We start from the raw sequence: 72,089 nt of genomic DNA on the forward strand, positions 1-72,089 counted from the left end.
CGATACCACATGTGTGACACTTTTTTGCAGCCTAGGTGGGCAAAGGGGCCATTATTCCAATGAGCACCTTTAGGATTTCACAGGTCATTTACCTACTTACCACACATTAGGGCCCCTGGAAAATGCCAGGGCAGTATAACTCCCCCACAAGTGACCCCATTTTGGAAAGAAGACACCCCAAGGTATTCCGTGAGGGGCATGGCGAGTTCCTCGAATTTTTTATTTTTTGTCACAAGTTAGTGGAAAATGCTGATTTTTTTTATTTTTTTTTTCCATACAAAGTCTCATATTCCACTAACTTGTGACAAAAAATAAAAACTTCCATGAACTCACTATGCCCATCAGCGAATACCTTGGGGTCTCTTCTTTCCAAAATGGGGTCACTTGTGGGGTAGTTATACTGCCCTGGCATTTTAGGGGCCCAAATGTGTGGTAAGGAGTTTGAAATCAAATTCTGTAAAAACTGACCAGTGAAATCCGAAAGGTGCTCTTTGGAATATGGGCCCCTTTGCCCACCTAGGCTGCAAAAAAGTGTCACACATCTGGTATCTCCGTACTCAGGAGAAGTTGGGGAATGTGTTTTGGGGTGTCATTTTACATATACCCATGCTGGGTGAGAGAAATATCTTGGCAAAAGACAACTTTTCCCATTTTTTTATACAAAGTTGGCATTTGACCAAGATATTTATCTCACCCAGCATGGGTATATGTAAAAAGACACCCCAAAACACATTCCTCAACTTCTCCTGAATACAGAGATACCAGATGTGTGACACTTTTTTGCAGCCTAGGTGGGCAAAGGGGCCCATATTCCAAAGAGCACCTTTCGGATTTCACAGGTCATTTTTTACAGAATTTGATTTCAAACTCTTTACCACACATTTGGGCCCCTAGAATGCCAGGGCAGTATAACTACCCCACAAGTGACCCCATTTTGGAAAGAAGAGACCCCAAGGTATTCGCTGATGGGCATAGTGAGTTCATGGAACTTTTTATTTTTTGTCACAAGTTAGTGGAATATGAGACTTTGTATGAAAAAAAAAAAAAATTATCATTTTCCACTAACTTGTGACAAAAAATAAAAAACTCTAGGAACTCGCAATGCCCCTCACGGAATACCTTGGGGTGTCTTCTTTCTAAAATGGGGTCACTTGTGGGGTAGTTATACTGCCCTGGCATTCTAGGGGCCCAAATGTGTGGTAAGGAGTTTGAAATCAAATTCTGTAAAAAATGACTGGTGAAATCCGAAAGGTGCTCTTTGGAATATGGGCCCCTTTGCCCACCTAGGCTGCAAAAAATTGTCACACATATGGTATCTCCGTACTCAGGAGAAGTTGGGGAATGTGTTTTGGGGTGTCATTTTACATATACCCATGCTGGGTGAGAGAAATATCTTGGCAAAAGACAACTTTTCCCATTTTTTTATACAAAGTTGGCATTTGACCAAGATATTTCTCTCACCCAGCATGGGTATATGTAAAATGACACCCCAAAACACATTCCCCAACTTCTCCTGAGTACGGCGATACCAGATGTGTGACACTTTTTTGCAGCCTAGATGCGCAAAGGTGCCCAAATTCCTTTTAGGAGGGCATTTTTAGACATTTGGATACCAGACTTCTTCTCACGCTTTGGGGCCCCTAGAATGCCAGGGCAGTATAAATACCCCACATGTGACCCCATTTTGGAAAGAAGACACCCCAAGGTATTCAATGAGGGGCATGGCGAGTTCATAGAAATTTTTTTTTTTTGGCACAAGTTAGCGGAAATTGATATTTTTTATTCTTTTCTCACAAAGTCTCCCTTTCTGCTAACTTGGGACAAAAATTTCAATCTTTCATGGACTCAATATGCCCCTCACAGAATACCTGGGGATGTCTTCTTTCCGAAATGGGGTCACATGTGGGGTATTTATACTGCCCTGGCATTCTAGGGGCCCTAAAGCGTGAGAAGAAGTCTGGAATATAAATGTCTAAAAAATTTTACGCATTTGGATTCCGTGAGGGGTATGGTGAGTTCATGTGAGATTTTATTTTTTGACACAAGTTAGTGGAATATGAGAATTTGTAAGAAAAAAAAATAATAATTCCGCTAACTTGGGCCAAAAAAATGTCTGAATGGAGCCTTACAGAGGGTGATCAATGACAGGGGGGGTGATCAATGACAGGGGGTGGTGATCAATGACAGGGGTGGTGATCAATGACAGGGGGGTGATCAGAGAGTCTATATGGGGTGATCACCCCCCTGTCATTGATCACCCCCCTGTAAGGCTCCATTCAGATGTCCGTATGTGTTTTGCGGATCCGATCGATGTATCCGTGGATCCGTAAAAATCATACGGACATCTGAATGGAGCTTTACAGGGGGTTGATCAATGACAGGGGTGTAATCAATGACAGGGGGGTGATCAGGGAGTCTATATGGGGTGATAACCACAGTCATTGATCACTCCCCTGTAAGGCTTCATTCAGACGTCCGTATGCGTTTTGCGGATCCGATCCATCTATCAGTGTATCCGTAAAAATCATGCGGACATCTGAATGGAGCTTTACAGGGGGTTGATCAATGACAGGGGTGTAATCAATGACAGGGGGGTGATCAGGGAGTCTATATGGGGTGATAACCACAGTCATTGATCACGCCCCTGTAAGGCTTCATTCAGACGTCCGTATGCGTTTTGCGGACCCGATCCATCTATCAGTGGATCCGTAAAAATCATGCGGACATCTGAATGGAGCTTTACAGGGGGTTGATCAATGACAGGGGGGTAATCAATGACAGGGGGGTGATCAGGGAGTCTATATGGGGTGATAACAACAGTCATTGATCACGCCCCTGTAAGGCTTCATTCAGACGTCCGTATGCGTTTTGCGGATCCGATACATCTATCAGTGGATCCGTAAAAATCATGCGGACATCTGAATGGAGCTTTACAGGGGGTTGATCAATGACAGGGGTGTAATCAATGACAGGGGGGTGATCAGGGAGTCTATATGGGGTGATAACCACAGTCATTGATCACGCCCCTGTAAGGCTTCATTCAGACGTCCGTATGCGTTTTGCGGATCCGATCCATCTATTAGTGGATCCGTAAAAATCATGCGGACATCTGAATGGAGCTTTACAGGGGGTTGATCAATGACAGGGGTGTAATCAATGACAGGGGGGTGATCAGGGAGTCTATATGGGGTGATAACCACAGTCATTGATCACGCCCCTGTAAGGCTTCATTCAGACGTCCGTATGCGTTTTGCGGATCCGATCCATCTATCAGTGGATCCGTAAAAATCATGCGGACATCTGAATGGAGCTTTACAGGGGGTTGATCAATGACAGGGGGGTAATCAATGACAGGGGGGTGATCAGGGAGTCTATATGGGGTGATCAATGGTGATCAGGGGCTAATAAGGGGTTAATAATTGACGGGGGGGGGGGGTGTAGTGTAGTGTAGTGGTTCTTGGTGCTACTTTACTGAGCTACCTGTGTCCTCTGGTGGTCGATCCAAACAAAGGGGACCACCAGAGGACCAGGTAGCAGGTATATTAGACGCTGTTATCAAAACAGCGTCTAATATACCTGTTAGGGGTTAAAAAAAACACATCTCCAGCCTGCCAGCGAACGATCGCCGCTGGCAGGCTGGAGATCAACTCTCTTACCTTCCGCTCCTGTGCGCGCGTTCACAGGAAATCTCGCGTCTCGCGAGATGACGCGTATATGCGTGATTGTGCACAGCGCTGCCACCTCCGGAACGCGATCCTGCGTTAGGCGGTCCGGAGGTGGTTAAATCTTGTATTTGACTGTCACAAATGCAGAAAAGGCCCCAAATGTAGGGTCTTGCACAAAATTGGTGTTTTTTTTAAAACCAGAATATAACAGCGGTATTTAACGCTTGTATTGGACTGTCACAAATGCAGCAAAGGCCCCAAATGTAGGGTCTTGCACAAAATTGGTGTTTTTTTTAAACCCAGAATATAACTGCAGTCTATTCTGGGTTTGACTGTCACAAATGCAGCAAAGGCCCCAAATTTAGTGTCTTGCACAAAATGGGTGTTTTTGTAAACCCAGAATATAACTGCAGTATTTAAAGCTTGTATTTGACTGTCACAAATGCATCAAAAGCCCCAAATGTAGGGTCTTGCACAAAATGGGTGTTTTTTTAAACCCAGAATATAACTGCAGTATTTAAAGCTTGTATTTTACTGTCGCAAATGCAGCAAAGGCCCCAAATGTAGGGTCTTGCACAAAATGGGTGTTTTTTTTTAAACCCAGAATATAACTGCAGTATTTAAAGTTTGTATTTGACTGTCACGAATGCAGCAAAGGCCCCAAATTTTGTGTCTTGCACAAAATGGGTGTTTTTTTAAACCCAGAATATAACTTCAGTATTTAAAGCTTGTATTTGACTGTCACAAATGCATCAAAAGCCCCAAATGTAGGGTCTTGCACAAAATGGGTGTTTTTTTAAAACCAGAATATAAAAGGGGTATTTAACACCTGTATTGGACTGTCACAAATTCAGCAAAGGCCCCAAATGTATGGTCTTGCACAAAATGTTTTTTTTTTTAAACCCAGAATATAACTGCATTATTTAAAGCTTGTAGTTGACTGTCACAAATGCAGCAAAAGCCTCAAATGTAGGGTCTTGCACAAAATGGGTGTTTTGTTAAACCCAGAAAATAACTGCAGTATCTAATGCTTGTATTTGACTGTCACAAATGCAGCAAAGGCCCCAAATGTAGGGTCTTGCACAAAATGGGTGTTTTTTTAAACCCAGAATATAACTGCAGTATTTAAAGCTTGTATTTGACTGTCACAAATGCAGTAAAGGCCCCAAACGTAGGGTCTTGCACACAATGGGTGTTTTTTTTAAACCAGAATATAAAAGCGGTATTTAACACTTGTATTGGACTGTCACAAATTCAGCAAAGGCCCCAAATGTAGGGTCTTGCACGAAATGAGTGTTTTTTTAAAACCAGAATATAAAAGGGGTATTTAACACTTGTATTGGACTGTCACAAATTCAGCAAAGGCCCCAAATGTAGGGTCTTGCACAAAATGGGTGTTTTTTTTTAAACCAGAATATAACAGCAGTATTTAACGCTTGTATTGGACTGTCACAAATGCAGCAAAGGCCCCAAATGTAGGGTCTTGCACAAAATGGGTGTTTTTTTAAACCCAGAATATAACTGCAGTATTTAAAGCTTGTATTGGACTGTCACAAATGCAACAAAGGCCCCAAATGTAGGGTCTTGCACAAAATGGGTGTTTTTTTTTAAACCAGAATATAACAGCAGTATTTAACGCTTGTATTGGACTGTCACAAATGCAGCAAAGGCCCCAAATGTAGGGTCTTGCACAAAATAGGTGTTTTTTTAAAACCAGAATATAACAGCGGTATTTAGCGCTTGTATTGGACTGTCACAAATGCAGCAAAGGTCCCAAATGTAGGGTCTTGCACAAAATGGGTGTTTTTTTAAACCCAGAATATAACTGCATTATTTAAAGCTTGTATTTGACTGTCACAAATGCAGCAAAGGCCCCAAATGTAGGGTCTTGCACAAAATTTGTGTTTTTTTTAAAACCAGAATATTACAGCAGTATCTAACGCTTGTATTGGACTGTCACACATGCAGCAAAGGCCCCAAATGTAGGGTCTTGCACAAAATTGGTGTTTTTTTTTAAACCCAGAATATAACTGCAGTATTTAAAGTTTGTATTTGACTATCACGAATGCAGCAAAGGCCCCAAATTTTGTGTCTTGCACAAAATGGGTGTTTTTTTAAACCCAGAATATAACTGCAGTATTTAAAGCTTGTATTTGACTGTCACAAATGCAGTAATGGCCCCAAACGTAGGGTCTTGCACACAATGGGTGTTTTTTTTTAAACCAGAATATAAAAGGGGTATTTAACACTTGTATTGGACTGTCACAAATTCAGCAAAGGCCCCAAATGTAGGGTCTTGCACGAAATTAGTGTTTTTTTAAAACCAGAATATAAAAGGGGTATTTAACACTTGTATTGGACTGTCACAAATTCAGCAAAGGCCCCAAATGTAGGGTCTTGCACAAAATGGGTGTTTTTTTAAACCCTGAATATAACTGCAGTATTTAAAGCTTGTATTTGACTGTCACAAATGCAACAAAGGCCCCAAATGTAGGGTCTTGCACAAAATGGGTGTTTTTTTTTAAACCAGAATATAACAGCAGTATTTAACGCTTGTATTGGACTGTCACAAATGCAGCAAAGGCCCCAAATGTAGGGTCTTGCACAAAATAGGTGTTTTTTTAAAACCAGAATATATCAGCGGTATTTAGCGCTTGTATTGGACTGTCACAAATGCAGCAAAGGTCCCAAATGTAGGGTCTTGCACAAAATGGGTGTTTTTTTAAACCCAGAATATAACTGCATTATTTAAAGCTTGTATTTGACTGTCACAAATGCAGCAAAGGCCCCAAATGTAGGGTCTTGCACAAAATTGGTGTTTTTTTTAAAACCAGAATATAACAGCAGTATCTAACGCTTGTATTGGACTGTCACACATGCAGCAAAGGCCCCAAATGTAGGGTCTTGCACAAAATTGGTGTTTTTTTAAACCCAGAATATAACTGCAGTATTTAAAGCTTTAATTTGACTGTCACAAATGCATCAAAAGCCCCAAATGTCGGGTCTTGCACAAAATGGGTGTTTTTTTAAAACCAGAATATAAAAGGGGTATTTAACACCTGTATTAGACTGTCACAAATTCAGCAAAGGCCTCAAATGTAGGGTCTTGCACAAAATGGGTGTTTTGTTAAACCCAGAAAATAACTGCAGTATTTAAAGCTTGTATTTGACTGTCACAAATGCAGCAAAGGCCCCAAATGTAGGGTCTTGCACACAATGGGTGTTTGTTTTTTAAACCAGAATATAACAGCTGTATTTAACGCTTGTATTGGACTGTCACAAATGCAGCAAAGGCCCCAAACGTAGGGTCTTGCACACAATGGGTGTTTGTTTTTTAAACCAGAATATAACAGCGGTATTTAACGTTTGTATTGGACTGTCACAAATGCAGCAAAGGCCCCAAATGTAGGGTCTTGCACAAAATGGGTGTTTTTTTAAAACCAGAATATAACTGCATTATTTAAAGCTTGTATTTGACTGTCTCAAATGCAGCAAAGGCCCCAAATGTAGGGTCTTGCACAAAAATTGGTGTTTTTTTTAAAACCAGAATATAACTGCAGTATTTAAAGCTTGTATTTGACTGTCACAAATGCAGCAAAGGCCCCAAATTTAGTGTCTTGCACAAAATGGGTGTTTTTTTAAACAAGGAATATAACAGCAGTATTTAATGCTTGCATTGGACTGTCACAAATGCATCAAAAGCCCCAAATGTAGGGTCTTGCACAAAATTTGTGTTTTTTTTTAAACCCAGAATATTACTGCAGTATTTAAAGCTTGTATTTGACAAAGCAATGGCCCCAAATGTTCTTTTTAGCAAAACAAATTATAATTTGTCCCCACAGAATCTAATAGATGGATTTACTTGGATTGTACTTTACAGAATTTTTTTTTAATATGTCCCCGCCTGGGTCCCTGAACTCACAGAACGATTCCCTATATTATTTTGCCTTCCCCCGACACATATGCAGTGCAGGTGCACTTAAAAATTTGGTATTTGTTGCCCACTGAACTAAAAGAACAGGGTTAAATTATTGTCCCTGGCACATATGCTGTGCTGGTGCACTGAACTTGCACAAAGTGGCCGCCGACGCCCACCTAAATAACAGATGGATAAAAGTTATTTTTATGTGTCACTGGGTTTAGAACAGGGTAAAAAATTGTTGCACTGCACCCACAAAACAAAATCGCTGTAGTTAACAAGTTCTGAAAACAGATTCTTTCCTCTCCCTCACAGCAGCAGCATCCTATCCCTACACTAGTAAGAGCAGAGTGACGTGCAGCACTACGTGACTTCAGCTTATATAGAGGCTGGGTCACATGCTGCACTGGCCAATCACAGCCATGCCATTAGTAGGCGTGGCTGTGATGGCTTCTAAGGGCGCAAGAGTTAAACGCTTGTTGATTGGCTGCTCTGCAGCCTTTCAAAAAGCGCTATTAAATCGGTGAACACCAACTCGAACCCAAACTTTTACTGAAAATTTTGGGTTCGGGGTCCAAAAGTTCAGTACAAACCCGAACTGTAAAGCTCAACCCTACTAAGGAGTTAATGGAGTTGTTTTCTTGAGTGGGTCTGCCTAAGGAGGTTCTGACTGACCAAGGAACCCCATTTATGTCCAAGGTCATGAGGGAACTCTGTAAGTTGCTCCACATAAAACAGCTACGGACGTCCGTTTATCATTCGCAAACAGATGGCCTGGTAGAGAGGTTTAATCAAACATTAAAAACGATGCTAAAAAGTGTGGTGTCTAAGGATGGGAGGGACTGGGACTTTCTTCTGCCCTATCTCATGTTCACAGTGTGAGAGGTGCCCCAGGCCTCTACTGGATTCTCTCCCTTCGAACTGTTATATGGCAGACACCCTTGTGGTCTATTGGACGTGGCCAAAGAGGCATGGGAACAACAACCCAAACTGCACAAAAGTGTTGTTGAGTACGTCACCCAGATTCAAGGATGGATAGAAACAGTTTTACCTCTGGTTAGGGAGCATATGGAGGCAGTGCAGCGAGCCCAGAGTAGGGTCTATAATCGGCAGGCTTGGGTCCGGAACTTTAACCCTGGTGATCGGATATTGGTTCTCGTACCAACCGTAGACAGTAAGTTCCTAGCTAGGTGGCAGGGGCCCTACAAGGTACTTGAAAAAATTAGAGAGGTAGATTACAAGGTGCACAAGCCAGGGAGGCGAAAGCCAGAGCAGGTGTACCATGTGAATCTTCTGAAACCATGGAAAGATAGAGAAACCTGTACTGAAGACAGCCCATGACCAGGGTTTCTAGGGAAAGCGGTTTCGGCCCCTCTGTCTGAAGCAAGGGAAGCGGCTGCCACAGTGAAAATTGCTGACAGCCTCTCCTCTAAACAGGCTCAGTAAGCCAAGGAGTTCATTAGTCGGAACACGGATGTGTTTATTATCACTGATCCTCAGGCAAAAGTCTGGTTAAAACCATACTGGTTACCTGAGGCTCAGCAACAAGCCATTGCGGAGGAAGTGCAGCTAATGCTGCAGCTAGACGTCAATGAGGAGTCCAAAAGTGAATGGCCAGTCCGATAGTCTTAATACCCAAGCCGGACGGGACATTACGGTTCTTTAACGATTTTCGCAAACTAAACAAAATCTCTAAGTTTGATGCATATCCCATGCCTTGGGTAGATGAGCTTATTGAGAGGTTAGGCCAAGCTCGGTGTTTTTCAGTTTTGGTCCGCACCAAAGGGTACTGGCAGGTGCCCTTGACGGAGGCTGCCAAAGAGAAAACTGCCTTCATCACACCAGAAGGTATATACAAATATAAGGTGTTACCCATCGTTCTGCATAGTGCCCCTGCCACTTTTCAACGGCTCATGGACATTGGACTTCGTCCACATCGTCGGTATGCTTCGGCTTACCTGGACGATAATGTCATTCATAGTACCGACTGGGAAAGTCATCTACCAAAAGTGCAGGCTGTAGTGGACTCCCTTAGGAAGGCTGGACTGACTGCTAACCCAAAAAAATGTGCGATAGGGTTAGAGGAGACTAAATACCTGGGGTATGTCATTGGACGCGGAGTCCTCAAACCCCAAGTAAATAAAATAGAGGCAATTCGGAATAGGCCCCGACCTGTCACCACTAGGCAAATAAAGTTGTTCCTGGGAATGGTGAGCTATTATATGAGGTTTGTTCCCCATTTTGCCACTTTAGCGGCTCCGTTGACAGGGCTCCTGAAGGGACGGAAGTCCCTGATAGTCCGCTGGAATGACCAGACGGAAGAGGCTTTTTCCGCATTGAAGTTGGTCCTGTGTGGGTTACCGGCTTTGGTAACGCCCGAATTCAAGGGGGAGTTTGTGGTACAGAACGATGCCTCTGAAGTAGGCCTCGGAGCTGTACTCTCTCAGGAAATCAATGGGGAGGAACAGTTACCCCAGCCGAGACTAGGTAAAGTATAGTGGAGAGAGAGTGCCTGGCCATCAAGTGGGCACTCGAGTCTCTCCGCTATTATCTGTTTGGGAGAAAGTTCCATCCGGTGACCGATCACTCCCCTCTCAAGTGGATCAGCCAAGCCAAAGAGAGGAATGCTCGGGTCACCAGATGGTTCTTGTCATTACAGTGGAACACAGGGCAGGCAGGTTACAGGGAATCACGGATGCCCTGTCCCGGGTACACTGTCTGGCAAGTGTTCACCCCCTCAGGGTTGAACAAAGGGGGAGGTATGTAGGAAGGCGCAAGGGTCCGTCTTTGACTGAAGGTATGTATCACCGAGGTTCCTAGCCTCGGTCAAGTAAGAGCCGGTATTTTCAAGTGTCAGCGGCAGCTAATGCTGGTTGACACGTTGCTATTTTAGTATGGCTGTAAGATAATCAGGGCCAGCTCTTTCTGGGAGTAGCCAAAGAGCTGGGTGGGTGGCTACTCCCCACACTCCAGGCTGGGTCTTGACAGGCCTATATCAAACCCAGTCAGAGGTCTCAGCTGGGTGTGGATTACTCCTCTCTGACAGTGGAGCGCTGTCAGTCCCTGTGTGTTTTGAGATCTGAAAACTTGTGCCATGCAGTAGGGCTGGGAGCCGCATGCTGAGAAACAGGCCCCTAAAGCCTGCTGTGGACCACAGGTGGAGAAACTGCAAACCAGGTGAAGGTTTTTGTTCTGTGGACTTTTCATGTTGTGAACAAACACCTGGACTGCAAAACACTGTGTGAATAAAACACTGAACTGTTTAAGTTAAAGATATGCCCCATTACATTTTGGTGATTACTAAATTAATTTGACTTTTGTGGTTATCCCTGGATTCAAAGCATTCCTCTCTTCGGGGGTAGTGAAACCCGTCCCCTGCTAGTGATAGTACAGACAGGGGAGAGGATGTGTTTCTGGATATAGAGATGACCTTGTGGTTTGCCCGGTGGTCGTTTCGCGGCGAACTTTGCGTGTTCGCGATTCGCCCAACATGCAAACCTATGGAGATATTCGCGCCCACCATATTCTTTTACATGAAGAACTTTGACCCATGACACATCCATCAGGTGGTACAGGACAGCCAATTGAGATGTTTCAGCACATGGACATACCCCCTACCTTATGAACAAACCTGATCTGGCCGCCATTTTACATTCAGTGTTTTGCCAGTGTAGGGAGAGGTTGCTGTGTGGAGCAGGGACAGGCTGTTAGGGACACCAAACGCTAGCTAATAGGACCACAAAAGTCATTTTAAGGACTGGTATAGGTGTGCTATCAATAGGTGTGATGCACAGAGGGGTGCGATATACTTATAATATACTTTTATAATGAGTCAAAAACACATAGATCTATATAGTGATCACCTGGAAGTCAGAGGGCCTAGTAGCTAGGGGCTTACTAGGGCCATTTTTATATAGGGTAAGGTTCCAGACGGGGTCGCTCTTAGGCTACTTTCACACTAGCGTTCGGAGCGGGTCCGTCTGATGTTTCATCAGACGGTTCCGCTCCTATAATGCAGACGTTTGCATCCGTTCAGAACGGATTCGTCTGCATTATAACTTAGAAAAATTTCTAAGTGTGAAAGTAGCCTGAGCGGATCCGTCCAGACTTTACATTGAAAGTCAATGGGGGCGGAACCGTTTGAAGATTGAGCCATATAGTGTCATCTTCAAACGGATCCGTCCCTATTGACTTACATTGTAAGTCTGGACGGATCCGCTCGCCTCCGCACGGCCAGGCGGACACCCGAACGCTGCAAGCAGCGTTCAGGTGTCCGCTCACTGAGCGGAGCGGAGGCTGAACGCTGGCAGACGGATGCATTCTCAGTGGATCCGCCTCCACTGAGAATGCATTAGGGCTGGACGGCTGCGTTCAGGGCCGCTTGTGAGCCCCTTCAAACGGAGCTCACGAGCGGACACCTGAACGCAGGTGTGAAAGTAGCCTTATCAGGGCGGGTGGTCTGTGGTTAGGCTATCAGGGCCAGAATAGCACACCCCTCTAGGGCAATATCAGGGACAGTTCTTTGCCCACCCTGTCCTTCAATACCACATCATCATCCAGCCCAGGGATAGATGTTTTTTGCTTTCCCTCCGGGATTCATGGATGTGCACTGGAACCCCCCGGATTGTGGTAGGACATATGGTTTCTGATTTGGTGCCACCGAGCACTTGTTATTGCCTACCACATCTATGCTTATTGCTTAACTTTAATAATTTAATTTATTTTCATTTTGAGGGATATCTTTTCCATTCACACGTCCGCGAAATGGGTCCGCGTCCATTCTGCAATTTTTGGGAACGGGTGCAGACCTATTCATTTTCAATGGGGTCGGAATGTGCTGTCCGCATCCGGATTTGCGGATCTGCATCCGCATTTGCAGATCCACATTTCGCATCCGTGCTTCCGTTTCCGCAAAATTGCAGACAAGATTAGGCATTTTCTATTATAGTGCCGGCGATGTGCGGACGTGTGAATGGACCCTCATAGTAACATTATTAAAGGTTACGTTTTATCTTTATGTATATTCTAATGGATTGCCTTCCTTGTACTATGTTATAATATACTTTCTATGTTAGAAAGTATATTATAGTGCATTTGTATTCTGCGGTAGTTGTGTGCGGTTCTGCTGCGATACTGCAGGTATATAGAGGGACAAGTGTTTTTGTAACAAATAATTTCTACTGGTGTGTAGAGTTGAGCGAACACCTGGATGTTCGGGTTCGAGAAGTTCGGCCGAACTTCCCGGAAATGTTCGGGTTCGGGATCCGAACCCGACCCGAACTTCGTCCCGAACCCGAACGCCATTGAAGTCAATGGGGACCCGAACTTTTCGGCACTAAAAAGGCTGTAAAACAACCCAGGAAAGAGCTAGAGGGCTGCAAAAGGCAGCAACATGTAGGTAAATCCCCTGCAAACAAATTTGGATAGGGAAATGAATTAAAATAAAAATAAAATATATAAAAATAAACCAATATCAATTGGAGAGAGGTCCCATAGCAGAGAATCTGGCTTCACATCAGCAGAGAATCAGTCTTCATGCCATAGCAGAGAATCTGGCTTCACGTCACCCACCACTGTAACAGTCCATTGTCATATATTTAGGCCCCGGCACCCAGGCAGAGGAGAGAGGTCCCGTAACAGAGAATCTGGCTTCATGTCAGCAGAGAATCAGTCTGCATGTCATAGCAGAGAATCAGGCTTTACGTCACCCAACACTGGAACAGTCCATTGTCAGATATTTAGGCCCAGGCACCCAGGCAGAGTAGAGAGGTCCCGTAACAGAGAATCTGGCTTCATGTCAGCAGAGAATCAGTCTGCATGTCATAGCAGAGAATCAGGCTTCACGTCACCCACCAATGGAACAGGCCACTGTCACATATTTAGCCCCAGGCACACAGGCAGAGGAGAGAGGTCCCATAACAGAGATTCAGGCTTCATGTCAGCAGAGAATCAGTCTTCATGTCATAGCAGAGAATCAGGCTTCACGTCACCCACCACTGGAACAGGCCACTGTCACATATTTAGGCCCAGGCACCCAGGCAAAGGAGAGAGGTCCCATAACAGAGATTCAGGCTTCATGTCAGCAGAGAATCAGTCTTCATGTCATAGCAGAGGATCAGGATTCACGTCACCCACCACTGGAACAGGCCACTGTCACATATTTAGGCCCAGGCACCCAGACAGAGGAGAGAAGTCCCGTAACAGAGAATCTGGCTTCATGTCAGCACAGAATCAGTCTTCATTTCATATCAGAGAATCAGGCTTCACGTCACCCACCACTGGAACAGGCCACTGTCACATATTTAGGCCCAGGCACCCAGGCAGAGGAGAGAGGTCCCGTAACAGAGATTCAGGCTTCATGTCAGCAGAGAATCAGTCTTCATGTCATAGCAGAGAATCAGGCTTCACGTCACCCACCACTGGAACAGGCCACTGTCACATATTTAGGCCCAGGTACCCAGGCAGAGGAGAGAGGTCCCATAACAGAGATTCAGGCTTCATGTCAGCAGAGAATCAGTCTTCATGTCATAGCAGAGAATCAGGCTTCACGTCACCCACCACTGGAACAGCCCACTGTCACATATTTAGGCCCAGGCACCCAGGCAGAGGAGAGAGGTCTCATAACAGAGATTCAGGCTTCATGTCAGCAGAGAATCAGTCTTCATGTCATAGCAGAGAATCAGGCTTCACGTTACCCACCACTGGAACAGGCCACTGTCACACATTTAGGCCCTGGCACCCAGACAAAGGAGAGAGGTCCCGTAACAGAGAATCTGGCTTCATGTCAGGACAGAATCAGTCTTCATGTCATAGCAGAGAATCAGGCTTCAAGTCACCCACCACTGGAACAGGCCACTGTCACATATTTAGGCCCCAACACCCAGACAGAGGAGAGAGGTCCCGTAACAGAGAATCTGGCTTCATGTCAGCACAGAATCACTCTTCATGTCATAGCAGAGAATCAGGCTTCACGTCACCCACCACTGGAACAGGCCACTGTCACATATTTAGGCCCAGGCACCCAGGCAGAGAAGAGAGGTCCCATAACAGAGATTCAGGCTTCATGTCAGCAGAGAATCAGTCTTCATGTCATAGCAGAGAATCAGGCTTCACGTCACCCACCACTGGAACAGGCCACTGTCACATATTTAGGCCCCGGCACCCAGACAGAGGAGAGAGGTCCCGTAACAGAGAATCTGGCTTCATATCAGCAGAGAATCAGTCTTCATGTCATAGCAGAGAATCAGGCTTCACGTCATCCACCACTGGAACAGGCCACTGTCACATATTTAGGCCCAGGCATCAAGGCAGAGGAGAGAGGTCGCGTAACAGAGAATCTGGCTTCATGTCAGCACAGAATCAGTCTTCATGTCATAGCAGAGAATCAGGCTTCACGTCACCCACCACTGGAACAGGCCACTGTCACACATTTAGGCCCTGGCACCCAGACAGAGGAGAGAGGTCACGTAACAGAGAATCTGGCTTCATGTCAGCACAGAATCAGTCTTCATGTCATAGCAGAGAATCAGGCTTCACGTCACCCACCACTGGAACAGGCCACTGTCACATATTTAGGCCCCGGCACCCAGACAGAGGAGAGAGGTCCCGTAACAGATAATCTGGCTTCATGTCAGCACAGAATCAGTCTTCATGTCATAGCAGAGAATCAGGCTTCACGTCACCCACCACTGGAACAGGCCACTGTCACATATTTAGGCCCAGGCACCCAGGCAGAGGAGAGAGGTCGCGTAACAGAGAATCTGGCTTCATGTCAGCACAGAATCAGTCTTCATGTCATAGCAGAGAATCAGGCTTCACGTCACCCACCACTGGAACAGGCCACTGTCACATATTTAGGCCCAGGCACCCAGGCAGAGGAGAGAGGTCGCGTAACAGAGAATCTGGCTTCATGTCAGCACAGAATCAGTCTTCATGTCATAGCAGAGAATCAGGCTTCACGTCACCCACCACTGGAACAGGCCACTGTCACATATTTAGGCCCAGGCACCCAGGCAGAGGAGAGAGGTCGCGTAACAGAGAATCTGGCTTCATGTCAGCACAGAATCAGTCTTCATGTCATAGCAGAGAATCAGGCTTCACGTCACCCACCACTGGAACAGGCCACTGTCACACATTTAGGCCCCGGCACCCAGACAGAGGAGAGAGGTCCCGTAACAGAGAATCTGGCTTCATGTCAGCACAGAATCAGTCTTCATTTCATATCAGAGAATCAGGCTTCACGTCACCCACCACTGGAACAGGCCACTGTCACATATTTAGGTCCAGGCACCCAGGCAGAGGAGAGAGGTCCAATAACAGAGATTCAGGCTTCATGTCAGCAGAGAATCAGTCTTCATGTCATAGCAGAGAATCAGGCTTCACGTCACCCACCACTGGAACAGGCCACTGTCACATATTTAGGCCCAGGCACCCAGGCAGAGGAGAGAGGTCCCATAACAGAGATTCAGGCTTCATGTCAGCAGAGAATCAGTCTTCATGTCATAGCAGAGAATCAGGCTTCACGTCACCCACCACTGGAACAGGCCACTGTCACATATTTAGGCCCAGGCACCCAGGCAGAGGAGAGAGGTCCCATAACAGAGATTCAGGCTTCATGTCAGCAGAGAATCAGTCTTCATGTCATAGCAGAGAATCAGGCTTCACGTCACCCACCACTGGAACAGGCCACTGTCACATATTTAGGCCCCGGCACCCAGACAGAGGAGATAGGTCCCGTAACAGAGAATCTGGCTTCATGTCAGCACAGAATCAGTCTTCATGTCATAGCAGAGAATCAGGCTTCACGTCATCCACCACTGGAACAGGCCACTGTCACATATTTAGGCCCAGGCACCCAAGCAGAGGAGTGAGGTCGCGTAACAGAGAATCTGGCTTCATGTTAGCACAGAATCAGTCTTCATGTCATAGCAGAGAATCAGGCTTCACGTCACTCACCACTGGAACAGGCCACTGTCACACATTTAGGCCCTGGGACCCAGACAGAGGAGAGAGGTCCCGTAACAGAGAATCTGGCTTCATGTCAGCACAGAATCAGTCTTCATGTCATAGCAGAGAATCAGGCTTCACGTCACCCACCACTGGAACAGGCCACTGTCACATATTTAGGCCCCGGCACCCAGACAGAGAAGAGAGGTCCCGTAACAGAGAATCTGGCTTCATGTCAGCACAGAATCAGTCTTCATGTCATAGCAGAGAATCAGGCTTCACGTCACCCACCACTGGAACAGGCCACTGTCACATATTTAGGCCCAGGCACCCAGGCAGAGGAGAGAGGTCCCATAACATAGATTCAGGCTTCATGTCAGCAGAGAATCAGTCTTCATGTCATAGCAGAGAATCAGGCTTCACGTCACCCACCACTGGAACAGGCCACTGTCACATATTTAGGCCCCGGCACCCAGACAGAGGAGAGAGGTCCGTAACAAAGAATCTGGCTTCATGTCAGCACAGAATCAGTCTTCATGTCATAGCAGAGAATCAGGCTTCACGTCACCCACCACTGGAACAGGCCACTGTCACATATTTAGGCCCAGGCACCCAGGCAGAGGAGAGAGGTCGCGTAACAGAGAATCTGGCTTCATGTCAGCACAGAATCAGTCTTCATGTAATAGCAGAGAATCAGGCTTCACGTCACCCACCACTGGAACAGGCCACTGTCACACATTTAGGCCCCGGCACCCAGACAGAGGAGAGAGGTCCCGTAACATAGAATCTGGCTTCATGTCAGCACAGAATCAGTCTTCATGTCATAGCAGAGAATCAGGCTTCACGTCACCCACCACTGGAACAGGCCACTGTCACATATTTAGGCCCATGCACCCAGGCAGAGGAGAGAGGTCGCGTAACAGATAATCTGGCTTCATGTCAGCACAGAATTAGTCTTCATGTCATAGCAGAGAATCAGGCTTCACGTCACCCACCACTGGAACAGGCCACTGTCACATATTTAGGCCCAGGCACCCAGGCAGAGGAGAGAGGTCGCGTAACAGAGAATCTGGCTTCATGTCAGCACAGAATCAGTCTTCAAGTCATAGCAGAGAATCAGGCTTCACGTCACCCACCACTGGAACAGGCCACTGTCACACATTTAGGCCCCGGCACACAGACAGAGGAGAGGTTCATTCAACTTTGGGTTGCCCCGCAATATAATGGTAAAATGAAAATAAAAATAGGATTGAATGAGGAAGTGCCCTGGAGTACAATAATATATTGTTAAGGGGAGGTAGTTAATGTCTAATCTGCAAAAGGGATGGACAGGTCCTGTAGGATCCATGCCTGGTTCATTTTTATGAACGTCAGCTTGTCCACATTGGCTGTAGACAGGCGGCTGCGTTTGTCTGTAATGACGCCCCCTGCCGTGCTGAATACACGTTCAGACAAAACGCTGGCCGCCGGGCAGGCCAGCACCTCCAAGGCATAAAAGGCTAGCTCTGGCCATGTGGACAATTTGGAGACCCAGAAGTTGAATGGGGCCGAACCATCAGTCAGTACGTGGAGGGGTGTGCACAGGTACTGTTCCACCATGTTAGTGAAATGTTGCCTCCTGCTAATACGTTCCGTATCAGGTGGTGGTGCAGTTAGCTGTGGCGACAAAACTTTTCCACATCTCTGCCATGCTAACCCTGCCCTCAGAGGAGCTGGCCGTGACACAGCTGCGTTGGCGACCTCTTGCTCCTCCTCTGCCTTCGCCTTGGGCTTCCACTGGTTCCCCTGTGACATTTGGGAATGCTCTCAGTAGCGCGTCTATCAACGTGCGCTTGTACTCGCGCATCTTCCTATCACGCTCCAGTGTAGGAAGTAAGGTGGGCACATTGTCTTTGTACCAGGGATCCAGCAGGGTGGCAACCCAGTAGTCCGCACACGTTAAAATGTCGGCAACTCTGCTGTTCTTGCGCAGGCACGGCAGCATGTAGTCGCTCATGTGTGCCAGGCTGCCCAGAGGTAAGGACAAGCTGTCCTCTGTGGGAGGCGTATCGTCATCGTCCTGTGTTTCCCCCCAGCCACGCACCAGAGATGGGCCCGAGCTGCTTTGGGTGCCACCCCGCTGTGAACATGCTTCATCCTCATCCTCCTCCACCTCCTCCTCATCCTCGTCCTCCTCGTCCTCCAGTAGTGGGCCCTGTCTGGCCACATTTGTACCTGGCCTCTGGTGTTGCAAAAAACCTCCCTCTGAGTCACTTCGAAGAGACTGGCCTGAAAGTGCTAAAAATGACCCCTCTTTCTCCTCTTCCTCCTGGGCCACCTCCTCTTCCATCATCGCCCTAAGTGTTTTCTCAAAAAGACATAGAAGTGGTATTGTAACGCTGATAACGGCGTCATAACCACTGGCCATGTTGGTGGAGTACTCGAAACAGCGCAACAGGGCACACAGGTCTCGCATGGAGGCCCAGTCATTGGTGGTGAAGTGGTGCTGTTCCGCAGTGTGACTGACCCGTGCGTGCTGCAGCTGAAACTCCACTATGGCCTGCTGCTGCTCGCACAGTCTGTCCAGCATGTGCAAGGTGGAGTTCCACCTGGTGGGCACATCGCATATGAGGCGGTGAGCGGGAAGGCCGAAGTTACGCTGTAGCGCAGACAGGCGTGCAGCAGCAGGGTGTGAACGCCGGAAGCGCGAACAGACGGCCCGCACTTTATGCAGCAGCTCTGACATGTCGGGGTAGTTGCGAATGAACTTCTGCACCACCAAATTCAGCACATGCGCCAGGCAAGGGATGTGCGTCAAACCGGCTAGTCCCAGAGCTGCAACGAGATTTCGCCCATTATCGCACACCACCAGGCCGGGCTTGAGGCTCACCGGCAGCAACCACTCGTCGGTCTGTTGTTCTATACCCCGCCACAACTCCTGTGCGGTGTGGGGCCTGTCCCCCAAACACATGAGTTTCAGAACGGCCTGCTGACGTTTACCCCAGGCTGTGCTGAAGTTGGTGGTGAAGGTGTGTGGCTGACTGGATGAGCAGGTGGAAGAAGAGGAGGAGGAAGCTGAGTAGGAGGAGGAGGAGACAGGAGGCAAAGAATGTTGCCCTGCGATCCTTGGCGGCGGAAGGACGTGCGCCAAACAGCTCTCCGCCTGGGGCCCAGCCGCCACTACATTTACCCAGTGTGCAGTTAGGGAGATATAGCGTCCCTGGCTGTGCTTACTGGTCCACGTATCTGTGGTTAGGTGGACCTTGCCACAGATGGCGTTGCGCAGTGCACACTTGATTTTATCGGACACTTGGTTGTGCAGGGAAGGCACGGCTCTCTTGGAGAAGTAGTGCCGGCTGAGAACAACATACTGTGGGACAGCAAGCGACATGAGCTGTTTGAAGCTGTCTGTGTCCACCAGCCTAAATGACAGCATTTCATAGGCCAGTAGTTTAGAAATGCTCGCATTCAGGGCCAGGGATCAAGGGTGGCTAGGTGGGAATTTACGCTTTCTCTCAAATGTTTTTAAGATAGAGAGCTAAACGCTGCCGTGTGACATGGTTGAGATGCTTGGTGACGCAGGTGGAGGTGTTGGTGGTACATCCCATGTTTTCTGGGCGGCAGGTGCCAACGTTCCTCCAGAGGCGGAGGAAGAGGCCGAGGCGGCGGCAGCAGCAGAAGAGGCCGGGGCGGCAGCAGCAGAAGAGGTAGCAGGGGGAGCCTGAGTGACTTCCTTGTTTTTAGGTGTTTACTCCACTGCAGTTCATGCTTTGCATGCAGGTGCCTGGTCATGCAGGTTGTGCTAAGGTTCAGAACGTTAATGCCTCGCTTTAGGCTCTGAAGGCACAGCGTGCAAACCACTCGGGTCTTGTCGTCAGCACATTGTTTGAAGAAGTGCCATGCCAGGGAACTCCTTGAAGCTGCCTTTGGGGTGCTCGGTCCCAGATGGCGGCGGTCAGTAGCAGGCGGAGTCTCTTGGCGGCGGGTGTTCTGATTTTGCCCACTGCTCCCTCTTTTGCTACGCTGTTGGCTCGGTCTCACCACTGCCTCTTCCTCCGTCCCCTGCATCGTCTTCCACCCAGTCTTGATCCCTGACCTCCTGTTCAGTCTGCACACTGCAGAGAGACGCAGCAGTTGGCACCTGTGTTTCGTCATCATCAGAGACGTGCTGAGGTAGTATTCCCATGTCATCATCATCAGGAAACATAAGTGGTTGTGCGTTAGTGCATTCTATCTCTTCCACCCCTGGGGAAGGGCTAGGTGGATGCCCTTGGGAAACCCTGGCAGCAGAGTCTTCAAACAGCATAAGAGACTGCTGCATAACTTGAGGCTCAGACAGTTTCCCTGATATGCAAGGGGGTGATGTGACAGACTGATGGGCTTGGTTTTCATGCGCCATCTGTGCGCTTTCTGCAGAAGACTGGGTGGGAGATAATGTGAACTTGCTGGATGCACTGTCGGCCACCCAATTGACTAATGCCTGTACCTGCTCAGACCTTACCATCCTTAGAATGGCATTGGGCCCCACCAAATATCCCTGTAAATTCTGGCTGCTACTGGGACCTGAGGTAGTTTGTACACCAGGACGTGTGGCTGTGGCAGAACGGCCACGTCCTCTCCCAGCACTAGAGGGTCCACTAACATCACCCCGACCATGTCCACGTCCGCGTCCCTTATTAGATGTTTTCCTCATTGTTCCCGTTCACCACAATTTTGAAAATGGCAAATTTGGGAATACTTTTTCAACCCAGAACAAAAACTGTGCTTTTACCGTCACTAAAAATAATTTGACCAGCTAAAACTGTACTGATTTAGAGGAATATAAATGTCAGGGCTATTTTTTAGGCACTGTGTGACAGGTATACCTTTAATCACAGAATTAGACTTGTATCTGCACTGTAGCGTGTGTGTTAAGATTTTCAGAATTACACTATCAGCACGTTGAATCTAATATACCCTTTTTGGGATAGATTTAAAGTAGGCCTGATATAGCAGAAACTACCAATTTAGAAAATGGCAAATTTGTGAATACTTTTTCAACCCAGAACAAAAACTGTGCTTTTACGGTCACTACAAATAATTTGACCAGCTAAAACAGTACTGATTTAGAGGAATATAAATGTCAGGGCTATTTTTTAGGCGCTTTGTGACAGGTATACCTTTAATCACAGAATTAGACTTGTATCTGCACTGTAGCTTGTGTGTTAAGTTTTTCAGAATGACACTATCAGCACCTTGAATCTAATATACCTTTTTGGGATAGATTTAAAGTAGGCCTGATATAGCAGAAACTACCAATTTAGAAAATGGCAAATTTGGGAATAGTTTTTCAACCCAGAACAAAAACTGTGCTTTTACGGTCACTACAAATAATTTGACCAGCTAAAACAGTACTGATTTAGAAGAATATAAATGTCAGGGCTATTTTTTAGGCGCTGTGTGACAGGTATACCTTTAATCACAGAATTAGACTTGTATCTGCACTGTAGCTTGTGTGTTAAGTTTTTCAGAATGACACTATCAGCACGTTGAATCTAATATACCCTTTTTGGGATAGATTTAAAGTAGGCCTGATATAGCAGAAACTACCAATTTAGAAAATGGCAAATTTGGGAATACTTTTTCAACCCAGAACAAAAACTGTGCTTTTACAGTCACTACAAATAGTTTGACCAGCTAAAACAGTACTGATTTAGAGGAATATAAATGTCAGGGCTATTTTTTAGGCGCTGTGTGACAGGTATACCTTTAATCACAGAATAAGACTTGTATCTGCACTGTAGCGTGTGTGTTAAGTTTTTCAGAATGACACTATCAGCACTTTGAATCTAATATACCCTTTTTGGGATAGATTTAAAGTAGGCCTGATATAGCAGAAACTACCAATTTAGAAAATGGCAAATTTGGGAATACTTTTTCAACCCAGAACAAAAACTGTGCTTTTACGGTCACTACAAATAATTTGACCAGCTAAAACAGTACTGATTTAGAGGAATATAAATGTCAGGGCTATTTTTTAGGCGCTGTGTGACAGGTATACCTTTAATCACAGAATTAGACTTGTATCTGCACTGTAGCGTGTGTGTTAAGTTTTTCAGAATGACACTATGTCACGAGTTGGAGGTCTCAGGAGAGACCACCGCGTCGTCAATCAATAAATGCAAATCAGGTACAGACACATAAGAGTTTATTGCACAAACAGAAACATGGAAAGCAGCACAGATAAAACATGAGCTCTATGTACCGTCAGCACAGTGGGAGAAAAACCCCACTGCGCCACTGTCTAGTAATACTCCAGAGGGGCGTAACTAAGCAACTCCTGGTTTTCACTAGAGCCCTAGATGGTAGGGTTAGACTTAGCCGCAGGAAGTTGCCAGGGTCCACTCTGGAGCGTGACCTAGACAGTGACAACAGGAGCGAATGGACAACAGGTACCAGAAGGTACCGACGGCACATAGGCATACATAACATACAGGCAAATACAAAACAGAGCAACTAATGATACAAGCAGAAGTTCACGCAAGGGAGCAGGAGTGGCAATGAGCAGAGAAGGACTTGCTCCACCAGTAGTAAACTGCATGGCCTTGTCATGCCACTCTGCTGCAAAGGCTTGCTGAACACAGACATATGAATACAAAACAGGGGAACTAATAATACGAGCAGGAGTTCACGCAAGGGAGCAGGAGTGGCAATGAGCAGAGAAGGACTTGCTCCACCAGTAATAAACTGCATGGCCTTGTCATGCCACTCTGCTGCAAAGGCTTGCTGAACACAGACATCAGAATAAACACAAAGTAACTAAAACATAACAGGCAGATCAGATATCAGAAAGACAGGAAAGAGGACATCAGAGAACGTAAATGAACAAGTAGGGAAACCCACAGAGCACAGACAGACAGACACAGATCCCATGGGTCAGCAGCATGGGAGAAAGAGTACAAACCAGGAGCAGAGCAGGACAAGACAACACACACCAGGAGAGCTGACCCAGAACTGAGGAAACCTCAGCCTTATATACAAGTTCCATGGGTGCAGATTTCTACTGGTGGAGCAGACAGAGGATTAACTCCTAATAGGAATACAGGGGAGTTAACCCATACATAACCACAAAAGACACACAGGAACAGAACTTCAGCGAGGAGCGCCGAATGAGCAAGAACGGAAGGTCACATTTAAAGGTAACGACTGTGACACACTATCAGCACCTTGAATCTAATATACCCTTTTTGGGATAGATTTAAAGTAGGCCTGATATAGCAGAAACTACCAATTTAGAAAATGGCAAATTTGGGAATACTTTTTCAACCCAGAACAAAAACTGTGCTTTTACGGTCACTACAAATAATTTGACCAGCTAAAACAGTACTGATTTAGAGGAATATAAATGTCAGGGCTATTTTGTAGGCGCTGTGTGACAGGTATACCTTTAATCACAGAATTAGACTTGTATCTGCACTGTAGCGTGTGTGTTAAGTTTTTCAGAATGACACTATCAGCACCTTGAATCTAATATACCCTTTTTGGATAGATTTAAAGTAGGCCTGATATAGCAGAAACTACCAATTTAGAAAATGGCAAATTTGGGAATACTTTTTCAACCCAGAACAAAAACTGTGCTTTTACGGTCACTACAAATAACTTGACCGGCTAAAACAGTACTGATTTGGAGGAATATAAATGTCAGGGCTATTTTTTAGGCGCTGTGTGACAGGTATACCTTTAATCACAGAATTAGACTTGTATCTGCACTGTAGCGTGTGTGTTAAGTTTTTCAGAATGACACTATCAGCACCTTGAATCTAATATACCCTTTTTGGGATAGATTTAAAGTAGGCCTGATATAGCAGAAACTACCAATTTAGAAAATGGCAAATTTGGGAATACTTTTTCAACCCAGAACAAAAACTGTGCTTTTACGGTCACTACAAATAACTTGACCAGCTAAAACAGTACTGATTTGGAGGAATATAAATGTCAGGGCTATTTTTTAGGCGCTGTGTGACAGGTATACCTTTAATCACAGAATTAGATTTGTATCTGCACTGTAGCGTGTGTGTTAAGTTTTTCAGAATGACACTATCAGCACCTTGAATCTAATATACCCTTTTTGGGATAGATTTAAAGTAGGCCTGATATAGCAGAAACTACCAATTTAGAAAATGGCAAATTTGGGAATACTTTTTCAACCCAGAACAAAAACTGTGCTTTTACGGTCACTACAAATAACTTGACCAGCTAAAACAGTACTGATTTGGAGGAATATAAAGGTCAGGGCTATTTTTTAGGCGCTGGGTGACAGGCTCAACTTGCCTCTGATGTAGTATATGGCCAATAAATAACCACACTATTGATGGTTAAATGCACTTGGGTGACACAGGCTCAGCCTGCACCTGATGTAGTATATGGCCAAAAAATAACCACCCTGTTGATGGTTAAATGCACTTGGGTGACACAGGCTCAGCCTGCAGCTGATGTAGGATATAGCAAAAAATAACCACACTATTGATGGTTAAATGCACTTGGTGGTAGCTTGTGCTGGCGCACCACAAGCCACAAAATGGCCGCTGATCACCCCAGAAAAAAGTGATATAAAAACGCTCTGGGCAGCCTAAAAAAAGTGAGCAATTCAATATCAGCATTACAATGATCCACAGCTGGAGATCGATCACTGAATTAAGTCTTTTGTGGGAGTTAATCTGCCTTATCTCGCCCTAACGTCGCAGCAGCAACCTCTCCCTATGCTTGAATCAGCAGAGTGACGTGCAGCGCTACGTGACCCAAGCTTATATAGAGTCTGGGTCACATGCTGCACTGGCCAATCACAGCCATGCGAATAGTAGGCAAGGCTGTGATGGCCTCTTGGGGCAAGCAGTATGACGCTTGTTGATTGGCTGCTTTGCAGCCTTTCAAAAAGCGCCAAGAAAGCGCCGAACACCGAACCCGGACTTTTACGAAAATGTTATACAGTTATACTATACAGTTCGGGTTCGCTAATCCCTACTGGTGTGATATACCAGTTGGCCCCCCAAAAAACTGATTGAAGCGGGGTGTTATATACCAATATACTTTCTTTATAGTGCATTTAGGTACTGTATAGGGCATTTGAGCATGCGTGTATGCGAAAATTATATTGCCGATATTTCGCATTGAAAAAAATAATTGATGGAGTTCGCAAATTCGAATAATACATCTGGTATGTCACTGTCCATGTTGTGGGACTATTTATGCACTTCTAGTAATTATTTCTTGGCTGCAAATATGAGCTGAAGGTTTTTCAGGTTCGCCTGCCATTAAAATGAATGGGACCCGCCGCGAACTTGCGGTTCACGAACAATTGATCACGTTCGCGAACCGTCCCGGCAGATGTTCGTCCATCACTATCTGGATATCTCTGAGACTGGGGGTGGTAGTCAGTTCTGGAGTGTTTGAACAAGCTGCGGCGTTCTCTTCTCCTGGATTTGCTTCAATATGGGAACTTGGAATATCTGTAACTTTACCTGCAACTTCATGTGTGACCTCCAATAAACTGCTCACTGATGAAAGCTCCTATTGCTCAGTGTCTATCTTCGTCAGTCACAAGCTGATTTCGTGACAGTGGGGGCATCCCTTTAAAACTATTTTAGCGTAGCAGAGAGAATGGCAAACCAGTAGAAGTTGGAGTGGCAGCAGCAACAGAATGAGCTGGCACAAAAGTGGCGCAAATAATCTGGTGGCCAAACCATCAAAAAAGAAAGGGACGGATCGGGGTGAAGCTATAGAGGAGGCCCGGCCATGACCAGGGCTTTGTGATCCAGTTTGGGAAAGCGGGGGGGGGGGGGGGGGATGGTAAAGGTTTTGTAATTTTGAAGATGGGTTGGGAGATATTGGTAAATAGATAGGGGAAAGGCCCTCTTTTCCCACTTGCTCCGGGACCAGAAGATGGATACCGACTCTCTTCTGGCTTCTCTGCGCGTGGCTGCGAGCCGGCATGGTGCTGTCTGGCTATAAGAACAACTAGCTGTAGTATTGATTGATGCCCCTGGAGCCTCATCTTCTTCACCCCTTTTTCTGTTCTTTGCTTCCGCTAGAGAAATTCATTTTAGATCGTGTGAAGCCAGATGAAGGTTAGAAGGAGGAGCAGCATCGGTATTGGTTGATAATCCACACCTTCACCAACTGGCTTCAGGCTTTTGCCATTTTAGCAAGAGTGATTGGGGAGAAGGCACCTCAAAACTGCTCCCCTTTATTTTGCTACTTAGATTTGACTGGGGAGGCTTACCGGGTGTACAGGGGGGCAGCATGGCTTGGGTATAATGAACAGTTTTGTCAGAGGAAGGCAGTTTGGCCTTCGTTAAGGTGGGACCATAAGGATATTGCCCTTTCCATTTCGGGGAGCTGCTGGTGGTTTGGGATCTGGACCCACTGCCTCACAGAGACCGAGGTGCTGCTGGCAGTTTAAGGAGGGGCACTGTCCTTTGATAAAGCGGTAGATTGGGTGAGCAAATATGGGGTTGGGACCCTCATGGCCATGATGGATATTGAAGCATCTCTGCCTCTTGCTTGTGCACCCTGATAGTTTTCATCTGCTGGGTTGTATGTGGGGCGCCAAATACCATGTCGTTGCTTACCCATTTGTTGTTTCATCTGTTGTGCTTAGGATACTTGCACACTTGCGGTAGCAGGGTCCGGCAGGACAAGTAGAACTGCGCGCCCACCCACCCTTTCACAGAAACTTTTGGCACTTGGAGCGAGGGTGAAGCTCTCCTTTTTTCTGTCACAACAGTCAGCGGTGAGGAGGCCTTGGAAGGCTCTTGCTGAAGGGGATGGGATCGCTGGCACGAACAAGATTGCACTGGTGTTGGGATCGCTGGAAGAGGACCGTGGGACCAGGTTAGGTTGAATGGAAGGCACAGTAGAATTGATACAGTATATTTGTCAACCCCGGTTTCGTGTCACTGGTTTATCATCCGGAATAAAACCTTCCAAGACCTCCATGTTAAGACTGCTTTCTCAAGAATTTTACTATGGCAGATATGGTTGATGTTATAATGGTTTGTTAATAAAAAGGCTGCTGTGGGTAAGATTTATTCCATCCTCACACAGCGTGTCAGTGTCTTTATTTCAGGAAGAGTGGTGGGGGGGTAATATTAAGTAAGTACTGGCACACACACAATACCCTATTCATGGACCATGGTCTGATCCCCATCTGAAGTGCTGATGATGGCCCTTGAAAAAACAGGGGGAGATGTAAGGTGTTGGGAAATCACACCCACTGTGAAAGCCCCACCTCCATATGGAATGTAAGCACGCCATTACCAGGAGTAAAAGGTGTTTGCCCTGTTTTTTTTATGTTTATGGACTGTAGTGGTGAGATCACACCAATAGATGGTGCTGTTACAAGCTTATTCACCTCTATCAGACAGGCTAAAGTATTAATTTCTCACTTAATTTCTCATTTCTGTTTAGGATCCTCTTTGTTTACTGTCCCTTTCTGTCACTACTGTCACTCCAACTCCTCTTATATCCGTGGCCACTCTGCACGCTTGGCGTGTCTCACTTGGGCCGCACATATCACTATGCTGCACCCAACACTACTATGGAAGCAAAACATAGAATACTATGGAAGCAAAACATAGGACCCTTCAATCAACTTCCCAGCCCCCACAAAGTGTGTGACATACCTAACGCCAATTGCGTTCCCCCACTGGTGAGCACACACAATGACCCACCTGACGGTGAAACTCTCCTTCCTCCCAATTTACATGAGCTGTACTTTCAGACAGTAAGGGCTATATTAACCTTTGAGAATCAAACGAAAAATTGTAATATCTTTCAAAAGAGTGATCTTCGAACTGTGTGATAGTTTCCAGGGATCACAACTTTGTTAGATTCTCGCTGAATGTGACCTTTCAGCATCATTCATCGAGCGCATATTTGAGCATGTAATAAGTATTTACCTGCTCATACTCAGATCAAACTGTAGGTGTGGTGTTGTGTAGTAGGCATACCAACAGGTGTGTATATTAGCAGCATAATAAAGATCAAATAATGATAGTTACAATGACCACTGCTCTGTCTAATACGTGCACTTTCAAACGCTGAATTGAAATTAATTGCTAAATACTCGATCATCAATCATCATCAGTACAAAATATACTAGTCTAATACAGCTCTAAGACCATCACCTCCTACAACACAAGCAGAAATATACATTAACCTTTAGAGGACATTTTCTGCTTTTGCATTTTCATTTTTCCCTCCTCGTCTTCTAAGTGCCATAACTTTTTTATTTTTACGTTTGCATAGCTGTATGAGTGCTTATTTCTTGCATTTGTGCTTTCTAATGGTACTATTTAATATTACATATAATGTAGTAGGGAGCTTGAAAAAAATTCCATATGGGTTGGAATTGGAAAAAACTAGTGTAATTAGTGTAGTGTAACTGAAACCCGGCTCAGTCGCCGGGACCGCGCTTGTACAGGCGGTGCATGCGCCGTCGGACTCAAGAGAGATCCTGTAACTGAATCGCGCGTGAGGAAGAGAAGACAGGCAGGCATCGGGGACGGCACATGCGCGATTCAGTTACAGGATCGCGCTTCAGTCTGTGCGATAGACGGGATCGTGCTGCTACTGAGACCGATGGCGCATGCGCCGCCTGTACAAGCGCGGTCCCGGCGACTGAGCCGGGTGTCAGTTACACTACTTAGAGGAGGGGTTGGGGCAGGGGAGTTACAGCCCGGAGTGAGGGAAGGGTTACCCCCTTAACTTCTAGCGTGACTTCAGGAGCTGGAGACGAGGACTTTATAAGTCATTTTTTTCATGAATATACATCCCAGGAAAGCGGCACAAGAATGCATTGAAACACAATGAGGATAATCTAAGGTACTGGTAATAGTTTATTAAGTGAAATCCAGGTGAAAGGTTCGCTTTAAGTGCTGATAACTTTAAAACGCTTTGACTTATCCAGGCCGTTCTGAGATTGTTTTTTCGTCACATATTGTACTTGATGACACTGCTAAAATTGGGTCAAAAAGTTAATTTTTTAGCATAAAAAAATACCAAATTTACCCAAAATTTTGAAAAATTTGCAAATTTTAAAGTTTCAGTTTATCTACTACTGTAATACATAGTAATACCCACCAAAATTGTGATGACTTTACATTCCCCATATGTCTACTTCATGTTTGTATCATTTTGCGAATGATATTTTATTTTTTGGGGATGTTACAAGGCTTAGAAATTTAGAAGCAAATCTTGAAATTTTTCAGAAATTTACAAAAACCCAATTTTTAGGGACCACTACAGGTCTGAAGTCACTTTGCGTGGCTTACATAATAGAAACCACCCCATTTTATTTTTTGGGGATGTTACATAGCTTAGAAGTTTAGAGGCAAATGTTGAAATTTTTCTGAAATTTTCCAAATCCCACTTTTTATGGACCAGTCCAGGTCTGAAGTCACTTTGTGAGGCTTACGTAATAGAAACCACCCAAAAATGATCCCATTTTAGAAACTACACCCCTCAAGGTATTTAAAACTGATTTTACAAACTTTGTTAACCCTTTAAGTCTTCCACAAGACTTCATGGCAAATGGACATAAAATGTAAGAATTTAGATTTTTGGGAAAATATTCCAATATAATTTTCCAGGAACAAAACTCAATATGGGTTGCCCTGATTCGGTAGTTTGCAGAAACACCCCATATGTGGTCCTAAACTACTGCCATATGGTTTTTGCAAGGCAGGTTTTGCAGGACTGGTTTTGTTTATACCATGTCCCATTTCAAGCCCCCCCCCCCCCCCCCCCCGTTGCACCCCTAGAATAGAAATTCCAAAAAAGTGACTCCATCTAAGAAAGTACACCCCTCAAGGTATTCAAAACTGGGTTTACAAACTTTGTTAACCCTTTAGGTGTTCCTCAAGAGTTAATGGGAGATGGAGAAACAATTTTGGAATTTCAATTTTTTGGAAAATTTTTCATTTTAACCCTTACTTTATTACTGGAAAAAATGGGTTAACAGCCAAACAAAACTCAATATGGGTTTCCCTGATTCTGTAGTTTGCAGAAACACCCCATATGTGGTCGTAAACTACTATTTGGCTAAACGGCAGGACATAGAAGAAGGGGAACGCCATATGGTTTTTGGAAGGCAGATTTTGCTGTCCTGGTTTATTTACACCATGTACCCTTTCAAGCCCCCCTTATGCACCCCTAGAGTAGAAACTCCATAAAAGTGACCCCATCTAGGAAACTTCGGGATAAGGTGGTTGTTGAATTGGGACAATTTTAGTGTAAATATGATTTTTGGTTGCTCTATATTACACTTTTTTGAGGCAAGGTAACAAAAATTTAAATTCTAAAATTGTTTCTACATTCGCTATTTAGTTTTGTGGAACACCTAAAGGGTTAACAAAGTTTGTAAAGTAACTTTTGAATACCTTGAGGGGTGTATTTTCTTAAATGGGGTCACTTTTTTGGAGTTTCTAGTCTAGGCTACATCAGGGGGGCTTCTAATGGGACATGGTGTAAATAAACCAGTCCATCAAAATCTGCCTTCCAGAAACCATATGGCGTTCCCTTCGTTCTATGCCCTGCCGTGTGGCTATATAGCCATTTACGACCACATATGCAGTGTTTCTGCAAACTACAGAATCAGGGCAATAAATATTAAGTTTTGTCTGGCTGTTAACCCTTGCTTTATTACCGGAAAAAAAAAGATTCAAATGGAAATTTTGCCCAAAAATTGGTGATTTGGCACCGTTTTTATTTTATATAAAACACTGTTCATCCGAGGGGTTTGGTCGAATGTTATTTTTATATGGCGGTGATACCTAATATGTCTACATTTTAAAATTTATTTAGATTTTACACTATATTATCATTTTAGAAACAAAAATAAATTATTTTAGTATCTCCATAGCCTGGGAGCTACAGTTTTTATTTTTTTTTTGGGGCGACTATCTAATGTAGGGGATAATTTTTTGCGGGATGAGATGGCGGTTTTATTGGCACTAATTGGGGGTGCATATGACATTTTGATTGCTCGCTATTACACTTTTTGAGACGTTAGGTGACAAAAAATTGCTTTTTTTACAAGTTTTTTTTTTTTAACGCTGTTCATCCGGGGGGGGGGGGGGGTTTAAATGTTATTTTTATAGAGAAGATTTTTAAGGACGCAGCTATGCCCAATATGTATGACTCTCAGACTTTGGAGACACTAAGCAGGCATCCTCAAACTGCGGCCCTCCAGATGTTGTAAAACTACAATTACCACGATGCCCTGCTGATAGCTGTAGGTTGTCTGGGCATGCTGGGAGTTATAGTTTTACAACATCTGGAGGGCCGCAGTTTAAGGATGCCTGCACTAAAACTAATATTTTTGGAAAAAAAATTTGTTTCCGTGTCTCCAAAGTCTGAGAGCCATAGTTTTTTATGTTCTATAGGGGACTGTTGGGGATTATAAAAATTTTGTACTCCATAGAAGTGTGATACTCCCTGAAGAAATCGATAACGCAGAGTCCCGGATGTCTGGGGCAAGTGTCACACTGAGTAGTGGTGTCCTTCCGTATCCCCCTCCTGTGACACACTCTGCACTTTTTTGGGGATCCGTCCCTTTTTTCCAGTATGGGGGACCACACCTGGAAAATGTTGGCCAGGGACGATCCGGGCGCCTCCAATTCCCGAGGTACTCCGGCCTGCTCTTTCCCTGTCTGAAAAAATCTGGTCCTTGAGGACTGCCTAATAGAATTGGAGTAATGTCCCTGTGCTGCCAGCGCTTCGGGATAGTACAAAAGAGTTGTACAAGGCAAACTGTACCAAGTAGACCGCAACTATTTTGTACCATGCCCGGGTTTTGCGCATGGCATTATATGGCTTGAGGACTTGATCAGAGAGATCAACTCCTCCCATATACCGATTGTAGTCGACGATACAATCGGGCTTGAGGACCGTTGCCGCGGTACCAGGGCCGTCTTTAACGCGGGGCAAAAGGTTTAGCTGCCCTGGGCCCAGTTGCTCCTGAGGGGCCCAAGTCAGCTGCCTCTTAAGCCCCGCTGGCCACTGCAGACATCCCAACCTGCAAAAACTCATTTCAGGGAGGTGCACTTCTCATTTCAGGGAGGTTTTCTTTTTTTTTCTTTCACAGACTTTTTATTACATTTTCCAGACATATGCAGTATCTGCACACTGTGCTCTATGGTGTGTAGGACTGGGCTCATTACCCTGCCCCAAATTATCATATTTATGTATATGATTAAAGGGATTCTGTCACCACCTATAAGCCCTATGTCCAGGGTAGCATTCTGATTTCTAAGGTGGCCTTTTAAAAGCTATTTGTGGCTTTATTCTGCGGAAAAACAGGTTTTACTAACCTGTCAATCATTGAATTAAGGTGCCCAAGCAGGGGAGGTCTGTGGATGCATGGTGCCCGGCCGCACGCATGGCCGTTCGTGCCCAGCGCCGCCTTCTACTCCTCAGGGCCGCCTCTCCCTCCTTCCCCCTCCTCCCGTTTTGAGAGCTGGCATCGGCTTCTTCTTGCACTGTGCGCACGCGCCGAGAAGGGGACACTGCTACAGGTTGCCGGAAAGATTTACTGCGAGTAAACTAGAGATGGGAAGTTCGGATCTTTCACATGAATCGGTTCATTTGAATCAGTTCATTCAAATGAACCGATTCATGAATCGAATCTTCGTTTCATTCGCTGAGCTGACAAGAAGCAAGTGAACCGAAGCTTAGGTTGCACAATGCGCATGCGCGGATGCTTGGATTCACTTGCTGAGTCGGCTCTTGGTCTGAGTCAGGAAGTTTATTCTCTAAAACCCTGTGTGTAATTATCTACCCCACTGTAGGAAAAATACAAGCATCCAGGGGGTGTGAATTTAACACTGGGGTAAATAATAGAATTAAAATGGAGGGTTAAATGTGTAAATGTATTTAAAAAAAATACATCTCTCTCAATAGTTCTATAGCTACTGAATGAGACAGAAGAAGGGATGCCTTTAACATATATCTCTCCTTGAGAAGCCAATTTGACCCTAAAGGGTTAATTCAGCCTGTAATGTATACTGTGTGTCCTGTCACTTCTCTTATCTCTCTGCTCTGCTATCAGTAAACCTTTCCGGGATATATTGTCTCACATGCGGGTGTCAGGGAGCCGCTATCTAATAGCGGGAGACTCCCTGAACCTCCGGGAGACTTGAGATCCCTGCCACTATCCACAAATTCGATGTGTCTCCACACATTCTATAATAGCGCTCTACTCTCTCTTAGCGCTATACCATCCCCCTACACCAGCACTACACTGTCCAGCGCTGGTGCGTTCCATCACACATAGCCCCGCACGGAGGCTTGACACGCACCCTTGTGCGCATACTCACTGAGGGAAGTGCACTCTTTAAATGCACGCCGCTCTTTCTCACTAGCAGATCAGTACAGCAGCAGTGCGGACGCACGCTTTGAATTTAGGAGCACTTTGTCGCCCACCACCTACCACCTTACCTGCAACAAGCGGCACCAGGTATCTCCCTACACAATGTTAACCTACAAAAAGGCAGCTCTGTCAACTAAGACAGCTAAAGTACCCACTTGTACCACATCCAGAGTAAACTAAAAACCAAACAAGTGGAATATAGTATCACAAAATATCATTTATTATAAAATATAAAAAAATCAGGGGGCCCAAGTAAATTCTTGCCCAGGGTCCAATCAATATTAAAGACGGCCCTGCGCGGTACCTCGCACATGGACAGGGGTGATGCTGTTACCGTGGATTGTGGACAGTATAAGGACATCCCTCTTGTCCTTATACCTGACCAGCAACAGGTTTCCAATGGTAAGTGCACGGGTCTCACCCCTGGGGATAGGTACCTGGAGGGGGTGGGCAGGGAGGCCGCGCTGATTTTTCCGCACGATCCCACAAGCGGACGTGGATCTGGCGGCAAGGGACCTGAACAAGGGAATGCTAGTATAAAAGTTGACAACGTACAAGTGGTAACCCTTATCTAGCAGTGGGTGCATAAGGTCCCACACGAGTTTCCCGCTAACACCCAGAGTGGGGGGACATTCTGGGGGTTCAATACGGGAATCTCTCCCCTCGTACACACAAAATTTGTAAGTGTACCCTGAGGTACTCTCACAAATTTTGTATATTTTCACGGGAATGTATTGGGGAAAACTGAGTCTCCCTTTGAACGCAACGAGAGACTCATCAACCGCGACCTCCCTTCCAGGTATGTAGGCCTGTGCAAATTTGGCCCCGAAGTGATCGATGACATCTGCATAATGCAGGCATTTCCGGATGGCCTCAAACCGGGGGCATGTCATGGCCATACTGTAGAGTGGGGTCTGGTAGAGGATGTCCCCCCACTCCAGTATTGCCTGACACTGGGTTTTTGCACTAGACCCATGTGCAGCACGAGGCCCCAAAATGTCCTCATCTTGGCTGCAGCCACCGGGTCTAGCCAAAAAGGAGCCCGGGTGCTGAGCAATGAACTGTTGGGCGTGCAGGTTCGTCTACTCCACCATCAGATTCACAAACGCTCAGGGCCCGTCATTCATCCCACCACCATGTCTTCAGGTACGTCCCGCTATTAGCACGGTTTCATGCTGCGTGCAGGGCACCCTCGTATGTATCCACACTGGGGCCTCTGTATTTAGGCGCACGTTTGTTATTTTTATTTCAGCCAATGATCTACATTCATTGTATTATTTTTTATTGGCTGACTGTGGTGCCTACACCATTTCCGTGCTTGCCAGCTACGGCTCTGGGTTTGCCATAATTGGTCTGTGGTACTCTGCATACTACACCCGTATTGGGGAGACCTTTCATATGTGATATCTACCTGGCTATCCCAGAGTCTTAGCTCTATCTTTGGGTCATACCATTCTGCGCCACACATTGCGCAGTTTCATGGTGGTGTTTTTGATGCTGCTGGCCTTGTGCTTCTCCGTGTACTGTATAACATCCCGTTGTTCTCCAGATTTTTTTATATTTTATAATAAATGATATTTTGTGATACTATATTCCACTTGTTTGGTTTTTAATCTCCCTACACAACACCACCGTTTTTCTGCATATTAGTTTCTTTTTTTCTTTCCTACCTTATTATGTTGTCACATGTACGCTGAACTCCAATTGAATCAATAGACACTTAGTATGCTTTTTATAATGTCACCTCACTACTACCAACAGTTCATTATATGTATATATTTATAAATATATATATATATATATATATATATGTTTGTATAATGTCACCTGCCTACCACTTACGGTTCATTTCACACATACCAGGTAATCCCCTATACTATACCCAGTCATCTAACTACTATTACCCTTCTTCCCTACTTTGCCTGGAGTCTTCAGAACTGTAAGGCCCCTTTCACAAGGGTGAGTATTCCACGCGGGTGCAATGTATGACGTGAACGCATTGCACCCGCACTAAATCCGGACCCATTCATTTTGATGGGACTGTGTACATGAGCAATGTTTTTCACGCATCATTTGTGCGTTGCGTGAAAATCGCAGCATATTCTATATTCTGCGTTTTTCACGCAACACAGGGCCCATAGAAGGGAATAGGGCTGCGTGAAATTCGCATCACATCTGCAAGCAAGTGCGGATGCAATGTGAGTTTCACGGATGATTGCTAAGGAGACTATGTGAATAAATAGGGATGAGCCATTTACTTTATTATTTTCCATTATAACATGGTTATAATGGAAAATAATAGCATTCTATAATACAGAATGCTAAGTAAAAGTCCATTGAGGGTTAAAAAAAAAAATATATAAATTACTCACCTCACCCACTTAATCGCGCAGCCGGGATCCTCTTCTTTCTTCTTCTTGCAGGACCTGCAAAAGGACCTTCGCTGACATCATTGCGCTCACCACTGAACAACGCAACGCAATCGCAAACAAAACTGACTGAAATTGCGCGTGCACTCGCAATGCACCCGCATCGTATCCAGCACTCACTCGCGACGCCCGTGTGAAAGAGGCCTAGGTATTTACAGTAATTCACGGTGGAGGGCGTGATTGCATGCTAGGGTGTGGGAAGGCGGGATCCAGGGGGCCCAAGTAAATTCTTGCCCAGGGTCCAATCAATATTAAAGACGGCCCTGCGCGGTACCTCGCACAGGGACAGGGGTGATGCTGTTACCGTGGATTGTGGACAGTATAAGGACATCCCTCTTGTCCTTATACCTGACCAGCAACAGGTTTCCAATGGTAAGTGCACGGGTCTCACCCCTGGGGATAGGTACCTGGAGGGGGTGGGCAGGGAGGCCGCGCTGATTTTTCCGCACGATCCCACAAGCGGACGTGGATCTGGCGGCAAGGGACCTGAACAAGGGAATGCTAGTATAAAAGTTGACAACGTACAAGTGGTAACCCTTATCTAGCAGTGGGTGCATAAGGTCCCACACGAGTTTCCCGCTAACACCCAGAGTGGGGGGACATTCTGGGGGTTCAATACGGGAATCTCTCCCCTCGTACACACAAAATTTGTAAGTGTACCCTGAGGTACTCTCACAAATTTTGTATATTTTCACGGGAATGTATTGGGGAAAACTGAGTCTCCCTTTGAACGCAACGAGAGACTCATCAACCGCGACCTCCCTTCCAGGTATGTAGGCCTGTGCAAATTTGGCCCCGAAGTGATCGATGACATCTGCATACTGCAGGCATTTCCGGATGGCCTCAAACCGGGGGCATGTCATGGCCATACTGTAGAGTGGGGTCTGGTAGAGGATGTCCCCCCACTCCAGTATTGCCTGACACTGGGTTTTTGCACTAGACCCATGTGCAGCACGAGGCCCCAAAATGTCCTCATCTTGGCTGCAGCCACCGGGTCTAGCCAAAAAGGAGCCCGGGTGCTGAGCAATGAACTGTTGGGCGTGCAGGTTCGTCTACTCCACCATCAGATTCACAAATGGGTCACTGAAAAAAAAACTAAAAAAGTCAATTTCAGTGAAGCCCACTGTGGGAATCTGGATTCCTGGATTGCCAACAAAATCCGGAATCTCAGGCTCAAAATCCACTGGGGGACACCAGCTAAGTTCACCGGTAGGGGGCTCCGGTGGGCTTATTTGGTGGGCCGGGAAACCAGTACGAGCCCCAGGGAGGCTCGTACTAGTGTGGGCCACAGGGTCCCTAGCATGTGGGGCCCCTGTCTCGGCCTGGCGGCGTCTCCGCCACCTTGGGGGCTCATTGTCATCAGATGATGATGAGGAGGATGCGGATGACAAGAGGAACGTGGGGTCATCCTCAATCTCACTGTGGCTCTCGGAGTCGGAGGCAAGCTGGGCGTATGCCTCCTCGGCCTAGAACGTCCGGCGGGCCATGGGTATGTGTGTGTGCGTGTGTATGTGCGTGTAAAACTTTATTGCATGTGCGTGTGTGTGGGGGCACGGGTGTTCACGTACTTTTTATAAAAAAAATAAAAATGGACAAGTGTTAGAAAAAAAAAAAAAAGTTCAGACTTGCCGGCCACAGTCAGCGCACGCAAAAACAAACAAACAAAAAAAAAGTGGTGAGGGGGGGGGGGCTGGGGTGGTTTGGCAAGTGGCAGCACTCCTGGGTGGGTCTAGGGTCTCACAGCTAAGTGCTGTTGACCCAACCCCCAGAAACAATAAATCAGATAAAGTTTTTTTTTTCCATTTTTTTTTTCCCTAACTAACTCTCCTTTCTATCCCTGCCTAATCGTGCCTCTCCCTCACTGACCCTAACCGACCTGGAGGGTGATGGGTGCAGGAGGGTGATCTGTGCCGACGGGGGGATCACAGGAGCTGGTGCAGAACGGTGCAGGACGGTGCAGGAGCAGCAGCAGGAAGAAGAGGGGAGAAAGGAGCGCTGGGAGTTTGAATCTCCCGCCTCTCTCCCCCCACCAATCAGCACCAAGGACAGCACCGCCAGCACTAAGGACAGCACCTCCGCTCCCAAATCATCGGACTGTTATTGGTGGTGTGTAATCACACCACCGATCACCGTCCTTTTCCGGTTCATCGGGTCACCGGAGACCAGAATGGACCGGAAACGCAGCAAATCACAGGTCTGTGACAGGATGCCCGCTGAATGATTTCAGCGGACATCCTGTTCCGATTAACCCCCGCTGTGCCGCAATGTAGTTTTAAACTTAGGACGTACCGGTACGTCATGGTTCCTTAAGGACTCGGCTAACATGGCGTACCGGTACGTCCTAAGTCCTTAAGGGGTTAATAGTACAGTCGTTTTTGCAGACAGCAATGCCCATGATGTGTATTTTTTTTATTGGTTATGTATTTTTATTTTGGAGAAAGGGGGTGATTTGAACTTTTACATATTTTTTTTGGAATAATAAAAAAAAAAATTTTTACTTTTTTTTTGTACTCTGGGTGTCTATAATTAGATTGCCCATAGTGTTCTGTGAATGCTAAATATCCATAATAGAAAATTTCATTTACAATATACCAATACAGTGCTGCCAATTGCTAGCCTGTAGTGTTGAGTGAGCATGCTCAGCCGAACACTAGTTTGCGATGCTCGAGTCTCCTCCCTGCACGTTTGTTGGCTGCTACGCAGCCAATAAACATGCAGGTAAGTACTGCCACTCACTGTAATGCCGTAGCCATGTTGGTTACTGGTATTACAGTGATAGGCTGGCCGGAACGTGTCATCGGGTGCTATAAAGCACCCGATGACACGTGGTTCAGCTCAGTCTTAGTCAGGGAGAGCTGTGCTGTAGAAGGGACAGATAGTGTAGGGAATTCAATTGAATTTTTTTGTTAGGTAGGGTTGGTGTTAGACAGGGCCGCGAGGAGGCTCCTTGGCTGGTGCAGTATATATTACACAGAGTGAGTGACTGACAGAAATAGGAGCCCATCCACTGCCCCCAAAAGCAGGCTCCAGCATGGACATTGCCCGGAGCCTGACATCTCCCACACATGTGACTGATCACATGATCATGACATCACGGAAGGTCCTTTAGCCTGGTAGCTGCTGCTTGTGCAGAGCTGTCATCTGGCTGTTCAGGGCTGTGTGACAGGTAGGAGGCTGAGTACAGAGTCTGGTGATTTTATCAATAGAAGTTTCAATAGGAGAGCGATTGTTTCAGCAGTAAAGAAAGACTTTACATACAAAGACAGTTATGTGCGCGGTTTAGGACACATCAGGGGACATTAATAAAGTATTGCTGTGACACATAGGGCCATGAGGGGGACCAGCATAATATGTTATATGTGTGTCATTCACACATATAGCATCTTATGCTGGCCCCCCTCATGGCCCTATGTGTCATAACACACATCCCCCATAACAGTGCATCATCCATAGGTCCCCCATAACAGTGCCAACAACAGATCCCCATAACAGTGTCATCCACAGATCCCCCATAACAGTGTCATCCACAGATCCCCCATAACAGTGTCATCCACAGATCTCCTCCATAACAGTGTCATCCACAGATCCCCTCCATAACAGTGTCATCCACAGATCCCCTCCATAACAGTGTCATCCACAGATCCCCTCCATAACAGTGTTATCCACAGATCCCCCCATAACAGTGCCATCCACAGATCCCCTCCATAACAGTGTCATCCATAGATCCCCTCCATAACAGTGTCAGCCACAGATCCCCCCATAACAGTGCCATCCACAGATCCCCTCCATAATAGTGTCATCCACATATCCCCCATAACAGTGTCTTCCACAGATCCCCCATAACAGTACCATCCACAGATCCCCATAACAGTGTGTCATCCACAGATCCACCATAACAGTGTCACCACAGATCCCCCATAACAGTGCCATCCACAGATCCCCATAACAGTGTGTCATCCACAGATCCCCTCCATAACAGTGTCATCCACATATCCCCCATAACAGTGTCTTCCACAGATCCCCCATAACAGTACCATCCACAGATCCCCCATAACAGTGTGTCATCCACAGATCCACCATAACAGTGTCACCACAGATCCCCCATAACAGTGCCATCCACAGATCCCCATAACAGTGTGTCATCCACAGATCCCCTCCATAACAGTGTCATCCAAAGATCCCCTCCATAACAGTGTCATTCACAGATCCCCCATAACAGTGCCATCCACAGATCCCCCATAACAGTGCAAATAGACCTCTAGCACAATTCCCTTAAAATATTGCATCGCATATCGTTATCCAATTTTTATGGCCCTAATCGCAATCGCACAAAATTCCCATATGGTGCAGCCCTACTACAATACCACATTTATTAAAATTTCCCTCCTTTGTACCCCTATATAGTACAGCCCCCCCATGTGCCCCCATATAGTACAGCCCCCCCCCTTTGTGCCACCATATAGTACAGGCTCTCCCTCTGTCCCTCCATATAGTACAGGCCCCCCTCTGTGCCGTCATATAGTACAGGCTCACGCCTCTGCCGCCATATAGTACAAGCTCCCCCCTCTGTGCCACCAAATAGTACAGGCTCCCCCAACTGTGCTGTCATATAGTACAGACACCCCTTCTCTGTGTCGCCATGTATGGAGAAATAGTGGGCTCTATTACTGTGGGCGGCAATTCACATTGGGAGTTTGTAAAGAGGTGGGGATGGTGCTGGAATGAGAAGCCAGAAAAAGAGACTGATTCCCATCAAAGAAGACGTCACCTTTGATTTACTCTGAGAAGTTGTTCTGTGAGTCAATAAATATGCACTTTTAATCACTTATGGTTTGCAGAATCTGTGTAGTGCTAGTATTTTCCACTATATGGTCATATTGGTCTTTGTTTAGTAGATTTTATATAGTAAGGGTCCATTCACATGTCCACAATTTCGTTCCGCATTTTGCAGAACGGAATTGCGGACCCATTCATTTCTATGGGGCAGCACGATGTGCTGCCCGGATACGGAATTGCGGACCCGCACTTCCGGGTCTGCAATTCCATTCCCCCAAAAAATAGAACATATCCTATTCTTGTCCGCAATTGCGGACAAGATTAGGCCTTTTTTATTAAGTGCCAGCGATGTGCGGTCCGCAAAATGCGGAACGCACATCGCCGATGTCCGTGTTTTGTTAGTATCCAGTCACTATGCAGGGGTAATTGTAGTGGTCCTAGTGCACCGGTATGCCTTGTATACTGGTATTATTGGAAATAATGGTAAGTGTACAGGATTTGGTCAGTAACAGTATGAAGGTAATAAGTATGGTGATAATATTTCTTCTTGTATACTGGTATTAGTGGTAACATTGGTCTCAGTATACAGGATTTGATCAGTAACAGTATAATGGTGATATATATGTGTAAAAATTTGTCTTAACATACTTTAACACTTTTAGTGCTGTTGGGTGGTTAATCAGACACTTAAGCATGTCTACTATTGACTCGTGACTTTTTGTAGTCTTGGTAATACTCTGCATCAGTATTCCCCAACTTGTGGCTCTCTGGCATTTGAAAAACTACAACTCTCTTTTAGGGCATTATAGGAGTTGTAGTTTTGTGATGTATTGTGATAATATAAACAATGGGGGTTCTACAAAAGAGCTATTGTGGGGCAAAATTCATATTTGTGTTTACACACGTGTTTTAACCCCTTCCCGACCTTTGACATACTGTTACGTCATGGGAACCACTGAGTTCCCACAATTTGACGTAATAGTACGTCATAGTGATTGCGCGGCCACCGGAGCGGTGCGCGCGCGATCACTGCAGCGGCCCGGCAGTCCGTGGTATCCGGGACCCGGCTGTATCCGCCGGCATTGCTGTAAAAGCCGATGCCGGTGGTTTAACCCCTTCTATGCCACGATCCGCGCTGACCGTGACATAGAAGAGGTTTGTGTCAGGTGAACGATCGCATTGAGTCCCCGCATTGCTGTGGCGGGGACCCGGTGCGACACAAGGCAGCCCGATGCCATGCAGAGGCTGCCGAATGCCTTGCATGGCATCGGGAACTGCCTTCTACGGGTGCCGAGGAGATTCAGCCTCAGGCTGGGACTCCTAGGCAACCTGTTAGTGTATGACTCAGTGTCATAAACTAACAGGCAATGCATTAAAATACAGATGTATTGTAATGTATTGCAGAGGGGATCAGACCCCCAAAAGTGAATGTCATGAATAAAGTAAAGGAAAAAAAGGAAAAAAAAAAGGGTTTTAAATAAAATTAATAAAGTAATAAAATGAATAAAGTAAAAAAGAAAAAAAACGCCCCTTTCCCCTTATTTTATAATAAAAAACTGAAAAAAACCCCACACATATTAGGTATCGCCGTGTCCGTAATGACCGTCTCTATAAATATATCACATGATCCACCCTGTCTGATAAACACCATAATTTTTTTTAAAGAAACAGTGTAAAAAAAAGCAATTTTTGTCACCTTACATCACAAAAAGTGCAACACCAAGCGATCAAAAAGGCTTATGCCCCCCAAAATGGTATCAATAAAACTGTCACCTCATCCCACAAAAAATGAGCCCCTATCTAAGACAATCGCCCAAAAAAATAAAAATAAATATAGCTCTCAGAACATGGAGACACTAAAACATAATTTTTTTTGTTTCAAAACTTCTATTATTGTGCTAAAGTGAAATACATAAAAAAATATACATATTAGGTATCCCCACGTCCGTAACAAACAGCTCTATAAAAATATCACATGACCTAACCACTCAGATGAACACCGTAAAAACAAAACAAAAAAAGTGTAAAAAAAAAGCCATTTTTGTCACATTAAATCACAAAAATTGCAACAGCAAGTGATCAAAAAGGCGTATGCCCCCCAAAATAGTACCAATCAGACCGTCACCTCATCCCTCAAAAAATGAGACCTACCTGACAGAATCAGTCAAAAAATACAAAAACTATGGCTCTCAGACTATGGAGACACTAAAATATGATTATTTTTCACTTCAAAACTGCTATTATTGTGCTAAAGTAAAAAAAAAAAAAAAGTATACATATTAGGTATCGCCATGTCCGTAACAAACAGCTCTATAAAAATATCACATGAACTAACCACTCAGGTGAACACGGTAAAAAAAAAAAAAACTGTGTAAAAAAAATGCCATTTTTGGCACATTACATCACAAAAATTGCAACAGCAAGTGATCAAAAAGGCATATGCCCCCCAAAATAGTACCAATCAGACCTTCACCTCATCCCGCAAAAAATTTGACCCTACCTGAGAGAATCGGTCAAAAAATAAAAAAGCTATGGCTCTCAGACTATGAGACACTAAAATATCATTATTTTGGTTTCAAAAATGCTATTATTGTGTAAAACTTAAATAAATAATAAAAAGTAGACATATTAGGTATTGCCATGTGCGTAACGATCTGCTCTATAAAAAAGTCACATGACCGAAACCCTTAGGTAGACTCTGTAAAAATAAAAAATAAAACGGTGCCAAAACATACATTTTTTGTTACCTTGCCTCACAAAAAATGTAATATAGAGCAATAAAAAATCATATGTACCCCAAAATAGTACCAATAAAACTGGCACCTTATCCCGTAGTTTCCAAAATGTGGTCACTTTTTTAAGTTTCTCCTGTAGGGGTGCATCAGGGGGGCTTCAAATGGGACATGGTGTCAAAAAACCAGTCCAGCAAAATCTGCCTTCTAAAAACCGTATGGCATTTTGTAACTTCCTTTGTAACTGGAAAAAAATAATTAAAATGGAAAATCTGCCAAAAAAGTGAAATTTTGAAATTGTATCTCTATTTTCCATGAATTCTTGTGGAACACCTAAAGGGTTAATAAAGTTTATAAAATCAGTTTTGAATACCTTGAGGGTGTAGTTTCTAGAATGGGGTCACTTTTTTGGAGTTTCTACTCTTGGGGTGCATCAGGGGGGCTTCAAATGGGACATGGTGTCAAAAAAACAGTCCAGCAAAATCTGCCTTCCAAAAACCGTATGGCATTCCTTTCCTTCTGCGCCCTGCCGTGTGCCCATACAGCGGTTCACGACCACATATGGGGTGTTTCTGTAAACTACAGAATCAGAGCCATAAATATTGAGTTTTGTTTGGCTTTTAACCCTTGCTTTGTAGCTGGGAAAAAAATTATTAAAATGGAAAATCTGCCAAAAAAGTGAAATTTTGAAATTGTATCTCTATTTTCCATTAATTCTTGTGGAACACCTAAAGGGTTAACAAAGTTTGTAAAATCACTTTTAAATACCTTGAGGGGTGTAGTTTCTAGAATGGTGTCATTTTTGGGTGGTTTCTATTATGTAAGCCTCACAAAGTGACTTCAGACCTGAACTGGTCCTTGAAAAGTGGTTTTTTGAAAGATTTGCTTCTAAATTTCTAAGCCTTGTAACATCCCCAAAAAATTTAATTTCATTCCCAAAATGATCCAAACATGAAGTAGACATATGGGAAATGTAAAGTAATAAGTATTACTATGTATTATAGAAGTAGAGAAATTGAAACTTGGAAATTTGCAAATTTTTCCAAATTTGGTATTTTTTTATAAATAAAAATTTCTTTTCTTGACTCCATTTTACCAGTGTCATGAAGTAAAATATGTGACGAAAAAACAATCTCAGAATGGCCTGTATAAGTCAAAGCGTTTTAAAGTTATTACCACATAAAGTAACACATGTCAGATTTGCAAAAAATTGCCTGGACAGGAAGGTGAAAACAGGCCCGGGGTTGAAGGGGTTAAAATGAATGCTTTCGCCTTTTATAAACAAGTAAATAATGACGCAATGCTGTGGGGCTGGTATGCAACTTTTTCCAGGGCTGGTTTTTATGCCTTGTCCGGCACTGGTGTTAGAGACCCAAAAGTCCTTTTAAGGACTATTGTTGTGTCTGGCAGCAATATATATTTTTAGCGCAATCTGCGCTAAATTGCGTGCAATTGTAGAGACCCAAAAGTCCTTTTAAGGACTTTTGTTGTATCTGGCAGCAATATTTATTATTAGCGCAACATGTGCTAAATTGCGTGCAATTGTTAGAGACCCAAAAGTCCTTTAAAGGACTATTGTTGTATCTGGCAGCAATATATATTTTTCGCGCAACCAGCGCTAAATAGCTTGCAATTGTTTGGCCACTGTAGACAGCGACATTATCTGCGCTACATCTCCTGTGTAACGTGTGCGCAGCCTAAAGAAATCGGTGACATCCAGTGTACTTTTTCCGTAGAAGCTGCAGACAGCAACATTATCTGCGCTACATTTCCTGTTTAACGTGTGTGCATACTAAAAATATCTTTGACATCCAGTGTACTTTTTCTGTAGACGGTGTCCGCTGGGGACAGTTACATTACCTGTGCTACAACTCCTGTATATCGTTTGCGCATCCTAAAAATATCTTTGACATCCAGTGTACTTTTTCCGTAGACGCTGTGAACAGTGACATTACCTGCGATACATCTCCTGTATAACGTTTCGGCATCCCAAATATCTGTGACATTGACTGTAATTTTTTCTTAGCCGCTGGTGACAGCAGCGTCTTTACCTGTGGTACCTCTCCTGTATAATGTTTCAGCATCCCAAATATCAGTGACATTGACTGTAATTTTTTCTTGGCCGCTGTTGACAGCAGTACTGTAGCTGGCCAGCTAAGACCTGTCCTAAGTTGCTAGAATAGCTTATATGTTTATATAGCTAGACCTGGCAATAACCTTAATACAGTTTTTACATTTGTGTGTTAAAGACAAAAGCAGAGTTATTTACAGTGACTTCATGTTTGGATGTCATATAATACTTATATTTTGTGTCCACGGAAGCAGAAAAAGATAATGTGCCTTTAAGATTCATTATATAATGTAAGGTAAGCTCTATGACACAGCAGACACAGCAGACACAACAGAAAGCATAGAGTTATACTGTTGTTGCTAAGCCGGAGTCTTGACCAATCCTAGCTAGCCTCATGCAGTCCAGGAGTTTTGACCAATTACAGTCAGCCTCACACACAGCTTGTGTGGGAAATTCCCCTAGCAGGAGCTGCTGGAATCATTATTCTCCAGAGAGAGGAGCTGAACAGACACCCAGTTCCAGTTAGAGTCCAGTTTTATGGAAGCAGAGAGGCCAAAATAGGTATTTAAAACAGTTATATAATGTTCCTACTGTTAATATAATGATTAGAACTGTATACTAAACGAGTTATGTGTGTTTACTTACAGCTCCACCAATTGCAAACAGAAAAGTTCACAATCCAAATTGAAATTCTATATTGCAATCCAAATTGCATGCAACCATACCAGATCATACTCAACCAATCTGCAATAGTTACTGCATACTGCAAATTGCGACGAAATTTAGCAAGTGGAACTATTAGTTAGACCTCAGATATACCTCTCAGAGAGATCATAAAGTGCTTAAATAACTTAAAGTGAGAGTACAGACACTCAAGAGAGAAATATATCCACCATTTTATGTTGAATGACAAGATTGAACAGTTGAACCACCATCTTATGCATACCGCCATTTTATGAATCTTTATTCAACACGTGTTTTGTACATGGACTATCTGCTGTGGAGGCGGCATTGTTGTATGAAGAAAATTAGAAGTTAAAAAAGAAGTTATTTCAAGCATTTGGTGTGCTCTTTAAACCTACTGCTTCCATAGAATGGCGCTAGAGGAATTACAGAGTAATAGACAGTCTGGTTAGACTAAAAGGACAGAGATATTAAAATTCTTATAATGCCACAGCGCAAAAGGCACTTCATAGTGCTGCGCTTGCCACAAGCACCATTACCTGTGGCACCTCTCCTGTATAACGTTTCCGCATCCCAAATATCTGTGACATTGACTGTAATTTTTTTCTTAGCTGCTGTTGACAGCAGCGCCATTACCTATGGCACCCCTCCTCTATAACGTTTCCGCATCCCAAATATCAGTGACATTAACTGTAATTTTTTCTTAGCCACTGGTGATAGCAGCGCCATTACTTGTGGTACCTCTCCTGTATAACGTTTCCGCATCCCAAATATCTGTGACATTGACTGTAATTTATTTGCGCATACACTTAAAAAAACTGCGCTACTGTACGTGTGACATACTTGCAAGCATATATACCATTTAATATGCAGAAGGCAAGCAGTATGGGACGTGAAGTGGCCGTGCTGCTGATGGAGCACGCAGAGGCCGTGGCCCTGGGCGCTGTGAAACTGTGCCTGCTGGCAGAGCACAAGAAACACACATCCACGATACCTAGCTTCATGTCCCAGTTTTCAGGGCGGCGCAGGACACCAATCTCAAAGTCAGACCAGTGCGAGCAGGTGGTCGGTTGGATTGCAGCAGATAATGCTTCAAGTCGGTTAAGCACCAGTAGCCAAGAGTCTGGTCAACAGAATCCTCGCCCTGATCCTCCTTCCTCCCACCATGGAGAATCTTTGCAAACAATTGATCCCACACTCGGATATTCCGAGGAGCTCTTTTCATCGCCATTCCTTAATTTGGGCCTCTCACCAAGCCCGCTTGAAAAGGGACATGAGGAGATCTTGTGCCCTGATTCCCAAACTCTTGAGCATTCACAGTCAGAAGAAGATGGCGGTGGGGAACGGCAATTAGTGTTTCACAAGGTGGATGATGATGATGAGACACAGTTACCAATAAGTCAATGGCAATTACTGTCTCAAGAGGTTGATGATGAGGATGAGACACAGTTGTCAATAAGTGAGGATGTTGTTAGGTCAACAAGTCAGGAGGATGACCAGTGGTGGAAGACAAAATCACTGACCCAACCTGGGAAGGTGGCAAGCCGAGGGAGGACAGCAGTACAGAGGGGGAGGGATCTGCAGCACCGCAACAGGCTGGAAGAGGCAGTGGAGTGGCAAAAGGGAGAAAGCGGCCCCACCTAACAGGCCCTTAACTGTCCCAAAGGGTAGGTGTTCTGCAGTCTGACGCTTTTTTGAGGAAAGTGCGGACGATAAGAGAATTGTCATTTTCAACCTGTGCCGTACCAAAATGAGCAGGGGAGTGAACACTAGCAACCTCACTACCACCAGCATGATCTGCCACATGGTATCAAAGCACCCTAATAAGTGGCCTGAACGCCTAGGACCATAATCAATATCTGCGGGTCACACCACTGCCTCCTCTTCCCCTGTGTTACATGCTGGCCAATTCCCTGTCCAAGACACAGGCCTGGATGCCTCCCGCCCTGCACCTGGACTTTCGCAAGCACCATCAGCTAGCACATCCACTTCTGTGTCCCAGCGCAGAGTACAGATGTCCATACCCCATGCCTTTGAACGAAATCACAAGCCACCCACCCACAGGCCATAGCACTAAATATGCACCTTTCCAAATTGCTGGCCCTGGTCTTGTAGACACTGAGGCTTTCCACAGCCTGATGGCGGCGGCAGTCCCTCGTTACTAAATCCCCAGCTGCCACTATTTTAACATTTATTTTTTATCCTTAAAATAATTCACTAATACGAACTTAACACTTTTAAAATAATCAGCTGCGTCTGCACTGTGACTAGTAATAGTCCTGGTTATATCTGTGTACTCACTGGGGATCCAGCCTAGTCTGAAGGCTGCTTGGCTACATCCACACTCTAACTGCTGGACATCCACACTCTATTTTGGTGTGCACTGTTAGTATCATGGACACTACCGGCGGGTGGTTGCAGCGCTCCTAGTGTTGGTCGTTCACTCATTGTACATTCCTAACTAGACTTATTACTTGGCAGAACATCAGCTGGCTAAAATGTAAACTTGTATCACTCTCTGCCCCCCGACATGTTTCGCCAAACACTTGGCGTCTTCAGGGGTTTGGGCAGTGAACTGTGAGAGGGGGTGGGACCTGGCTTTTAAAACCTCCCTGTATGCGTCACGTCTCCGCTGTTCAATGTGTGCTGCTTTTACTTCTGTCTACAAAAGTCCGTCCAATCCCAATGCGCTACCTCAGGGGGTTCTCTCCAAGAGGACCTCTGATTGGTCTATTAGCTTGTCGGCTGTATTGCTTCCTGTGTTGCGCGTCACTATGCATCTCCTCCGGTCTGCAATCCTGTATTGCGCATGCCCAGGTACTTGTGTTGAAGACCTGTTCCCCTCATTTATTTATTTGCGCATGCGCCCTATCTATTATTATAGATTTCCGACTTACCATGGCACTATTATACACTGCTCAAAAAAATAAAGGGAACACTTAAACAACACAATGTAACTCCAAGTCAATCACACTTCTGTGAAATCAAACTGTCCACTTAGGAAGCAACACTGAGTGACAATCAATTTCACATGCTGTTGTGCAAATGGGATAGACAACAGGTGGAAATTATAGGCAATTAGCAAGACACTCCCAATAAAGGAGTGGTTCTGCAGGTGGTGACCACAGGCCACTTCTCAGTTCCTATGCTTCCTGGCTGATGTTTTGGTCACTTTTGAATGCTGGCGGTGCTTTCACTCTAGTGGTAGCATGAGACGGAGTCTACAACCCACACAAGTGGCTCAGGTAGTGCAGCTTATCCAGGATGGCACATCAATGCGAGCTGTGGCAAGAAGGTTTGCTGTGTCTGTCAGCGTAGTGTCCAGAGCATGGAGGCGCTACCAGGAGACAGGCCAGTACATCAGGAGACGTGGAGGAGGCCGTAGGAGGGCAACAACCCAGCAGCAGGACCGCTACCTCCTCCTTTGTGCAAAGAGGAACAGGAGGAGCACTGCCAGAGCCCTGCAAAATGACCTCCAGCAGGCCACAAATGTGCATGTGTCTGCTCAAACGGTCAGAAACAGACTCCATGAGGGTGATATGAGGGCCCGACGTCCACAGGTGGGGGTTGTGATTACAGCCCAACACCGTGCAGGACGTTTGGCATTTGCCAGAGAACACCAAGATTGAAAAATTCGCCACTGGAGGCCTGTGCTCTTCACAGATGTAAGCAGGTTCACACTGAGCACATGTGACAGACGTGACAGAGTCTGGATACGCCGTGGAGAACGTTCTGCTGCCTGCAACATCCTCCAGCATGACCGGTTTGGCATTGGGTCAGTAATGGTGTGGGGTGGCATTTCTTTGGAGGGCCGCACAGCCCTCCATGTGCTCGCCAGAGGTAGCCTGACTGCCATTAGGTACCGAGATGAGATCCTCAGACCCCTTGTGAGACCATATGCTGGTGCGGTTGGCCCTGGGTTCCTCCTAATGCAAGACAATGCTAGACCTCATGTGGCTGGAGCGTGTCAGCAGTTCCTGCAAGACGAAGGCATTGATGCTACGGACTGGCCCGCCCGTTCCCCAGACCTGAATCCAATTGAGCACATCTGGGACATCATGTCTCGCTCTATCCACCAACGTCACATTGCACCACAGACTGTCCAGGAGTTGGCAGATGCTTTAGTCCAGGTCTGGGAGGAGATCCCTCAGGAGACCGTCCGCCACCTCATCAGGAGCATGCACAGGTGTTGTAGGGAGGTCATACAGGCACGTGGAGGCCACACACACTACTGAGCCTAATTTTGACTTGTTTTAAGGACATTACATCAAAGTTGGATCAGCCTGTAGTGTGTTTTTCCACTTTAATTTTGAGTGTGACTCCAAATCCAGACCTCCATGGGTTGAAAAATTTGATTTCCATTTTTTTATTTTTGTGTGATTTTGTTGTCAGCACATTCAACTATGTAAAGAACAAAGTATTTCAGAAGAATATTTAATTAACTCAGATCTAGGATGTGTTATTTTTGTGTTCCCTTTATTTTTTTGAGCAGTGTATAATAATAGCTTAGAAGTGGGCCGGTCCGGTAAATCTCTATCACGCGCTCTCCTGCGCATCATGGTAAGAACGGACGAATACATTTCTTCACTGCGCTTGCACCAACTGTTAGACTCGGTCGATATAGCTTGTTCTGCGCATGCGTTAGAACTTTTTCTCTGGGAGGCATGATTTATACCGCTGCACATGTCGGAACCTTCAACATCTATGTCTGTATGTTGCATGACTGCGCATGCCCTGGTACTTCTGTTTTCCTCCTTCTACACATCTTATGATGATGAGGGACAGATAGATTGCCTCACTGCGCTTGCGCCAGATGATAGGCTCGGCCAGTATAAGTGTTCCTGCGCTAGCGTTAGAACTTGTTCCCTGAGAGGTATCAATTATATCATTGCACATGTCAGGACGTTCAGCATCTATGTATGTGTCTTACTCTGCTGCGCATGCTCGGGTACTTATATGCTAATCAGGTATGATCCACATATGTCTGTCTAGTTGTTATTCAGGTACTTTATAGGTATACTGTGTATAGTTCCTACTCCGCTGCAAATATCTAGGGCAGATTAGGGCCATACACCTTACGCTGTTGTTGCAACCTCTACTCTAGACAATCAACTGGAATGCGGTTGCACACAGCAGGACCCTCAATACTTGACTACATCGTCCATATCTATTTACAAACGAAAACATTAGAAATTCTATTTTTTGGGTCCTGTTTCATCGCCGTAGTTACTATTCATCACATGACCATAATCACTATAATTTATCTTCTATCCTTTCCCTTTGTAGGCTCATCCTTCTACATTTATGCCCCTCTGGGTACCTAGGCATGACTCGTCTCTTCTTACATGTCCGCCAGATGGTTCTCATCTTCCAACAACACCTCCCTCATGACCATCAGGTAAGTATACTTTTAATTCTTGTTTGTCTTTTATTTTATTTTATTCTATTTATTTCAGTTATTCGTTAATATTGGTTGTTGCTATACTAGGAGGTGCTCCCAGGATGTAGTATGATTCATATTGTAGACAGTCTGCACATCTATCTCGTTACTCATATTTGCAGGTTTCAATGCCAGGTTTATCGCCCTGTTTAAATCTTCAGTATAGTTCTATTAGTGATTTTTCTCTAATTATTAATTGTTATGGTTCTAAATTCAATTGGAATCTCTCTCAGAGGAATGAGGCATATGTAAAACCTTCATTCAGGCCATGCGGGGCCAAGCTGCCTAGGCGGTATATCCACCGAGCTTCCTCTTGCCGTAGCTTCTTATCTAAATTACCCATTCTGGGGCCTAGCTTTAATTTTTGAATGCCCCACACTTTTAAGTGTTGGGTATTCCCATTGTGTTCATTTTGCACATGTCTGGAAAGAGGTGTATCACTGATGGTGTTTATAGTGCTGAGATGTTTGGAGATCCGTCTCCTAAGCTCTTGTGTGGTTTTACCCACATAAATTTTGGGACAGGAACATTGTATTTTGTATTTTTTATTGTCAATTGGATTAATGAACTGGTTCATTAATCCAATTGACAATAAAAAATACAAAATTAAGGAATATATGAACTGTAAATCTATGGGAGTAGTATATGCCATACAATGTTCCTGTCCCAAAATTTATGGAATTATACACAGTATACCTATCAAGTATGTGAAAAACAACTAGGCAGACATATGTGGATCATACTGGATTAGCATATAAGTACCCGAGCATGCGCAGCAGAGTAAGACACATACATAGACACTGAACGTCCTGACATGTGCAATGATATAATTGATACCTCTCAGGGAACAAGTTCTAACGCTAGTGCAGGAACACTTATACTGGCCGAGCCTATCATCTGGCGCAAGCGCAGTGAGGCAATCTATCTGTCCCTCATCATCATAAGATGTGTAGAAGGAGGAAAACAGAAGTACCAGGGCATGCGCAGTCATGCAACATACAGACATAGATGTTGAAGGTTCCGACATGCGCAGCGGTATAAATCATGCCTCCGAAAGAAGAAGTTCTAATGCATGCGCAGAACAAGCTATATCGACCGAGTCTAACAGTTGGCGCAAGCAGTGAAGAAATGTATTCGTCCGTTCTTACCCTATGATGCGCAGGAGAGCGCGTGATAGAGACGTACCGGACCGGCCCACTTCTAAGCTATTATTATATAATAGTGCCATGGTAAGTCGGAAATCTATAATAATAGATAGGGCGCATGCGCAAATAAATAAATGAGGGGAACAGGTCTTCAACACAAGTACCTGGGCATGCGCAATACAGGATTGCAGACCGGAGGAGATGCATAGTGACGCGCAACACAGGAAGCAATACAGCCGACAAGCTAATAGACCAATGAGAGGTCCTTTCGGAGAGAACCCCCTGTTGTAGCGCATTGGGATTGGACGGACGTTTGTAGACAGAAGTAAAAGCAGCACACATTGAACAGCGGAGACGTGACGCATACAGGGAGGTTTTAAAAGCCAGGTCCCAGCCCCTCTCACAGTTCACTGCCCAAACCCCTGAAGACACCAAGTGTTTGGCGAAACATGTCGAAGGCAGAGAGTGATACAAGTTTACGTTTTAGCCAGCTGATGTTCTGCCAAGTGATAAGTCTAGTTAGGAATGTACAATGAGTGAACGACCAACACTAGGAGCGCTGCAACCACCCGCCGGTAGTGTGCTGTGATACTAACAGTGCACACCAAAATAGAGTGTGGATGTCCAGCAGTTAGAGTGTGGATGTAGCCAAGCAGCCTTCAGACTAGGCTGGATCCCCAGTGAGTCCACAGATATAACCAGGACTATTACTAGTCACAGTGCAGACCCAGCTGATTATTTTAAAAGTGTTAAGTTCGTATTAGTGAATTATTTTAAGGATAAAAAATAAATGTTAAATTTTAGACATCTTCATAACACGTGTCAACCTAGAGACAATTAATGGTCCTAGTGACCAACTGTAAATATCATTGTGGTTTAATGCTCAGGCTCATCCTGAGGTGTTCTACCCGAGCCCGAGCACTTTGGTGCTCGATCAACACTACTTGCCTGTATTGGCATATTTTAGTAATAGCTATGAGGAATTCCCTGATCTCAGCTGTGGAATGCTGTTACAGGCATGAGAGCCTACAGCTCCTGCTTCTGGACCGCTCAGATGCTCTGGTCACATTTAACCATGACATCTGAGGTCTGATCGCATACATCCGCCAAGGGTCTCTGCTGCTATGGTGCCTGCTGAGGTTGCCAAGGAGTTAAAGAGGTTCTTCAGGAAAGAAAAAAATTTAAAATACTGAAAAACATATTATTATAAGTAGGGATGAGCGAACCCGAACTGTATAGTTCGGGTTCGTACCAAATTTTGGGGTGTCCGTGACATGGACCCGAACCCGAACATTTTCGTAAAAGTCTGGGTTCGGGTTCGGTGTTCGGCGCTTTCTTGGCGCTTTTTGAAAGGCTGCAAAGCAGCCAATCAACAAGCGTCATACTACTTACCCCAAGAGGCCATCACAGCCTTGCCTACTATTGGCATGGCTGTGATTGGCCAGTGCAGCATGTGACCCAGCCTCTATATAAGCTTGGGTCACGTAGCGCTGCACGTCACTCTGCTGATTCAAGCATAGGGAGAGGTTGCTGCTGCGACGTTAGGGCGAGATTAGGCAGATTAACTCCTCCAAAAGACTTCATTCTGTGATCGATCTCCAGCTGTGGATCATTGAAGTGCTAATATCGACTTGCTCACTTTTTTTAGGCTGCCCAGAGCGTTTTTAGATCACTTTTTTCTGGGGTGATCGGCGGCCATTTTGTGGCTTGTGGTGCGCCAGCACAAGCTACCACCAAGTGCTTTTAACCATCAATAGTGTGGTTATTTTTTGCTATATCCTACATCAGGTGCAGGCTGAGCCTGTGTCACCGAAGTGCATTTAACCATCAACAGTGTGGTTAATTTTTGGCCATATACTACATCAGGTGCAGGCTGAGCCTGTGTCACCCAAGTGCATTTAACCATCAACAGTATGGTTAATTTTTGGCCATATACTACATCAGGTGCAGGCTGAGCCTGTGTCACCCAAATGCATTTAACCATCAATAGTGTGGTTATTTTTTGGCCATATACTACATCAGGGGCAAGTTGAGCCTGTGTCACGGATGGTGTACAGGAAACAAGACAATACCATATAAACAATGTCTCTCTGGATCCACAACTAAGGAACAAAGGGAGACCCCTGCAATAGACCTGCCGCTCTCCCTCACTGCTCAGCCTATGCGAACACCCCAAAGGTGGATGGGCGCATATCCACGTTCCTCGGCTATCTATTACCTGAAGACCCTACAATAGTGAGGGGACACGACCACCGGCTCCCTACACTGACACGGAGGGAGTCAGGGTCACCTGGATCTAGAAAAGACAAAATCATAAATACATAAACAGCACTTATCTTGCAGACGAGTGACGACTGAGAACTGGAAACAGCATGCACACACACTCCAGGAAGTTGTATCAGCCGCACACTACTGCATTATGGGGAGGAATTTAAAGGGTAGCAATTAGTCCAACAGCATGACAGCTGAGATAGACTAACGAGATGAGAAACTAAACCAAAACAAAGAAATTCAAGGAGGAGGATCTGAGAAGCTCCTGTGAGCGCTTCTCAGCTGTCTGGCTGTGACAGCCTGTCAACCAGCGCCTGAAAAATAGACCTGACATTTCTATTCAACCAAATCTGTACTGTTTTAGCTGGTCAAGTTATTTGTAGTGACCGTAAAAGCACAGTTTTTGTTCTGGGTTGAAAAACTATTCCCAAATTTGCCATTCTCAAAATAACTAAGTAGTTTATGCTATATGAGGCCTACTTGAAATCTATCCCAAAAAGGATATCTTAGATTCAAGGTGCTGATAGTGTCATTCAGAAAAACTTAACACACACGCTACCGTGCAGATACAAGTCTAATTCTGTGATTAAACGTATACCTGTCACACAGCGCAAAAAAAAATAGGCCTCACATTTCTATTCAACCAAATCTGTACTGTTTGAGCTGGTCAAGTTATTTGTAGTGACCGTAAAAGCACAGTTTTTGTTCTGGGGTGAAAAACTATTCCCAAATTTGACATTCTCAAAATAACTAAGTAGTTTATGCTATATGAGGCCTACTTTAAATCTATCCCAAAAAGGATATCTTAGATTCAAGGTGCTGATAGTGTCATTCAGAAAAACTTAACACACACGCTACCGTGCAGATACAAGTCTAATTCTGTGATTAAACGTATACCTGTCACACAGCGCAAAAAAAAATAGGCCTCACATCTCTATTCAACCAAATCTGTACTGTTTGAGCTGGTCAAGTTATTTGTAGTGACCGTAAAAGCACAGTTTTTGTTCTGGGGTGAAAAACTATTCCCAAATTTGACATTCTCAAAATAACTAAGTAGTTTATGCTATATGAGGCCTACTTGAAATCTATCCCAAAAAGGATATCATAGATTCAAGGTGCTGATAGTGTCATTCAGAAAAACTTAACACACACGCTACCGTGCAGATACAAGTCTAATTCTGTGATTAAACGTATACCTGTCACACAGCGCAAAAAAAAAATAGGCCTCACATTTCTATTCAACCAAATCTGTACTGTTTGAGCTGGTCAAATTATTTGTAGTGACCGTAAAAGCACAGTTTTTGTTCTGGGGTGAAAAACTATTCCCAAATTTGACATTCTCAAAATAACTAAGTAGTTTATGCTATATGAGGCTTACTTGAAATCTATCCCAAAAAGGATATCTTAGATTCAAGGTGCTAATAGTGTCATTCAGAAAAACTTAACACACACGCTACCGTGCAGATACAAGTCTAATTCTGTGATTAAACGTATACCTGTCACACAGCGCAAAAAAAAATAGGTCTCACATTTCTATTCAACCAAATCTGTACTGTTTGAGCTGGTCAAGTTATTTGTAGTGACCGTAAAAGCACAGTTTTTGTTCTGGGTTGAAAAAGTATTCCCAAATTTGCCATTTTCAAAATTGTGGTAAACGGGAACAATGAGGAAAACATCTAATAAGGGACGCGGACGTGGACATGGTCGTGGTGGTGTTAGTGGACCCTCTGGTGCTGGGAGAGGACGTGGCCGTTCTGCCACAGCCACACGTCCTAGTGAACCAACTACCTCAGGTCCCAGTAGCCAGCAGAATTTACTGCGATATTTGGTGGGGCCCAATGCCGTTCTAAGGATGGTAAGGCCTGAGCAGGTACAGGCATTAGTCAATTGGGTGGCCGACAGTGCATCCAGCATGTTCACATTATCTCCCACCCAGTCTTCTGCAGAAAGCGCACAGATGGCGCATGAAAACCAAGCCCATCAGTCTGTCACATCACCCCCATGCATATCAGGGAAACTGTCTGAGCCTCAAGTTATGCAGCAGTCTCTTATGCTGTTTGAAGACTCTGCTGCCAGGGTTCCCAAGGGCATCCACCTAGCCCTTCCCCAGGGGTGGAAGAGATAGAATGCACTAACGCACAACCACTTATGTTTCTTGATGATGAGGACATGGGAATACCACCTCAGCACGTCTCTGATGATGATGAAACACAGGTGCCAACTGCTGCGTCTTTCTGCAGTGTGCAGACTGAACAGGAGGTCAGGGATCAAGACTGGGTGGAAGACGATGCAGGGGACGATGAGGTCCTAGACCCCACATGGAATGAAGGTCGTGCCACTGACTTTCACAGTTCGGAGGAAGAGGCAGTGGTGAGACCGAGCCAACAGCGTAGCAAAAGAGGGAGCAGTGGGCAAAATCAGAACACCCGCCGCCAAGAGACTCCGCCTGCTACTGACCGCCGCCATCTGGGACCGAGCACCCCAAAGGCAGCTTCAAGGAGTTCCCTGGCATGGCACTTCTTTAAACAATGTGCTGACGACAAGACCCGAGTGGTTTGCACGCTGTGCCATCAGAGCCTGAAGCGAGGCTTTAATGTTCTGAACCTTAGCACATCCTGCATGACCAGGCACCTGCATGCAAAGCATGAACTGCAGTGGAGTAAACACCTTAAAAACAAAGAAGTCACTCAGGCTCCCCCTGCTACCTCTTCTGCTGCTGCCGCCTCGGCCTCTTCTGCTGCTGCCGCCGCCTCGGCCTCTTCCTCCGCCTCTGGAGGAACGTTGGCACCTGCCGCCCAGAAAACATGGGATGTACCACCAACACCACCACCTGCGTCACCAAGCATCTCAACCATGTCACACGGCAGCGTTCAGCTCTCCATATCACAAACATTTGAGAGAAAGCGTAAATTCCCACCTAGCCACCCTCGATCCCCGGCCCTGAATGCCAGCATTTCTAAACTACTGGCCTATGAAATGCTGTCATTTAGGCTGGTGGACACAGACAGCTTCAAACAGCTCATGTTGCTTGCTGTCCCACAGTATGTTGTTCCCAGCCGCCACTACTTCTCCAAGAAAGCCGTGCCTTCCCTGCACAACCAAGTGTCGTATAAAATCAAGTGTGCACTACGCAACGCCATCTGTGGCAAGGTCCACCTAACCACAGATACGTGGACCAGTAAGCATGGACAGGGACGCTATATCTCCCTAACTGCACACTGGGTAAATGTAGTGGCGGCTGGGCCCCAGGCGGAGAGCTGTTTGGCGCACGTCCTTCCGCCGCCAAGGATCGCAGGGCAACATTCTTTGCCTCCTGTCTCCTCCTCCTCCTCAGCTTCCTCCTCCTCTTCTTCCACCTGCTCATCCAGTCAGCCACACACCTTCACCACCAACTTCAGCACAGCCCGGGGTAAACGTCAGCAGGCCGTTCTGAAACTCATATGTTTGGGGGACAGGCCCCACACCGCACAGGAGTTGTGGCGGGGTATAGAACAACAGACCAACGAGTGGTTGCTGCCGGTGAGCCTCAAGCCCGGCCTGGTGGTGTGCGATAATGGGCGAAATCTCGTTGCAGCTCTGGGACTAGCCGGTTTGACGCACATCCCTTGCCTGGCGCATGTGCTGAATTTGGTGGTGCAGAAGTTCATTCGCAACTACCCCGACATGTCAGAGCTGCTGCATAAAGTGCGGGCCGTCTGTTCGCGCTTACGGCGTTCACACCCTGCTGCTGCATGCCTGTCTGCGCTACAGCGTAACTTCGGCCTTCCCTCTCACCGCCTCATATGCGATGTGCCCACCAGGTGGAACTCCACCTTGCACATGCTGGACAGACTGTGCGAGCAGCAGCAGGCCATAGTGGAGTTTCAGCTGCTGCACGCACGGGTCAGTCGCACTGCGGAACAGCACCACTTCACCACCAATGACTGGGCCTCCATGCGATACCTGTGTGCCCTGTTGCGCTGTTTCGAGTACTCCACCAACATGGCCAGTGGCGATGACGCCGTTATCACCGTTACAATACCACTTCTATGCCTCCTTGAGAAAACACTTAGGGCGATGATGGAAGAGGAGGTGGCCCAGGAGGAAGAGGAGGAAGAGGGGTCATTTTTAGCACTTTCAGGCCAGTCTCTTCGAAGTGACTCAGAGGGAGGTTTTTTGCAACACCAGAGGCCAGGTACAAATGTGGCCAGACAGGGCCCACTACTGGAGGAAGAGGAGGACGTGGATGAGGAGGAGGTGGAGGAGGATGAGGATGAAGCATGTTCACAGCGGGGTGGCACCCAAAGCAGCTCGGGCCCATCACTGGTGCGTGGCTGGGGGGAAACACAGGACGATGACGATACGCCTCCCACAGAGGACAGCTTGTCCTTACCTCTGGGCAGCCTGGCACACATGAGCGACTACATGCTGCAGTGCCTGCGCAACGACAGCAGAGTTGCCCACATTTTAACGTGTGCGGACTACTGGGTTGCCACCCTGCTTGATCCCCGGTACAAAGACAATGTGCCCACCTTACTTCCTACACTGGAGCGTGATAGGAAGATGCGCGAGTACAAGCGCACGTTGGTAGACTCGCTACTGAGAGCATTCCCAAATGTCACAGGGGAACCAGTGGAAGCCCAAGGCGAAGGCAGAGGAGGAGCAAGAGGTCGCCAAGGCAGCTGTGTCACGGCCAGCTCCTCTGAGGGCAGGGTTAGCATGGCAGAGATGTGGAAAAGTTTTGTCACCACGCCACAGCTAACTGCACCACCACCTGATACGGAACGTGTTAGCAGGAGGCAACATTTCACTAACATGGTGGAACAGTACCTGTGCACACCCCTCCACGTACTGACTGATGGTTCGGCCCCATTCAACTTCTGGGTCTCCAAATTGTCCACGTGGCCAGAGCTAGCCTTTTATGCCTTGGAGGTGCTGGCCTGCCCGGCGGCCAGCGTTTTGTCTAAACGTGTATTCAGCACAGCAGGGGGCGTCATTACAGACAAACGCAGCCGCCTGTCTACAGCCAATGTGGACAAGCTGACGTTCATAAAAATGAACCAGGCATGGATCCCACAGGACCTGTCCATCCCTTGTGCAGATTAGATATTAACTACCTCCCCTTAACAATATATTATTCTACTCCAGGGCACTTCCTCATTCAATCCTATTTTTATTTTCATTTTACCATTATATTGCGGGGCAACCCAAAGTTGAATGAACTTCTCCTCTGTCTGGGTGCCGGGGCCTAAATGTGTGACAGTGGCCTGTTCCAGTGGTGGGTGACGTGAAGCCTGATTCTCTGCTATGACATGAAGACTGATTCTGTGCTGACATAAGGCCAGATTATCTGTAACGGGACCTCTCTCCTCTGCCTGGGTGCCTGGGCCTAAATATGTGACAGTGGCCTGTTCCAGTGGTGGGTGACGTGAAGCCTGATTCTCTGCTATGACATTAAGACTGATTCTGTGCTGACATAAGGCCAGATTCTCTGTTACGGGACCTCTCTCCTCTGTCTGGGTGCCGGGGCCTAAATATGTGACAGTGGCCTGTTCCAGTGGTAGGTGACGTGAAGCCTGATTCTCTGCTATGACATGAAGACTGATTCTGCGCTGACATAAGGCCAGATTCTCTGTTATGGGACCTCTCTCCTCTGCCTGGGTGCCTGGGCCTAAATATGTGACAGTGGCCTGTTCCAGTGGTGGGTGACGTGAAGCCTGATTCTCTGCTATGACATGAAGACTGATTCTGTGCTGACATAAGGCCAGATTCTCTGTTACGGGACCTCTCTCCTCTGTCTGGGTGCCGGGGCCTAAATATGTGACAGTGGCCTGTTCCAGTGGTGGGTGACGTGAAGCCTGATTCTCTGCTATGACATGAAGACTGATTCTGTGCTGACATGAAGCCAGATTCTCTGCTATGGCATGAAGAGACTGATTCTTTGCTGACATGAAGACAGATTCTTTGCTATGGCATGAAGAGACTGATTCTCTGCTGACTTGAAGCCAGATTCTCTGCTATGGGACCTCTGTCCAATTGATATTGGTTAATTTATATTTTTTTAATTTTTATTTTAATTCATTTCCCTATCCACATTTGTTTGCAGGGGATTTACCTACATGTTGCTGCCTTTTGCAGCCCTCTAGCTCTTTCCTTGGCTGTTTTACAGCATTTTTAGTGCCCAAAGGTTCGGGTCCCTATTGACTTCAATGGGGTTCGGGACGAAGTTCGGGTCGGGTTCGGATCCCGAACCCGAACATTTCCGGGAAGTTCGGCCGAAATTCTCGAACCCGAACATCCAGGTGTTCGCTCAACTCTAATTATAAGTAAATGCCTTAAATTATTTATAATGTTTCATTTTGTCTAGGGGACAATTAGTGGAGGAGTTAAAATGGCCACTATCAGATTCCTGGACATGAACTCCGTCCTTTTACTAACACTGCAGGATGGCCTGTGTGAGAATGCAGTGCACAGAGCCAGAGCCCTTTGCAGACGCTGTTCTCTGCCTGTATGGGCATTGTGAAGCACAAAAATGTGCATATCACAGCTGAGATAAACTCTTATCTGTCTGTCTTCCTCAAAAGAGAGCTGAATTCGCTTCACCTCAAACACACTAGCCAGGGTGTAACTGCTAGTGTTGATCGCGCACCAAAGTGCTCGGGTGCTCTGGCCGAACACATCGGGATGCTCGGGTGCTCTACCGAGCACACAAGTATAATGCAAGTCAATGGGAGAACCCGAGCATTAAACCAGGCACCCCCTGCTCTGAAGAGGGGAGGGTGTCTGGTTCATAGGAAAAGGTCAGAAAATGATGGAAACACAACCTAAATGGTTCAGGAACAGCATGGGGAGGATGTCTGGATGCATCTTGGACTCCCAGGTCGCTACTGAGAATGATATTTGCTGAGTAGTATGCCACTTTTACAGACTGACAATAATACGCACCAAACCGAAGATAAAATCGATTTTAGAGGAAAAATTGTTAGGAAACATTCTTCCCTGTATATTTACTTGTATATAAAGTGCAAGTGTTGCCAAAAATTACAAGGAAGAGGCACTCCGATACAACCTGTATATCACATAAAGGAGGGCCTCATTCACTTTGTGGTACAATTGTTCAGGTAGTGGGACCCCTACACTCACATGAAGCCTATGCACTAAGGGAAAGGGCTGCCAAAAATTTCAAGGAAGCGGCACTCCAATACACCCTTTGTTACACATAAAGGAGGGCATCATACACAGCCTTGAAAAATTATGATTGATGGCCTGCTGGTGACCCTCAAATACATTTGGAGAAAGGGCTTGCTGATATGACCATCTAAAACCTTAAGGGTGTGGGCCTGCTACCACTTTGGTGACTCTAGATAACCTGGGGCCGATCGCACGTCCCTGTGACTGAGACGATCCATTCGAATGTCTGCCCTATCAACTTTCAATGTTATTTTCAGCACAAACCATGTAGACCATAGGTAACGTGGGAATCATAGTTCGATTCCGGAGAGGGAGCCTGAGAAACAGCTACGGCTACCACATCAAAGCAAAGCAGCAAATTACCTATTAGATATAATTAGGTGAGGGCCTGCAGGTGAGCTGATCCTATAAAAGATTGTAGGTTAAGGCCTGTGCAGTGTGCACTAAGGGGAAGGGCTGCCAAAAATTACAAGGAAGCGGCACTCCAATACACCCTTTGTTACACATAAAGGAGGGCATCATACACAGCCTTGAAAAATTATGATTGATGGCCTACTGGTGACTCTCAAAAATATTTGGAGCAAGGGCCTGCTGATCTGACCATCTAAAACATTATGGACGAGGGCCCTCTGCCGCTTTGGTGACTCTAGATAACCTGAGGCCGATCACATCCATTCAGATGTCTGCCCTATCAACTTTCAATATTATTTTTAGTGCAAACCATGGTGACCACGGGTAACAGGGGAATCATGGGAAACAAATTACCTATTCGGTATAATTAGGTGAGAGCCTGCAGGTAAGCTGACCCTGTAAAAGATTTTAGGTGCGGCCTGCTGGTGAGCTGACCCTGTAAAAGTTTGTAAGTGAAGGCCTGCTGGTGAGCTGACCCTGTAAAAAATTATATGCGCAGGCCTGATGTTGACCTGACCCTGTAAAAAATTATATGCAAGGGCCTGCTGGTAAGCTGACCCTGTAAAGGATTTTAGGTGCGGGCCTGCTGGTGAGCTGACCCTCTAAAAGATTGTAGGTGAGGGCCTGCAGGTGAGCTGACACTGTAAAACATATGCGAGGGCCTTCAGGTCAGCTGACCCTGTAAAAGATTTGAGGTGCGGGCCTGCTGGTGAGCTGACCCTGTAAAATATTTTAAGTGCGGGCATGCTAGTGAGCTGACCCTCTATAAGGCTGACGCTGTAAAACATTATATGTAAGTGCCTGCAGGTGAGCTGACGCTCTAAAACATTATATGCGAGTGCATGCTGTTCAAATGACGCTCTAAAACATTATATGCGAATGCATGCTGTACAGCTGACACTCTAAAACATTATTTTCAAGTGCATGTAGTTCAGCTGACGCTCTTTTTTTTATTTTTATTTTTTTATTGTAAATTCAATCTTTATTATTTAAAAATATATCTAAATACATAATTGTGGACAGATTACATTCATGGCAGGGATTACAAGACAATACTGCGACAACACGAAAGGCTCCCCCCTTACATCACTCCTGCTGGCGACAGTACAAGATTTGCCGGATCTATGCACAATATCAATAATACTGTTGTACCGTCACTAATAACCGGTGAATTCCGGATTAACGTTAGTTAACTGTGCTGGTCAAAGTCAATTGATTATCACCCTTTTATATTGTCAGAGCTGAACTTATAATCCATTACCTGGAGTTACCTAGGCAAACTTCCATGCATTCTATCATACGACAGCTCAATACATAATGACACTACATGGCCTCTGTATTCTAATATCAACAGTGAATTCACATGATCCAATCACAAGTATCAGAAAGATGTAATAAATATACAATATATATATGCGCTGTATAGAGCAAAAAACAGAACGTACAAAAAAACCCTCTTGTCGTATATTGCTATGAAGGTAAACCTCTATTAAAGTCTCCCAAAAGAGGATGCTTAGATATCCAGAATCTTTTTTTTTTTTTTTTTTTAAAGATTCTTTATTGTTTTCTGAGCCAAAAATACAAAATTCCGTTCCATATAATATTAAGAATAACAAATAATCATGCACCAATTTATATAATTGACCCCTTTTACCCATCCCACCCCCCACCCCCCCTTGAATCACTGCTGCAGGGTCCGACTGTATCCCCATTGCCACCTGGGCTCATTTGCTAGTGCCATAAATGACCAAAAACTTTTGGAGCGGAAAGAGAAGACAGATAAAAACCTACCCTTTCCAACATTACACTGATTTTCTTGCAAATCTTCTATAAACATCAATGGTATCTATCCGAGCCCTCCACTCAGAATAGCTAGGGCTATTTTTTGTACCCCAATATTTAAGAATCAAGGCCTTTGCGACTATAAAACACTCCAAGGAAACTCTAATCTGATATAGCGTTAAGTCAATAGGGAAGATGAGACCTAATATTGCCTGCATAAAACAACGGTTCAATTTAATCTTGTATCTTCTGTATATATCTTCATAAATACTGGTCCAGAATCCACTTATTTCCTTATATATTTTGGCGAGGAAGGCGGGGGAGTAGTACAGGCTATGTACAATCCTAAACTGGATTAATCTATATTTTTGGGAAATCAATACTTTTTTTATATTTTGATATACTATAGCCCAATCAACAGAACTCCCTTCGCCTAATTCAACCTCCCAGCCTCCCTCGCTTTTAAATGATGTTATTTCTCCTAAACAATCCCGGAATCTGCGATATATTTTAGAGAGAGTAAGTTGTGTGTCCCTAATTTTAAAGCAATAGTCCAAAAAGGAATTTGACCTAATATTCAAAAGGCTTTTATCCTCAGTGCTCGTGAATGCATGAATAGCTATATCTATCTAAAAAAGTGACACCCTTTATTAATTCATCCAAAGGGATGATACTACCATGTGATATTATATGAGTTAAGCGTGCCGCGTGAATTCCAATAATTATAATCTTCAATTAACATAAACTCTTTTAAATTAGAATTGTGCTAAAGTGGAGTAAAATAAGTGGGACTACTTACACCCAATATCTTTTTAGTCTTATTCCAAACCCTATCTAACGTTTCGCTGATTAAACACAGTTTTTTCCTTTTCCCTGGATGCCCAGTCTCCATGATAGAAAAAAATATCTCCATACGGCCCCTGAAAATCCCTTGACAGGATACTCAGCAACATTGCAGACTGATGGTCCCCCTCCTGCCCCACCCACCACATTATCTGAGCTGCAATGTAGTACCCCTGAAGGAAAGGAAGGGAAAGGCCACCATCTCTCTTAGAGAGGCAGAGATATTTTTGCTTGATCCTAACCCTTCCCCTCCCCCAGATTAACTCAATCAGCAATCTATCCAACAGCCCGAAAAATGAATCATCAATCCATATCGGACATGCTGTCAAGGGGTATAGAGCAATGGGGATGACCACCATCCTAACCAATGCAATCCTTTCTGCCTGTGAGAGGGGTAACTTCTGCCAAGTTCGAATCTTCTCCTTCACCTTATTGATCATGGGAATTATATTTAGGAGATTATATCTAGTCAAGTCTGCGCTAATTCTAATGCCCAGGTATCGAATAGAATCAGCAAGGCCGAGTGGCCTGATACCTAAAACTCCATCGGGAGGTGTTCGAACAAGGGGGAGGAGTTCAGACTTTTCCCAATTCACTTTGTAGCCTGATAAAGAACCGTATTCTTCCAAGATATTCATTACGGGTGGGATACCCTTCCACCCCTGCCTCAGGAAAACAATCGTCCGCATACAGGCTAATTTTATCCTCCTCTCCTCTCCCTCCGAAGCCAACTATCTCTTTAGACTGCCTAATTCTGCATGCGAGGGGCTCTAACGCCAAAGCAAATATCAAAGGTGAGAGGGGACATCCCTGCCTGGTGCCTCGCTGTAGGGGGAACTGTTCTGAGTCAATCCCATTTATCCTAACACTGGCAGTGGGCCCAGAATAGAGCAGCTGTATCCATTTAATAAAATGTTCACCCAGGTTCATTCTGTTCAAAGCTCCCCATAGGAAGGGCCACTCCACCCTGTCAAAGGCCTTCTCAGCATCCAGAGACAGGATGGAGCGGTCCTCCCCATCCCCAACATATATGTTAAGAAATGCTCTGCGGATATTTGATTGTATATTTCGTTTTGGGATGAATCCTGTCTGATCCGGATGGATCAGACAGTGTATAACCCCCCTCAACCTATTAGCGAGCAGTTTAGCTAGTATCTTGTAATCGGTATTGAGTAATGAAATTGGACGATACGATCCAATTTCAGTCTTATCTTTGTCCTTCTTCAGGATTAAAGAGATGGAAGCCTCCCTCAAGGAGGGAGGAAGTAAACCGCTCCTCCAAGACTCATTAAGCGTTTGAAGAAGGAGAGGCAACACCGTTTTACAATGTACTCTGTATTAGTCAAAGGACAAGCCATCTCGGCCTGGGGCCGTATTACTTTTTATGCTATCAACCGCCGCCTTCAACTCTTCAAGAGTTATTCGCAAATTTAATTTAGAACGGTCTTGATCAGAGAGGCGAGGGAGTGCGACCTTGTCCAAAAAATGAACCGAGGCTCCATCTTCCACCCCGAGATCCGATTGATATAATTTAGTGAAATATTCTATGAAGGCAGATTTAATGTTTGAATAATCATTGGTTAAGGCACCAGAAGACAGCTTAATTTTCTTTATCGGGGCTTGTATCTTTTGATTAGCAACTACAGATGCCAGCAGTCTACCTGTCTTCCCTTTTTCAAAGAAGGCCCGCTGTCCTGCAAAGAAGGCCTTATGTTGCGCCTTTTCATATAGAAAGGTCTGATATTCCCTCTTAGCCTCCATTAACCACCTCAGCCCCCAGTGCTTAAACACCCTGAAAGACCAGGCCACTTTTTACACTTCTGCACTACACTACTTTCACCGTTTATTGCTCGGTCATGCAACTTACCACCCAAATGAATTTTACCTCCTTTTCTTCTCAATAATAGAGCTTTCATTTGGTGGTATTTCATTGCTGCTGACATTTTTACTTTTTTTGTTATTAATCGAAATTTAACGATTTTTTTGCAAAAAAATGAAATTTTTCACTTTCAGTTGTAAAATTTTGCAAAAAAAAACGAGATCCATAAAGAAATTTTGCTCAAAATTTATTGTTCTACATGTCTTTGATAAAAAAAAAAATGTTTGGGTAAAAAAAAAAAATGCTTTGGGTAAAAGTTATAGCGTTTACAAACTATGGTACAAAAATGTGAATTTCCGCTTTTTGAAGCAGCTCTGACTTTCTGAGCACCTGTCATGTTTCCTGAGGTTCTACAATGGCCAGACAGTACAAACACCCCACAAATGACCCCATTTCGGAAAGTAAACACCCTAAGGTATTCGCTGATGGGCATAGTGAGTTCATAGAACTTTTTATTTTTTGTCACAAGTTAGCGGAAAATGATGATTTTTTTATTTTTTTTTATTTTCTTACAAAGTCTCATATTCCACTAACTTGTGACAAAAATAAAAAGTTCTATGTACTCACTATGCCCATCACGAAATACCTTGGGGTCTCTTCTTTCCAAAATGGGGTCACTTGTGGGGTAGTTATACTGCCCTGGCATTCTAGGGGCCCAAATGTGTGGTAAGGAGTTTGAAATCAAATTCTGTAAAAAATGACCTGTGAAATCCGAAAGGTGCTCTTTGGAATATGGGCCCCTTTGCCCACCTAGGCTGCAAAAAAGTGTCACACATCTGGTATCTCTGTATTCAGGAGAATTCGAGGAATGTGTTTTGGGGTGTCTTTTTACATATACCCATGCTGGGTGAGATAAATATCTTGGTCAAATGCCAACTTTGTATAAAAAAATGGGAAAAGTTGTCTTTTGCCAAGATATTTCTCTCACCCAGCATGGGTATATGTAAAATGACACCCCAAAACACATTCCCCAACTTCTCCTGAGTACGGAGATACCAGATGTGTGACACTTTTTTGAAGCCTAGGTGGGCAAAGGGGCCCATATTCCAAAGAGCACCTTTCGGATTTCACAGGTCATTTTTTACAGAATTTGATTTCAAACTCCTTACCACACATTTGGGCCCCTAGAATGCCAGGGCAGTATAACTACCCCACAAGTGACCCCATTTTGGAAAGAAGACACCCCAAGGTATTCCGTGAGGGGCATGGCAAGTTCCTAGAATTTTTTATTTTTTGTCACAAGTTAGTGGAAAATGATGATTTTTTTTTTTTTTTCATACAAAGTCTCATATTCCACTAACTTGTGACAAAAAATAAAAACTTCCATGAACTCACTATGCCCATCAGCGAATACCTTGGGGTCTCTTCTTTCCAAAATGGGGTCACTTGTGGGGTAGTTATACTGCCCTGGGTTCTAGGGGCCCAAATGTGTGGTAAGGAGTTTGAAATCAAATTCTGTAAAAAATGACCTGTGAAATCCGAAAGGTGCTCTTTGGAATATGGGCCCCTTTGCCCACCTAGGCTGCAAAAAAGTGTCACACATCTGGTATCTCTGTATTCAGGAGAAGTTGAGGAATGTGTTTTGGGGTGTCTTTTTACATATACCCATGCTGGGTGAGATAAATATCTTGGTCAAATGCCAACTTTGTATAAAAAAATGGGAAAAGTTGTCTTTTGCCAAGATATTTCTCTCACCCAGCATGGGTATATGTAAAATGACACCCCAAAACACATTCCCCAACTTCTCCTGAGTACGGAGATACCAGATGTGTGACACTTTTTTGCAGCCTAGGTGGGCAAAGGGGCCCATATTCCAAAGAGCACCTTTCGGATTTCACAGGTCATTTTTTACAGAATTTGATTTCAAACTCCTTACCACACATTTGGGCCCCTAGAATGCCAGGGCAGTATAACTACCCCACAAGTGACCCCATTTTGGAAAGAAGACACCCCAAGGTATTCCGTGAGGGGCATGGCAAGTTCCTAGAATTTTTTATTTTTTGTCACAAGTTAGTGGAAAATGATGATTTTTTTTTTTTTTTTCATACAAAGTCTCATATTCCACTAACTTGTGACAAAAAATAAAAACTTCCATGAACTCACTATGCCCATCAGCGAATACCTTGGGGTCTCTTCTTTCCAAAATGGGGTCACTTGTGGGGTAGTTATACTGCCCTGGGTTCTAGGGGCCCAAATGTGTGGTAAGGAGTTTGAAATCAAATTCTGTAAAAAATGACCTGTGAAATCCGAAAGGTGCTCTTTGGAATATGGGCCCCTTTGCCCACCTAGGCTGCAAAAAAGTGTCACACATCTGGTATCTCTGTATTCAGGAGAAGTTGAGGAATGTGTTTTGGGGTGTCTTTTTACATATACCCATGCTGGGTGAGATAAATATCTTGGTCAAATGCCAACTTTGTATAAAAAAATGGGAAAAGTTGTCTTTTGCCAAGATATTTCTCTCACCCAGCATGGGTATATGTAAAATGACACCCCAAAACACATTCCCCAACTTCTCCTGAGTACGGAGATACCAGATGTGTGACACTTTTTTGCAGCCTAGGTGGGCAAAGGGGCCCATATTCCAAAGAGCACCTTTCGGATTTCACTGGTCAGTTTTTACAGAATTTGATTTCAAACTCCTTACCACACATTTGGGCCCCTAGAATGCCAGGGCAGTATAACTACCCCACAAGTGACCCCATTTTGGAAAGAAGAGACCCCAAGGTATTCGCTGATGGGCATAGTGAGTTCATGGAAGTTTTTATTTTTTGTCACAAGTTAGTGGAATATGAGACTTTGTATGAAAAAAAAAAAAAATCTGCATTTTCCACTAACTTGTGACAAAAAATAAAAAATTCTAGGAACTCGCCATGCCCCTCACGGAATACCTTGGGGTGTCTTCTTTCCAAAATGGGGTCACTTGTGGGGGAGTTATACTGCCCTGGCATTTTCCAGGGGCCCTAATGTGTGGTAAGTAGGTAAATGACCTGTGAAATCCGAAAGGTGCTCTTTGGAATATGGGCCCCTTTGCCCACCTAGGCTGCAAAAAAGTGTCACACATCTAGTATCTCTGTATTCAGGAGAAGTTGAGGAATGTGTTTTGGGGTGTCTTTTTACATATACCCATGCTGGGTGAGATAAATATCTTGGTCAAATGCCAACTTTGTATAAAAAAATTGGAAAAGTTGTCTTTTGCCAAGATATTTCTCTCACCCAGCATGGGTATATGTAAAATGACACCCCAAAACACATTCCCCAACTTCTCCTGAGTACGGCGATACCAGATGTGTGACACTTTTTTGCAGCCTAGATGCGCAAAGGTGCCCAAATTCCTTTTAGGAGGGCATTTTTAGACATTAGGATACCAGACATCTTCTCACGCTTTGGGGCCCCTAGAATGCCAGGGCAGTATAAATACCCCACATGTGACCCCATTTTGGAAAGAAGACACCCCAAGGTATTCAATGAGGGGCATGGCGAGTTCATAGAATTTTTTTTTTTTTGGCACAAGTTAGCGGAAATTGATATTTTTAATTTTTTTCTCACAAAGTCTCCCTTTCCGCTAACTTGGGACAAAAATTTCAATCTTTCATGGACTCAATATGCCCCTCACGGAATACCTGGGGGTGTCTTCTTTCCGAAATGGGGTCACATGTGGGGTATTTATACTGCCCTGGCATTCTAGGGGCCCTAAAGCGTGAGAAGAAGTCTGGAATATAAATGTCTAAAAATTTTTACGCATTTGGATTCCGTGAGGGGTATGGTGAGTTCATGTGAGATTTTATTTTTTGACACAAGTTAGTGGAATATGAGACTTTGTAAGAAAAAAAAATAATAATTCCGCTAACTTGGGCCAAAAAAATGTCTGAATGGAGCCTTACAGAGGGTGATCAATGACAGGGGGGTGATCAATGACAGGGGGGGTGATCAATGACAGGGGGTTGATCAATGACAGGGGGGTGATCAATGACAGGGGGGTGATCAATGACAGGGGGGTGATCAGGGAGTCTAAATGGGGTGATAACCACAGTCATTGATCACGCCCGTGTAAGGCTTCATTCAGACGTCCGGATGCGTTTTGCGGATCCGATCCATCTATCAGTGCATCCATAAAAATCATGCGGACATCTGAATGGAGCTTTACAGGGGGGTAATCAATGACAGGGGGGTGATCAGGGAGTCTATATGGGGTGATAACCACAGTCATTGATCATGCCCCTGTAAGGCTTCATTCAGACGTCCGGATGCGTTTTGCGGATCCGATCCATCTATCAGTGCATCCGTAAAAATCATGCGGACATCTGAATGGAGCTTTACAGGGGGGTAATCAATGACAGGGGGGTAATCAATGACAGGGGGGTGATCAGGGAGTCTATATGGGGTGATCACCACAGTCATTGATCACGCCCCTGTAAGGCTTCATTCAGACGTCCGGATGCGTTTTGCGGATCCGATCCATCTATCAGTGGATCCGTAAAAATCATGCGGACGTCTGAATGGAGCTTTACAGGGGGGTAATCAATGACAGGGGGGTGATCAG

This window comes from Bufo bufo, chromosome 3 (assembly GCF_905171765.1).
Source record: "Bufo bufo chromosome 3, aBufBuf1.1, whole genome shotgun sequence".
NCBI classification, from domain to species: Eukaryota; Metazoa; Chordata; class Amphibia; order Anura; family Bufonidae; genus Bufo; species Bufo bufo.